Source organism: Schistocerca piceifrons, chromosome 2 (genome assembly GCF_021461385.2).
Source record: "Schistocerca piceifrons isolate TAMUIC-IGC-003096 chromosome 2, iqSchPice1.1, whole genome shotgun sequence".
Taxonomy (NCBI): Eukaryota; Metazoa; Arthropoda; class Insecta; order Orthoptera; family Acrididae; genus Schistocerca; species Schistocerca piceifrons.
In genome coordinates, this window is record NC_060139.1 from 1,046,784,783 (window position 1) to 1,046,856,871 (window position 72,089).

A 72,089-nucleotide genomic window follows, 5' to 3' on the forward strand; every position below is an offset into this window, starting at 1 on the left:
CAGTTTCAAATCCGAGAGAGATTGCTACTGCCAGTGACTACAGGTCCACCTCAGCCATTCGACGGGATGATTTTAAACGGTCGCTGCTGGTTCCAGCCTGTACAGGAAAGCAAAAATTGTGGTCACGCTGCATTCCAAAGGGGTGCGATAATGTTCAGTAGGGGTGCACCCCCTATCATTAGAGAGGTGCTGGAACGTCAAAGATTGTCAAGAGCGTCGTCCTGTTGATCGTCGCACTGAGAACTGTCGTTTTCGTTCGACAAATGTGGGGGGAATTAACGCTCCAAGAAAATGCGTGGTTTCATTGATACCCTTTATGCCACCGAGGCCTTTTCGTGTCGATTCCGAGCGACGGTCGGTATGGAACGTTTTTCTCGGCCACCCATAACAACACCGCATGATTTCAACGCTGGGTGTCGCCGGATCTTCACCGCCGAGACACCAAAGCAGAGGTGACATGTGGTTAAGACTGGGTGGAGTTCGGCAAAATTGTGGTGAAATTTGCTGTCACTGTGACATCTTCAACCAGCGTTACAAGTCATCTGAAATTCAGAGCTCTGGCCTTTTTTTAGGGTGTCTCGACACCTTGGTATTTGATGCGTCATCCAGCCCGAAGCTGACGTCCAGGGCGTCAAACTTTTGCACAATTACAGAGGAAGGTTGTAGTCCCCTTTGAACCAAATTTCAAAACACTGCGTCGGAATGGAAGACAATAACAGGCTTTCCAAACAGTAATCCTATAATTTTGTTGCACAGTGTAACATACAGTATTACAAAATATTTAGCAATTACTATCGTGCGCAAAGAGAAAAAATAAACGCTAATACAACAGTGACAAGTTGCAGGAAGGCAGATTTACACTGAAGCGCTAAAGAAACTGGTATAGGCATTGAAAGGTCCCCTTAGAAAAATTAATAAGTTACAGTGCTGATAAACTTCTACGTTATTTGCTTTTCAAACAGCTGTGCGAAACTGAACGTACTCAGACATACTTATTCTGATCAACACTAAACTGACACACAATATTTTTAGCGCAACGCAACCTGACTTTCAAAAATCCCTACAAAAGAATGGCCCTGACTAACAATAACCTATACCTTTCATGAATCACTTACCTCACAAAAATCTTCGTTACTCGAACTACTGCAATACAGCGAGCGCCATTACTGCCAGCTAAATTAAAGATTCTAACTTCTGAAGGCACTAACTACTGATAGGCATAGTTAGCAAATGAAAGATTTTGATAGAGAACAAACAATGTATTTACCTTAAAAGTGTTCAAAAGTCATAATATATATAGCAGTTCATGACATCCAGTCTTACAAATTTACTCTCTCTGATGGACAAACTGTTATATCCTAGGCAGTAATGCCAACCGAGCCCGCTGCCAAAAGGTTGGCAGCATCAAAGTCCGGACGCCGTCCGTATAAGCAGCGCCAGCGATACAGGAAATGGCCGCAAGTCTGCGCGCGCCACCGCTGGCTTCTGGCTTCTTAAGCGCTGGAGTCGCGAGCGCTAGGACAGTTCTGTATTCGCCGCTCAGTTGTATACTCGCCACCGAATTGTGTACTTGCTAGTCAGTTGTGTGTTCATCGCGGCAGAGTTGTTGTTTGTCGTCAGCCGACGCTGACCTAGCCGCTCCGACTCGAACTAGACAGATTCTGTAGACACCGAGTTCACTATTGTGTTTCTGTATCTTCATCAATAAAGATAAGTACCGACTTTTATTTAATCAGAGTGTTTGGGGTTTCATCTTTCTGTTTACTGTTCCAGTGGACCGGTCGGCCCGCTATTAAAAGTGTGGCGGTGACTTCGTAAGCCATTTCTACAGCCAAGTGTTTGTCGCTACGAACACCGCCACAAAACAAACGTCCAGATCATCCGCTGTCAAAACTCCGCCATCTCACTCCCCACATTCACCACTGCTGGCGGCTCACCTCCATCTGCGCAACGCTACGCGCTGTTGACATCCAACTGCCCAACAATACAATAGCGAATATAACAACAATGCCAACCAGCCACAGACTGCACACAGCACAATCAGTGATTTTCATACAGAGCGCTACCTGGCGTTACCAATATAAAAACCTAAACAGTTTACTTACAGCATGCGTATTCAAATACAGAGATATGTAAACAGGCAGAATACAGCGCTGCGGCGGGCAACGCGTATATAAGATGACAAGTGTCTGGCGCAGTTGTTAGATCGGTTACTGCTGCTACAATGGCAGGTTATCAAGATTTAAGTGAGTCTGATCGTGGTGTTATAGTCCGCGCACGAGCGATGGGACATAGCATCTCCCAGGTGGCTATGAAGTGGGGATTTTCCTGTACCACCATTTCACCAGTATATTATGAATACCAGGAATCCGGTAAAACATCGAATCTCCGACATCGCTGCGGCAGGAAGAAGATACTGCAAGAACGGGACCAACGACGACTGCAGAGATTCGTTCAACGTGAAAGAAGTGCAACTCTTAATCAAATTGCTGCAGATTTCGATGCTGGGCCATCAACAACTTTCAGCGTGCGAACCATTCAACGAAACGTCATCGATATGGACTTTCGGAGCCGAAGGCCCACTCGTGTACTCTTGATGACCGCACGCCACAACGTTTTACGCCCCGCCTGGGCCCGTCAACACCGACGTTCTACTGTTGATGACTGGAAACGTATTGCTTCGTTTGATGAGCAATTGTATCGATCGGATGGACGTGTACGGGTATGGAGACGACCTCATGAATCCGTGGAGCCTGCCTCTCAGCAGAGGACTGTTCAAGCTGGTGTAGGCTCTGTAATGGCGTGGGGCGTGCACAGTTGGAGTGATATGGGACTTCTGATACGTCTAGATACGACTCTAACAGGTGGCACGTACGTAAGCATGCTGTCTGACACCTGCATCCATTCATGTCCATTGTACATTCCATTGGGTAATTCCAGCAGGACAATGCGACACCCCACACGTTCAGAACTGCTACAGAGTGGCCCCAGGAACAGTCTTCTGAGTTTAAACATTTTCGCTGGCCACCGAACTTCCCAGACACGAATATTATTGAACATATCTGGGATGTCTTGCAACGTGCTGTTCAAAAGAAATCTCTACCCTCCCGTAGTCTTACGGACTTGTGGACAACCCTTCAGACATTATTTGAGTAGATGCCACGTCGTGCCGCGGCACTTCTGCGTGCTCGCGGAGACCCTACACGATATTAGGCAGGTGTACCAGTTTGTTTGGCTCTAAGTGTAAATTACGAGCGCTAGTTAAGATAGAGGAAAAGAAAGTGAGGTGGCTGACTGAGGAATGGAAAGAGAAATAAATAAATGGGAGAATACAGGAGCATTTGGTTCACTGACCATATGCCTCAGTTTCTGTGGAAACATCAGGAAGATGACAAAAGAAAGTGCCACAAATTCTTCTTAACAGCAGTGGGCATTTAACTGTCCACAGAGAGCAGGACAGTTTTTCCCAGGGGCGGACAAAGCTGTCGAAAAAGAGTTTTGGTGCTATGTATGTGAAACCGTTTGTGTCGACTATGATGAAATGGTAGACATTTAACCTCTGATGCAACGTACTGCAGTGCTTGTTTGCTGAGGTGCCGATCAGATAAACATAGCGTGTAGCAGACAGGTAACTTGTCTGGCCACAACAGAGCGAACTGGACGTATGAGGCAATGACATGGTAAAATTAGACGGATGTTACAGAGGTAAGGCTCACACGCACTCGTGGTTAGTTCTAGCCGTCTATAACAGAAGTCGTCTAATGAAATTACACAATTTCAGAGACTTGACTGCTCTCATACAGATATGATTTTATGCATTTAGACTGAAGTGGCGAGTGAAAATTTGTACCAAGGCCGAGAAGCGAACCCGGGTCTCTTGCTTACTAGGCACGTGCATTAGCCACTTAGCCACTTTGGCACAGCAATTCACATTACTGCACGGATTACCTTGGCCTTGGTACAAATTTTCACTAGCCGCTTTTTTGCTCAGCACACAATAGTGACTTGAAAGGCGGCATCTCGAGCTGCACATACGTCGATCATATTTGTGATTGGTATGCTACATAAATCAGTTTTTTATAAGCCCACCAGTAACTAGGTACAGTAAGTGAGCGATAAGTTGGCCACCGGCCCTCAAGTTATCATCGGCAACGCTTCGTGTCGAATGTTCGTTGTTTTAGTTTGCTATCACCCTTGAAGACAGAGTTCTGACGATATAATTGCCTGACGAAGTGTTATTGTTTTTGTGAGAGGGTCATTAACCGATTAATAACAGTAACTTTACTTACATTTAAATGCGTTATGCAGTGTGAGAGACGATCACAAATCTTTACTACATGTTCGCAATGTCGTATTTCTTCTATTTATTGCGTTGAATTTCAATAGCTTTAATTTAATTTCATGTTCCTTCCTACAAACACGTACAGATTTGAAGATGATCATCCGTACAATGCGCATTCACGAATCTATCTTGCTTCCGTTTGAAATTTATACGGTAGCTGCTGACTGGTACGTGTCGCATCTACAGGTACATCATACACCACAAGCCACCTAATGTTGTGTGGCGGAGGGTACTTTTTGCACCACTAACTGAGCCCTCCAACCCTGTTCCACTCGCGAAGAAATGATTGTCCGTAAGCCTCTGTGTTGGCTCTAATTTCTCGAATTTTCTCCTCGTGGTCATTACGCGAGACGTAGATTTGGGGAAGCAATATGCTGTACGGCTCTTTCCGGAAAGCGCTCTCTCGAAATTTCAATAGCAAATCTCTCCATGAAGCACTAACACCCTTGCGTCGTCAGTACTGGAAGAAAAACACTAAAACGTTCTCCCTCTCACATCCTCTATCTTAGCAGTGGCCACGCCACTGGCCCACTGGGCCAAAGATAAACAGTCAATTTTCTTAGCTCACTGCCGAATTCAGCCATGTCAGTTAACCGTTGTTTGGCACACTGGAGTCTAGTACACCTCAAGCCCACTTTTCGTTAATTTTAAGAATGTAACCCTGAGAAAATCGGGTCTTTGACGCCACGTGTTAGTGAATTCGATTGTACGACTGCCAATAAAGTCAGTGGCATCACGCTGGAAGCTTAAGTCCGTCTAAGGCAGCCGTCCACCCCAGTGTGTTAAGTGAGGTACACGGTGTGAAATTTAAACGCATTTTGTTTCAAGCGTATTTTGGCATCAGAGTGAAAAACCAACTGATTGTACTATTCTTTATCATGTCTAATTTGGTTTTGTATGACAGATGATATTTTATTCAAATAATTACATGGAGTATAATCCCCGAACTCGACGTATATGCCACGTGTTGTTCGAAGTGCCTCTTCTATTTCCTAATCAAAATCTTAAGAATACTACGTTTAGACAATACAAACACTAATGATTTTGATGACAACAGAATTTTCAGTTCTTCAGTAAATTTCTCCCTTTTATTTTACAGAATAAATATATTTTTTTGATAGTTCAGTAATATACTGTACTACTGGCCATTAAAATTGCTACACCACGAAGGTGACGTGCTGCAGACGCGAAATTTAACCTACAGAAAGAAGATGGTGTGAATGCAAATGATTAGCTTTTCTGAGCATTCACACAAGGTTGGCGCCGGTGGCGATACCTACAACGTGCTGACATGGGGAAAGTTTCCAAACGATTTCTCATACACAAACAGCAGTTGACCGGCGTTACCTGGTGTAACGTTGTTGTGATGCCTCGTGTAAGGAGGAAAAATTCGTACAATCACATTTCGGTCGGATTGTAGCCTATCGCGATTGCGGTTTATCGTATCGCGACATTGCTGCTCGCGTTGGTCGAGATCCAATGACTGTTAGCAGAATATGGAATCGGTGGGTTCAGGAGGGTAATACTGAACGCCGTGCTGGATCCCAACGGCCTCGTATCACCAGCAGTGGAGATGACAGGCATCTTATCAGTATGGCTGTAACGGATCGTGCAGCCACGTCTCGATCCCTGAGTCAACAGATGGGGACGTTTGCAAGACAAGAACCATCTGCACGAACAGTTCAACGACGTTTGCAGCAGCTTCTCGAAGACCATGGCTGCGGTTACTCTTGACGCTGCATCACAGACAGGAGCGCCTGCGATGCTGTACTCAACTGCGAACCTGGGTGCTCGAATGTCACAACGCCATTTTTTCAGATGAATCCAGGTTCTGTTTACAGCATCATGATGGTCGCATCCGTGTTTGGCGACATCGCGGTGAACGCACATTGGAAGCGTGTATTCGTCATCGCCATACTGGAGTATCACCCGGCGTGATGGTATGGGGTGCCATTGGTTACGTGTCTCGGTCACCTCCTGTTCGCATTGACGGCACTTTGAACAGTGGACGCTACATTTCAGATGTGTTACGACCCGTGGCTCTACCCTTCATTCGATCCCTGCGAAACCCTACATTTCAGCAGGATAATGCCGACCGCATATTGCAGGTCCTGTACGGGCCTTTCTGGATACAGAAAATGTTCGCCTGCTGCCCTGGTCAGCACATTCTCCAGATCTCTCACCAATTGAACACGTCTGGTCAATGGTGGCCGAGCAACTGGCTCGTCACAATACGTCAGTCACTATTGTTGATGAACTGTGGTATCGTGTTGAAGCTGCATGGGCAGCTGTACCTGTACACGCCATCCAAGCTCTGTTTGACTCAATGCCCAGGCGTATCAATGCCGTTATGGCGGCCAAATTGGCTCTGAGCACTATGCAACTCAACTTCTGAGGTCATCAGTTGCCTAGAACTCAGAACTAACTAAACCTAACTAAGGACATCACACCCATCCATGCCCGAGGCAGGATTCGAACCTGCGACCGCAGCGGTCGCTTGGCTCCAGACTGTAGCGCCTAGAACCGCACGGCCACTCCGGCCGGCTTATTACGGCCAGTTGGTTGTTCTGGGTACTGATTTCTCAGGATCTATGAACCCAAATTGCGTGAAAATGTAATCACATGTCAGTTCCAGTATAATATATTTGTCCAATGAAAACCCGTTTATCATCTGCATTTCCTCTTGGTGTAGCAATTTTAATGGCCAGTAGTGTATTTTTCCCTATAGTTCTAAATCATGAGCAAATTCAGTAAAATCTGAAGCCAGTTACACGAAAACTTAAAAAGTTATGGTTTTTTAAGCAGTAATGTTTTTCACTTTTTCCAATATTTGAATTTTTTAATCTTATTTTTTGGTTATGACCCTTATAGGCTTTTGAGAAGTTATAAAAAATTTTCAAGTATAAATATTCAGTAGATTATTTGTTATAACAATTATTGTCGCTTGGGTGCGATCTACCCCAATGTGTCAACTATGTCACTCTTTAGAAGTGTGTCAAGTAAGAGTTAAAATTTAGCACATTTTAAAATATTACTGTTCTGTAAGTATTTTTGTTCGCTTCTGATCAGGAAAACTGCACTTTTGAGAGTCTCTTAACGTTAGTTGACATTTTTGGATTCTGCTGTTGGTTGCTAGATGCATATTTTTTACAAAATACAGATGAGAAACGCGGGTCACAGAAGTGCTTGAGTCGGGCCGCAATTTGACAACTAGTGCACAATGTTCTCATGTCTTGTTAGATACCCTCCCGTTGGAGGTTCGAGTCCTCCCTCGGGCATGGTTATGTGTGTTGTTCTTAGCATAAGTTAGTAGTGTGTTAGTCTAGGGACCGATGACGTAAGCAGTTTAGTCCCTTAGGAATTAACGCACACATTTTTCTTTTTAGATAATATAGCGGAGCTTCGGTAGAAGGAGTGATTGCATAAATTTACGTTTCACATCTTGCGGAAGTATGCTCCGAGACTTTTTGATATAATAGAGGCGAGCGGAAATATTCCTGTATGCGGCGGCAGTTGTTTTCTGCCCATTTTAAATGCTCATCCAATAGTTAAAGAGTTTCGTCGCCTTGAAGAGGGCCACCGCCAGTCGGTCGAGAGTTCGATTTTTGTTTTACAGATTCTGTCTATATTTACAGAATGAGGCGACATTAACGCCAAAAACGATGTTATCCGTATTTCCTTAGGCACTGTGTGAGACGGTATTACTGTGCTTGCGGCATGGACTGCCTTCACTCAGTCGTACATAAAAATGACGTCATCAAATCGGCCGATCATTTGTAATGCTATGAAAGCCTTAAAAAGACGAAGTTCTCATTTGAAAACAACTGGCAAATCGTTCGCAATAATTATTCGGAGAATAATAACTGTGTTTGTGGCCAGTGGTGAAACACCAGATTTAACAGTGCGAAGCTTCCAGTATTTTGATAAGCAACTCTGTTACGTCATGTTACGGCAATCAAGACTAAAGTTGTTGGTCAGCTTATGGGTGGCGACAGAAGTCGTTCAGGTTTGCTTCACATTTACGCCGTAGAGCCGTAGAAGATAACTAATGTGTACCGCTGGAGACCTTGAAAGAGCGAGTCGCTGCATTACTATTTCTTACTACGCACGTTTACAGGCGTCCCGTAACAAGTGACCCAGTAATACTCCTGTCACATCTCCCTTGCGCCCGGTAGGACTTCAACAAAGGGCCGTTACATATGTAAACACTAAACAGGACTCCCACGCCACCGACAACTGCGTCAGTAGCGCTAGTGACAATAAAAACCTTATTTACGACGTAACGAATAGGCCCGGTCTGCGTGTCCGCTGGAGGGAAGGAGGGGGGAGCCAGTTCTGGGACGTCAACGAAAAAAGAATAGCGCAGCACGGCTCGTCGGGTGGGGGGGTGGTGGCGGTATGGTGGTGGCAGGGGTGTGGGGAGTGGGAGGCTGGATCCACGCAGCGGAGCCCCAGCATAAACAAACGAAGGGCCCGAGCCGCCAGCGCCGCGTGCTGGCCTTGAGCCTCCTGCAGCGCGGGTCACGTAGGCAGGCCTCCAGCGGCGGCGGAGGGGGTGGGGGCGGCCGCCGGCCAATATTACTGGCCTCTACGCGCGACTAGTTCGGCAGTCGTCCGCCGCGCGTCGCTGCGCCACGCCAACGGCCACAACAGGTACGTAGCTGCTACGGACATGCTGCTGGTACAGCGGTCGTCGACTGGCGTTCGTTGCAAGACCTGTCGCTTACCAGTTTCATGTCTGACAGCACACACTATCAAAATACTGCTACGGTTACAGAGAACAGTTGAAAAGGATATTCATTTTGTTTCTCTGCAGGCAAAGCAGTTTGCGATTCCGTTAGTGTTGCTGGAATCGGCTGCGCACTAACAGCTGGCGTGCTTTTAAGTTACCGTTCCGCCCGATCAGAAACAGAACTAACTCCGATTTTAAGAAATGCGGCGGCTAACTTTGAAATAATAATAAAGAACAGTGCAATCAGCATTATGCAATTATATCTACATTTTCGGTACAAAACATTAACTTGAATCGTAGAGCAAATTGTCACTGTTATAATGGTACGATTACCTCTGCTTGTTGCAAATTTTGATCATTCTTAAACACGAGCTTCTTGTCACGCAAGAAAGAATATTCCTTTGTTCGAGAAGTGTAAATCGACACTCCAATCATGATACCGTGTATTTTACTTACACATACTGTGTCGTAATTCTGATATTTTATGTGTATCATACGGTAATATGAACAGCTTATTGTGTATACGGTGAAACCAGAGTGCTGAAATTTAAAAGTATGTAATCGTGGTGGTAACCATAACGCTGCCTGCGCTCGAGTGTTGCGTTGTGTTCTGTTCTCTGTGAGTGGTGATCAATGCAAGAGTTAGCGTTTATTTTAGTCGCCCTGTTGGACCATAGCCATATCATATAATTGTGAAATTTAGTCTGAGCTCCTGAGGAATAAATTTTCTGAGTAATGTCGAAACTAGTTGTTTTATTTAACGATTGAACTGGGAATGGCTCTACGTCGAAATAGTTGTTTCAACATGCTGTACTTACCCAAATGTTATTTACGTTTTGTAAACACGAACTGCCGCCTCTAATATTACTACCAATAAACTGTTAAATCCTTGAACACACGCAGTATGTGTTATCCCACGACGTTAGGTGCTCGAAAAATAAATTTGATATATACAGGATGCTTCTAAACTCCTGTTGCATGCTTTTATAGCGAAAATTGTAACATAACGTACTCCGCTAGGTGAAAGAATGACTCTTTAAAACTTCCCACATACGCAACCAACTAATAGGCCCACGCAATTATATAGAACGGCTACATAAAGGATTTTCAGTTAGCAAAAAATATTAATATTTTATTTTCCATTACAGATCGATTCCGCCATTTAGTTGTTGCCAAGTGCCTGTACAACTAACAAAGAACTTAGAAGGACTTAGTTAAAAAATACAATACCCATACATATTAAAAAATACAATACCCATACAAATTAAGCTGCGTCTGCTGTCATAAGTAACTAAAAAACAGTGAAGCACTTAGTGAATTTGAGCAATATTACTCTTGCACGTCGAAACTGAAATCAAAAACTGAACAAGTGTGTCCACAGTCTAGTATAAAACAGATACAAGATACCAGGGTATGAACACAATATGTAGTATACTTGGAATGCAAACAAAGAGATAATCGCCACGTATATCTATTGTATTCTAGGTAATATGTACAAATGTGCAAACAGTTTATGATTTAATTTTTTGCGCCGACTTTAATCTGAGGATTCTCTGATTGAAGTAACTAGGTCTGGTACTTCACTGTATTGATATTATGACGCCACAGACAAGTTGGTTGTGTTTGTGTTATATTTTTGTGAAATAAGAGCTCGTTGTCGCGTTATAGGCGCTCATGTGACAATGGCGCAAAAGCCGAAAGCGGATATGCAGAATAAAACAAAGAAAAATTATTTTAATTCAGTAATCCTTACGGAAATGAATGTCTTTTTTGGAAATTATGAGGCTATGATGTCCGAGTGTAAGAAATCAGAAATGCAAATAATGGTAGTTACTTATGACGAACGAAGCGTGCGGTATCCTTTTATCTCATTGTTAAGTGTACAGTCGAATCCTCTTCCACTAATATTGCTCCACGATTATCAACAGCGGTTTGCACTGAGCACTGTTGCCACATTAGTCAGTTGAATACAAAATTAATGTAGTAATTATCATTACTAAATCGCACTTTATCGCCAGATAATGCGATATATTACTTCACATGGTTACTCATAAGGCGTGGTATTACCGTATACTCATACACACACACACACACACACACACACACACACACAAAAGTTTGCTATTTGTGTAGGACAATGTTATCCATGGATAACGCTGTCCCAGAAAGAAAGGAAAAGACACAATAAGTATGAATAATAACGTCTTCAGTCTCAAATTTTCGTGTTTTATTTAGTCACACAATGAGTTTGGGTCTCTACGGGTCCATCAACTGGTGGGAATCATTTTGATACATTACTGACTTAGCTGCTGAGCGAGATGACGCGAAGCCTATGTTCCTGCTGTGAGAAGATTAGATGTTTAAGTTCGAAATTCGTGAATCAAATAAGACAATATGATGAGAAACAGTAAAAAAAACTTATCGAAAGATCAAGGAAGATCGTATTACACTTTAATCTCAGCAAACTTTGATTTATTCGTTCTGTTATTTTCATTAAATAAGGCAATACACCTTGAGTGATGTTATGTGTAATTACAGAATGCATAAATCATCGTTTTATGACATTCGTTAAAAATGTTCTTCGTGGATCTTCCGGTAAATTTTTCACTGTTTCTCATCATATTTTCCGTTGTTTCATTAGCGAATTTCGAAGCTTAGCATATGCGCCTAAGAGCTGAAGTAAATGGACTATTAAAACGATTTGCACCTGATGATGCGTGGTGTGATTCAATAAAACACGGAACTTCGTGACTCAATGCGTTACTATACATACTTCCAGTGTAATGAATACAGTCACGAGCACATCTGCAAAATAAGGATAAAAGTAAATTGAAAAATAGTTCCATCCTCAGTTTCGAAGAAAGTTTTCGAGAGATTTACCTTGATTGTGGGGCAAATGCCGGAACTGGTAATCCCCTCCCATCTGTTCTTAATTGTGTGGCCCTCTGCCCCGTTGTGAGAACACTTTGTAATTAGGTGTAAAGAACCGATGCTCTATCATGGGCCGGATCTCCATGCCATGAGTAGTTAATGTGATAAAATTGGGAACTTTAGGTTTCTAGAGATGAGTTCCTATTTAAAACAATATAAATTTATATCTGCTATGCCCAAACCTTCGAATTCCGAAAATACTCTGTGCAGTCGACAGTTACGGTTGCTGTAGCTCACATGTGATTTACGCTAGGGAGTTTCTATGGATCCCAATGCTTCGTTTGAACGATTAGCACATCCCTATATCTGATAGTTAAATTATGAACGGTACTGTGCGCATACGAGTGTTTGCATACAACACATACATACAACGCATACATACATTCTGTTTACCTACGTCGATAGGGCTGTTACTCGGTTTGTGTGATTCACGTTTGCGATACCTGGATGTGTGCCATTGGCCATTGGCCTGGAGGTTTAGTGGAAAAGCGCGTGCGTGGAAATTGATAGGACGCCGGATCCCATACCGCTCGGACGACGGTAATTTTCAGTCTGTCATTGATCTACCACCCGTTTCTCAATAATGTAGGGAGTTGCCAGAACCGACACGTACTGTTCAGGTTCCACGTCAGACTGTAGGTTCCCTTTCCCCGACTGGATAACGGATAGATTGTGGACGCGCACGTTCCCGAAGTGGCGTCCCGTTCAAAGACGTTGATACACACGAAATTATTATTATCAAGTGATAACTACCAAGAAAGCGTCAAATTTTACACACTTCGTGATAATTTATCACTTGAGAATGATACACAATTTGAATTCGCTTTTGTGAAATCTACAACACGAAACGGGACATGTCTATTCCGGAACGGGGAATAAGAGATGTGCTAGACTACATATCGAAAGGTCACGGGTTCGATCCCCTGTGACTTATCGCTCCTTTCTCCTCTGCCAATGATGTGTTATGCGAAAAATGAGTGCAGCGATTTCTCTTCCGCGTTTCTGCTGTGTCCTATGACGTAATTATGCGTTGAGGCAAAACGTCCGTGTACGAAAAACTGGACAATCTTGCAGAGAGCTACTGTATTTAAAAACAAATACTAGTAACCGATAAATTATATACATAAAATGTATATGAAGTTACAGCGCCGTAAAGAGACCTTTGTTCTATCTTGTTACTACCGGAGGTTCGTCTGTAAGAGTAAATAATAGGCTCTCCGCTCGCCACTCCATCTCCTCTCCTGCCGTAATCTGTTGTACCTCCATTTTTTGCACCTTGCATACGAAGATAGATGGACGAATGAAGAGATATTTGATTTTTCTAAATTACTAGGACAAACTGCTTATAAAGCCTTAGCCGCCAGTTTGCATCACGTCAGGCTGCCATGTCAGATCGTGCAAGAGCAACTTGCGACATCGAGACGGAAGTAATCTCAATACAGACGGTGTGTTTACGTATCAGCAGCACCTGAAACAAAGCGACATCAACAAGTCAGCCGTATACTTAATATTGTTAATCGTCCTGGCCGGTGGTAGACTTTTTGCGATTAGAAAAGACAGTTAAGTGGCAAAGTTAAGTACTCCTGGCTGTATTTCTGACACAGTATCCGCCTTATATGCAACAACTGTGAGCTTTTAAGCGATTCTCGCTGGTATATCCAGCACCATTGTCTCGGTAGAGAAACTTAAATGTTCACTTACTTTGTTAAGGGTACGCTACCGTGTGTTACAATTAGAATCTGTGTCAGTTACGCAGACTGTGAATTGTAATGCATTTCGTTGGCAATAAAAAATGCTAGGAATGTTCTTCGACAAAAGATCTAAATCGATGAGAGAGGTCTCATTTCTGATGTACGATGAAGTCTAGGCTTCATGTCTGACGTAATGATGAAGTCTAAAACCAAGTTTTGCCTCCCCAGACATTCAGCTAGGTTCTGTTCTGTTTTCTTTTTTACCATTATTGTTTTTCGTTATTATCTCAGTGTAAAGTCTCAAATCGAATCCTTACGCCGTATTTATTTTAGCCGCCCAGGTTGGACGCGTCCTTTCGGGGAGTTTTCTTCGCCTACCAGGGAAAATACGTTTCCATTTTTCCACCAGTCACACGCAATACGAAGACATATGTAAAACAAACCGGGGAGTACGAAGCCCATTGGAAGTTTCTGATAGATTAGAACTGTCTGCCGAACTGGATTTAGAACTGGGACTTCACGTTTGCGGGCAACCGTCTTACCAAACCGAACACTGCTTACACAAATCATTGACAGATGGCACGCACATCGTTTCTGTTGTTACCGGTGAAGTAGTGAGACGACTGTAGAACGTGCAGCACTACGGTCATCGAAAGCGTCGGCTCGAACGAAAGCAGAGGTGAGGAAGGGGGAAGTAAAGCGCATCCTTCACACACGAGATACCCACAAACACCACTGAGTTCTCCGTTGGAGGAAGCCCGGCATCTATTTACGAATTGAGGTTAGGCTGAGAAATAATGATGATATGCTAGGACTGCGGACAGGCTACCGGAGTTTAAATTTACACAGATGCCCCACGTCAGGTAAATTACCGCGGAAGATAGGATTTGTGACACAATAAACACGTGGTGTTGACATTTTAAGACAGCGGCTACCGAGCCCACTGTTGACAGTGTACTAAAATAAATGGACAGCTTGTGTCCGTTCACAAAAACAGCCGCCGGAAATCAGATTCCAGCAGCCCTGACGCTTGTGTCAATATTTCCTCGTGCCACTGTTGACAGGGGAAAAATCCAACACAGATATTTCCTCTCGCTGTGGAAAGAAAGACGGCCCGTCGGTAGCTGGCAAATATAACTGGAGGCTCGGAAGAAATTATCTTCATGCTCTGAGCATTACATTACACAGCTATCGATAACATTACACGGGTTGTGATTCTATTTGTTGCACTTTTTTCCCCTCCATGCTCGAAAGATTACTTGTTGAATGCATAATACCAGTTGCTTTTCCGGTTGATGCAATTTACTAGTTAACACTTGTTTTTAATAGAGTCGGAACTTGCAGTTCCCATAATTATGAAAGAGCAAAGGGCTACACCGGTGTATTGTACACAGTCGAGTTAACGATGGACACTGTGAAAATAGATCAGAATATGGAAGTTCATCTCTGTTTTATAAATGAAAAAGGCTACAAATCAGGCTGTAAACAATTAATTCGCCTGGTTGCTTATTTATTTATTCGTAATTTTCGTAATTTTATGCATGCATTTATTATGACACACAAATAACAAGAGCTGTTGTTGTACGTACGTAGGATTCCGCAGCCGGCATCACCTGACATGAAATTTTTCTTGATACAAAGCCGCGTCATGTAATAAAACATCTGTCACTAGATCAATAAAAGCGTCGCCGAAACGATAATTTTATTTATAGAGTGATAGTTATTTTACAATACCCAGAAAAAATATTGCTTAGTTTGGAATTTTAACATCTAAAAAATAATAATGTTAGGAAGGGTGAAAACAATGGTAGCTACAACAGAAAGAAACCGGAGTTAACTCTTGGTTGTGAAGAAAATTATTCAGGTGATATCTGCTTGCGTATTTGGGTGAATGTTAGGTTTCAGCCCTCACACCTGCAAAAAAAAATAAAACACGCTAGGTGGCTGTTTGATTAGCACTTTGGAGTCACATTCAGGAGAACGACGGTTCGCCGCATCCACCCCGATAAGGATTGCCATGGTTTCACTAAAATCTATGCCAGATGTCGGAATGGTTCATTTGAAATGGATACGCCTGATTATATTTCCTGTCTCTCTTCCGTTTAGTTTGCCTTATACCCTTTGGTATTGCCGCTGACGTATGTGAAACCTAAAATTCCTCCCTTGCAGAAAACTTGTCGAATGTCTAAACAAGTGTGTCACAAGGTTCGGTAATATTTTCTGTTTCCTGTTTACTCCGCATGCATTTTTGCATAGGGGAGTGGCTCCATTTATTGCGCATGAGGAGGGCAAGGATGGAAGGAAGGAAGCAAGCTTAAGATTTAATGTCCCGTCTGCATCGAGGTCATTAGAGACGGCGCACAAGCTCGAAATGTTTCAACCATCCTAACATTTGTCTCGGGCGATTTAGGGAAATCACGGAAAAGCTAAATCTCGAAGACCTTACACCGATTTGAACCGTTGTCCACCCTAATGTGAATCGAATGTACTAACCATTGCGCCACCTCGTTCGGTGTCAAGAGGGCCAAATTAAGCCCGGCGCTATTGTTTAATATTTAGTGGTGGTGTAACAGACATACTTTACGTATAAAGTGTACGAACAGCACGCTACGGAAAAGTGAGACCTGACATAGGTAAACAACATATAATTTCGGTTGAAATAACACAATTATCTGTAAGCAGTCACTCATATTTTCGTTTCCACTACACATTTTGTAGAATTAATCCTGTATAATATTTTTGCGAGTAAATCGTCTACATGTGATCCAGGATGCTTTTTCTTACACCCCGCATTACGCGCTTCACATACCGTGAACAACGGAACAGGTAATGGAAACATGAAAAAAAAAGAAAGACTGCTTGCAGTTATCTGTTTAATAAAGTAGATATTCAGAATGGTTCCGGGTAAGCTGACCAAAAAATATTCGCGTTCAAGCTACATTTCACATGATGGAAAAAAAGTTTATTTTTACAGTAGTTGGATCACTAACTTCAATCATATATGATAAGCATCTTCAGATTTGAATGGATGATAGGCGAAAATCTTTTGGGAAAAGTAATCGGCCTGGAGTTTCACAATACAGAAATGCTAACACGTCAGCTTCAAAGCCTTGATAACCGTTTCTATTGGTACGGGATAAAATATGTTGCTTACTAACAGACCCGGTCATCAAGGGTTTGGTGATGGTGTTTTAGAATTTCGTTATTTTGTGGTTCCAGGCTGATTACTTTTACCGGAAGATTTTGTTTGGTCAGCCACTCAGACCTAAAGGTGCTCATTTATATGGTCGAAACTAGTCATTAATTGCGTATGTCATGCAACAGAGACTATAAAAATTCTTTTTTCTTCAAACATGTACAGTTGCTGTGTATCTCGCGGAGAAATGTCGTCCAATATCAGAAAACAAATAAATATACTCCAAATCGTAGTATATACCGGTAAAATTTTTATTTGTGCTTATGACCCCGTATTGCTTTTAATGACTACCTCAAAGGCCTCGCGGCCGAAGAATGACCTGATATCCAAACGAACACGAGAAGAAATTCTCGTACTGCAGGCTATGCAAATACTGCCGCTTGCAATGTAGCGCAAAGCTGAGAAATAAATGCCCACATTTTAGCATACGTGCCGGCTGTCATGTGCCTTTCAGCCTTTAGACTGGTAACGTTGTAGCAGGTAACGCCCATGAGGGGCTTGATTCACGTGGGACATACAATTAACCAGCTGCATGCCATGTCGTGCTATCACGCGAGCTCTGCAATAGTATGTTTCGTGCAGGGCAGATACGGGCGAGAATACTGCACGCGAACGTTTTACCTCAATAACGTGCACTTCCTGGGTTGGTTGCTGTCAGTGCTAGACACTTTCGGAAGGCAGAGTAAATACAATCGTAGCCATCTACACCCTCGTGCTGCATTAGTAACAGTAACTGAGAGAGAGAGAGAGAGAGAGAGAGAGAGAGAGAGAGAGTGGGAGGGAGAGAGGGGGGAGGGAGGGAAGAGTCCTGTAGTTTGCAGCAAGCGACTGATTTTCTTTTTTGTTTTTCTTTTTTTTTCCAGCGATTATTAATCAGACAACGGCCACATAGACCGCGGAAACATGTAGGCCTACCGCGTATTAAATATGCTCTTGTTTGTTGCGTATTCGTTACCCAGACAAAATTTTATAATCATGATTTTGGAAAGGGTCCAGATACACTAATGGGATCTCAGACATTTTGAAGACTCTTCAGATTCTTTCCCGTCGTAAAACTGTTACATAGGCCATTTTCGTTTTGAGCAGTGATTTGTCGTCTGTAGCAAAGCACACAGAAATTCGTCGATTTACGGACGTATTTTCAAAACTAGGGCAACTAGTTCGATCTATCGGTAAATTCGATAACAAATAAAATATCACTTACTCACAGTATAATTTCTCTCGCACTTACCATGAAGGTATAATTAAGGGAAATTGTTTCTAAATTATCGTTAATTACTTTTAAGGCTTATAGCGGCGAATGAGTAAGTATGATTTTGAATGAGAAATTTTGTGCAACAACGTTCAGTTTCCGCTGTTGAAGAACGAATATTAAAAACCAGGTGTTAGTGTGTCCCGAATGTACTAATGGTTCAAATGGCTCTGAGCACTATGGGACTCAACTTCTGAGGTCATTAGTCCACTAGAACTTACAACTACTGAAACCTAACTAACCTAAGGACATCACACACATCCATGCCCGAGGCAGGATTCGAACCTGCGACCGTAGCGGTCTCGCGGTTCCAGACTGCAGCGCCTAGAACCGCACGGCCACTTCGGCCGGCGAATGTACTAATGTAGAGTGTAATTATCAATCTACTGTGACTACGGTAGCTAACAAATTAGTGTGTACACAGACGAAATGTCGGGTTTTGGAGCATACTATTATTTGTATGTTCCGGAAATGAGATACTGTTCAAAATGATCATTTCCAACGTCTTATTTTACAGCTCAGGCACAGTTTAAACTTCTTACTCTACTTTTATATTCGGAATCCGAAAATTATACAGTGCTTCATCTGCCTCGTACATTTCTAGCGCTCTAAGCGGTTACATTTCTTCATGCAGTAACCAGAAGACGAACGCGTTTGCCTTGATCAAATCTAAGCCGAGGCCCTATTGTTGATCAAAGAAAATTTCACCGAGGCCTAACTTCGACAGAGTTCCTTATTTCGCTATCAAATTTTGTTTCACAAAGAAACTTTGTTAAAGAAAAATAGTGTAATACCGGCCTTAGCCCTGTGTGATTCGTAACGTTGTGCCTGAGGCAGCCATAGCGAACGCATTACCGGTACTCATGTTCAATCCGTTTTTGATTATCCTCGTTAGTGTTTTGTGTGTTTAGGTGTACTATTTTGTTGTTTCGTTTTTTCATTCTGTTTTGTGTGACACTCTTTTGCTCTTCCATGTGTTGCACAGTTTTCACAATCAAGGGAAGTCCGATAACATATTTTCTGTTATATATCTCAACTATGTTTGTGATTTGCGACATAAGAGCGAAATTTTTTCTGTACACCACTTTTATTTTGCTAATTGTTTTATGCAGGATAGCGTGAGAACCCCGCAGTTGCAATGAAATGTAACAATAAGAAATGAGCGCTACCACCCGCCATTTTGTGGACGAAACACTTTATTTACATGTAACTTGGTTTCGGAGCTAGGCGGTTTTTAAACGTTTGCATACTTTAATGCCCAATTTTTAATATTTCTTCCGTTTAAATAGTTCCTTTGATCCCATTAGGAGCCATTGTGCACTACGACCGTAGACTATAAGGGAAGATAGGAACACAGCGATTAGTCGCAATCGCAGCAGCTTTTATTATTCTTTCATATCCAGATTTCAGCTGTAAATAACCATCTTTTGTGCTAAAATACAAGGAAATTAAACAATCAGAATTTGATTTACACAACACAATACGAAAAACACCATGTTATCCAATAGCAACGATCCATTCTAGTCAACACACCGTTTGAATGCGTTACAATCCAACAAACTCGCGACATTTCATCTCAACATATGACCTTACTGGTGTACAGGCAGGAGGAAGCTGCTGTGGTTCTTTACACGTACAGCAGCCTCAGCTTTACACGTACTTTAAAAACCCTTTTCTATAAATAAAATCATCAAGTATATTTGCATATAATTTTAAATACATCAAGAAATGCCGACTTACAATGTGTTTGTTCGCACATCAGTGGTGAAATGATCCACTAAAACTTATGCAAAGCATCGTTAATAGGTCCGTACAACTTTCATAAACAGAACTGTTACAAGAATTTAGAAATAGAAATTAAAAAAAAAGTTAAAAAAAATTGGAGAGCGTCTTGATAAAATACAGTTACATATCAGTTTGAAATGTACTGCCACGAGTTTATTGGATTGCAACTCACTCATTTGATATGTTGACTAGAATGGACTATTGGATAACGTGGCCTTTTACTTACTATTTTATGTAAGTCAGTTCTGATTCTGTAATTTCCTTGTATTTTAGCACAGAAGATGGCTATGTATAGCTGAAATCTCGATACGCAAGAATAAGAAAACTAATGGGATTGAGAGTGATTGCTGTATTCCTGTCCTTGCGATTGCATAGTGTTTTTTTAACCTAAAATAACACTGATTAAATATTTCTTTGAGTCCACCATCTTGTTCTGCGTTGGAGATTACGTTTAGACTGGTATTACACTGTCAGTTTTTCTTTGTCGAAGATATTTGATCAAATATTAATCATATTTCTTTGACTGAGGTCTTTGACATCGTGCAGAAGGGGGTATCACACAGTCTAATCACACTTTCATCAAATATTTCGTCATAGTTCCTTCACTGCGCATTCGCCAAAGTCATATGGACTTTGCGGCCATGTTTATATTTTTAAACGTCAAACAGCTCCAACCGGTTACATTTCTCAATGCAGTAAACAAAAGACGAACGATTTCTTTGATAAAATATAAGGCGAGATGCTAGATCTGATCAGAGAAAATTTGATTAAGGTCTAACTTTGACAAAGTTCGTTATTACACTATCAAATTTTATTTGACAAAGAAACTTCGTCTAAGAAAATTTGATAGTGACGAAGGAACTATGACGAAATATTTTATGATAGTGTAATATCTTTGACATTCTTTGTCAAAGAAATTTTGATAGTGTAATACTAGCTTTGCAAACATTTAAATTTCATGTGAAATGTATTTCACCATTTGAAGATTAGGTGAGGCTCAAAACTAACTATCGCATTTTACTAAATGGTGGTTGCTTGCTGCGGTTTTGTCATAATTATACTTCCTTTACTAAGCGATGTAGGGAAAGGGGTTTTGTACAAGCAAACCACTGTCTCCATTTGCTGTTTCGACTGCGTTGATGTCGGCGGTCCTCGCCTGTAATCCGGAGAGCCGTTTACTGTCGACAGATAGGCGGTCCCGCATACACCGTCGCTCCGGCCCCATTCACTTTGTCCGTGCTAGGGGGCGGGAGACGGGCTCCGCCCAGCGTCTCATCGCGCCAGCGCTCATTTAGCTGAGAGGCTTTGATGCGCGACACGCCGCGCCTTGCATTAATATTCCGCGCGAGATGGGATACGCTGCAGTGGGCGGGGGCAAAAAACAGCAGAGACAGAGACATACAGGTCGAGAGGAAGGGCCGGGCGTCGCGTAGGCCGCGCCAGAGGGCAGCACCAGCAACGTAACTCGCTCGAGGGCCAATAGATGGCAGCAGTCGTGCTAGCTGCCGTCGGAAGACAAAGGAAGGCACGAGCCGGTGTTATACCGTCGACACTCGAAATTCCAAGTGCAACGTTCCTCATAAATAGTTCAATAATTGAGCGTAATTGTAATTGTGGTCAAGGTGGAACGAAGAAATAGTCGCGAGGGCATCAGGCACAAGGAAAAGTTAAAAAAACCTAAGATTGTTTTCTACTTCAGTGATTTCCAGCGTGGTAGGTGCGAAATAATCTAATGCCGTCTTTTGTTCTAAGATGGACGGTCCTACGAGAATCATAAGCTTGTACTTTCGGAAGTCATTGTCTACTCGGCTACGATATTCATTGTTTAGTAAAGAAAGGAGCGTCACAAAGAATTGAGTGTCTGAACAGTTACAGAAATAATTATTGATGGAACATTCGAATTATGAAGTGATAGGTAGCCGCTGACGCCGAGTAATGGAGTACTTGTGGACGGTATGTCATGACAGTCGCTTCGATTTGTCGTCTGTACCAAAGCACACAGAAATTCGTCGATTTACGGACGTATTTTCAAAACTAGGACAATTAGTTCGATCTATCGATAAATTCGATGTATTATTCGAATTAACAAGAATCAACTGTACATTATCTACAGTTTTGTATTATCGCGAAATATGGGAGAGAGTGTCACTGAAATTTTACAGGATTTTAGCTGGACATCATTAAAAGAAAGGCGTTTTTCGTTGCGACAGAATCTTCTCACGAAATTCCAATCACCAACTTTCTCTTCCGAATGCGAAAATATTTTGTTGACACCGACCTACACAGGAAGAAACGATCACCACAATAAAATAAGGGAAATCAGAGCTCGTACGGAAAGATATAGGTGTTCGTTCTTTACGCGCGATATACGATATTGGAATAATAGAGATTGTGAAGGTGGTTCGATGAACCCTCTGCCAAGCACTTAAATGTGATTTGCAAAGTATCCATGTAGATGTACGGTAGTGGTACTCAATCCCGTCACTACCGCCCAGTAGTGGGCGTTCCAGCTTTCATGGTGGGCGGCAGGTGGTAAGAATTTTAAAAACATATTCTTTTGGTTTTGGCATGTTATTGCTATACGCTTGAACTTGCTATCTCTGCTTTATAAATGTTATAAGATTACATTCGAACTTTATAAACCACTATTGCTGTGCAACAGGTGCGCGGCATAGGTACAAAAGTGGGCGGAAGTTAAAAACAATTGACTACCCGTGATCTACAGCATTACTTCGATTCTGTCTCACTGGCGTGGCAGTAGGCACCTTTTATTATATTATTTGCCTTAATCCAAATGCAAAGTGAAAATTAATCTAGAAATTAGTGTAACGAGGTGCAATATTAATTATTTCTACAATGCATTTCGGATGGTTACACCTCCATCAGATGGATTTATGTGAATTAATAGGACGCGTATGTATTCTACCGGTATGCATGTATGCCTTGTCCACTGACAGACAGTGGCACAGGCTATCTAAAAGCAAGGGCGTCGATGCGATAGTTTCTAAGGGGGGGGGGGGGAGGGGGGGTTCTAGACCTGGTGTATGGAGTACTTTTAATATTTTGGAAGACGAATGACGACTTATAAGTAGCCATAAAAAGGTTCAGTTTCTGACCCTGTTAACAACCTGCGTAATACTGACTTTTAAATCATTTTCTGTTAGATGTACAGTTCTCAGTACGTGTTCAACATAGAAATTGGAAAGAAACGGAGATCATATGCGACTCTTTAAGGACACCGAAAATTTTTGTATATTGTTGCTATATTTTTTGCTGTTGCCCCTTTGTTTTTGTACAATTTTTTATTAGCTATATAAGGAGTTGTGATAACCCCATGAATCCCAGTAGCTCCCACATTTTTGAGTCGATTTAACGTCGTCACATGTTTTGTGTAGTCTATGAGCCACATAAAAAAGTCTTGTAGGCATTCTCTGGCATTTTCCATGATCCATCTTCATGTTTGCTATTTGATCCCAGGTGCCGCTACCTGTTCTACACTCTGCTTGCTCACTCAATAGCTCTCTGTCTACGTACGGTTTCAGTCGGTTTTAGATTATTTTTGAGAGAATCTTGTTAACCTTCCAGTTAGGTGACTTGAAAAACCTTTCTAGGATCTCCCAGCCAAAAATTCCTTACGATATATTCATTACAGTTGGGGCCACTGTCGCACGGCGTTTTTAAAATCCCGTTTCAACCGGACGTCTTTAAGGGATAACTCTATCGACGGCGAAGTAGATCGACAAGGAAAGCGAAGGAAATCGGCATTGGCTTTGATTAAGGAACCGTCCTTGCTCTGACTACAAGTAACTGAGGATAAAAAGACCTGAATGCTTGTATCTGCATAGGAATTCGAATCGCATCCTTCCAATTACGATTCAGTGCCTTAAGCAACACTCGCCTGGCATAGTAATTGCGCAAGAAGCCTTTGGTGAAAAACAAAGCAGTTCGTAGTTACAAGACAACGTAACGTGTTGTATTTCGAATAAGTGGTCACGTATCTCATGCGTCACAGGGAGACGTGCTTCACAACGACGCATCACTATGGGTCGAAATTGGACGTGTTCATGTTTACAAACACTGAACAGCGAACCTTTCCATTTTCACCCGTATTTGTTTTCAGTCCACTGTCCTTCTCCCAGAAGAGAAAAAAAAGGAACGTTAATTAAAGTGACTGCGACCAGTCGTCGCTCCTCTGCTTCGCTTCCGGATTTCCCGAAATTCGCTCTTTGTAGTCGCGCCAGAGGCAGCGATGCGCTGTCAGCCGCGGATCACAGGCGGGCCCTGATTGAACAACCTGTGACACTGTCGACCCGCCCAATATCGACCTATCGTCTCGCAGAGAGGCGGGCGCCGACCCTGCCCTCTCGCGGCTATTTCCGGCGCCTCTCAAAAGGCTCGCCAGCAGAGCGTCCTTCACAGCCATTACTAGCTGTGCGCCTCAATGCTTTCGTTTCGCGATACTTTTTTTTGCTTTTTTGTGAGTACACAATAACATCGAAAAAAGTACGAATCTGATAGCGGTAGTCCGTTATCTGTGAGAGCTCAAATCTAAGTTTGAGTACCGGCGTATTAGTTTCTGCTTCTACTAGCAAGCTATAAATGTTGCGAAGGTCACCGAATAACGTGCCAAATGCATCTGTGGCGGTCGTAGATATATCAAGAAGGATGCCGTCCCAGTTGCTGTAACGTAGTAAACATTATTCCTATCTGTTGGATGGGCTACAAATCTGCAAAGTAACGGGCTTTAACGGGTACACAACACTGTCGCCTGTCCAATCCAAGATTCAAGTACACGAAGAAGAAATCCTTGTGTCTGAAATAACCTGGATTTATGCGTTGTTACTTTGGGCGCAAAACCTACCTTTGGGCACGAGCACCTTTGAATTTTACTTGCATGTCGGAAAGAGCAGACTTTGTTCACGGTCCACAGCTGTACGAAATAAATTGAAATTTATTCGCTAAGTGGGAATTCTTTCGCATAAGCTGTTTTAAGTATAGATGTACAGCTTGTTCGTGACATGAAAATGTGTGCCAGAGTGGACTCGAACCCAGATTGCCCGCTTATCACGAGCGGTCGGTTTGTGGCCAAGCGGTTCTAGGCGCTTCAGTCTGGAACCGCGCTGCTGCTACGGTCGCTGGTTTGAATCCTGCCTCGGGCATGGATGTGTGTGATATCCTTAGGTTAGTTAGGTTTAAGTAGTTCTAAGTCTAGGGGACTGATGACCTCAGATGTTAAGTCGCATAGTGCTTAGAGCCATTTGAACCATTCGAGCGGTCGGTTTGACAACTTCAGCTAACTCTGCACGCTCCCCGAACCACCCCAAACCTCCATATGTCACAGTGTCACACAATTATGACATAGTACACTATATTCATCGGGCCGTACGGTGCAGATGCCGACATTTGGACGAAAATATGTAGCGTAAAGGGGTAACGAAGCACCAGAGATAGAAGTCACAAAGCACACACAACTAAAAGCTTAACCATAAAGAGGAGAGAAAGTGTTGATGCTGGGCGTCATGTTCATTCGACTGCCACTTTATAATTCAAGCCCACAGGGGGAGCTGCCTTCGCTCCGTTGCCAGTTTCATGCATTTGTGAGTGGAAATCCTGTTCGCCAAGAAGGAAGGTAGAGAGTTTATTGTCACGTTGATGACGAGGTCAGTAGGGGCAGAGCTGAAGCTCGGATTCGGGAAGGAAGTGGAATGAAATTCTCCACGTCCATTTGAGTCGAACTGTACCATTTGCCTTGAACATTTGGGAAAACCACGCAAAACTTAAATCTCGATGAAAAATGTCATATTACCGCTTAGTTATACTACCAGTTTCAGTAGTCTGACAGTCATCAGTTTCATAAAAATTTTTTGGAGCATCATATTAGATGTAACAAAAAATCGTTATCGACAGGTGATAGAACCATGAATAATACACTGTCATCATAAAATAGATTGACGATGTAATTCATGTTATGATATGATGACAGTTTATTATTCTTGTTTTATTACGTGAAGATGACGATTATATTTAGGAACCTGATGATGGTCAGACGACTGAAACTGGTTGCACAAATAAAGTATTTTACCAGAAGCTGGAGGTGGTGATATGACTTTTGCAAATAATATGAGCTATGGAACACCAACTCCTGCAATTATGCTTAAATTTGGATATCTCGATAGGGATTCGAACCACCGTCTTCCAGAATGCGAATGTGACTTAACACTGCGCTAAGTCACCTGGTCCTTTCCTGAAAGTGACGAAGTCAGAGCACTACGGTACAAAACGGGACATACAGATTCTGCAAGTCAGTCATCAAACGGTAACGGCGCTCACCTACAGAAGCTTGAGTTGTACTCAACACCATGACAATTTTATGTCTTGCGGGTAGCAGTACTGGTTTCCTACCGTTCACCAGGAGGAACTGATTTCATTTGCTGCGAAGATGTTTCTGGTTCTCGCATCTCTGAACTCTCCGTTGGCTACCGTCCATGTTATCTTCTGTTCGTCGTTCAGTTTGTGTGACACAAATTGACAACAGATCTCGAACTTAACCAAATCCTTGTGTACACTGGCGTTAATAGTATCCTTGCTAGTCCACAATTCCTCTAATATCAGTTTCAGCTATAGTCGCCTATTTTGTAACAGTATCTCTCACACTTGCATTAGATTTTCTGTCATCATATTTACTGGCAGTTAACTTGGATTCATGGCACGCTTTCAACAGTTTCCTTACATTCCTGACAGCATTTTAACCAATCGAAAGCACATTTTGTGCTCATACCTTATGTTCCGCAAGGGCTGTCTCTTTCTGTGACTTCTAGCAAATTGTGACATGTAAGACCTGCTTCTATATTGTAATGCGTGATGCCCATGATATCTACATTTGCATATATGTATGGTGTGATTCAGCTGCTACGACCAGTTCGTTTAATGCATTCCAGAGCGCCTTCAAATATCACGAACGAGATTTTCATGTTCACATTCCAGTACAAAATTGAACTACAGTATATTTCTTACAAAAAGGTACTATTAGTTTTTCCTGCAAGTAGTGAGCGAGAGCATATGAAAATCTTGTTGCGGTATTTGAAGGCATTGCCGGTTACACAGATCCCAGCAGCAGGGGCAGCTGATCACCTTGTGTACTTTGTAAGCCCCTGTGAAGTGCATGTCAGATGCTACTTCACATTGTACCAGTTATTAGGTGTGCTTCCTATTTCACTCACGTGTGGAGTATGAGGAGAATGATAGCTTAGACTCCTCTGTGTGCTCTGTAATTTGTGAAATCACATCTCTGAGGTATGTAAGGGGTTACGGTATATTCCTAGATTCTTCAATTAAAACTGGTTCTTAAAACATTCTAAGCTGGATTTCTCGTAATAGTTTGGGTCTATCCTCGAGTTTCTGCAAGTCAGTTTCTTCAGCATCCCAATACACCTTCTGAGTTAAACAAACCGGTGGCTATTCGTGCTGCTCTTGTTCACGTTCAACATCTCCTGTTATTTCTGACTGGCAGGGATCCCACACACTTCAGCAATATTCTGTTTCAGCAATATTCTGTTTTCTAAGCAATATCCTTTACACACATTGCATTTTCCTAGTATTGCACCAAAGAACTGAAGTCTCCCACCTGCTTCACGTACGATTAATCTTATGTGAATGTTCAGTTTCGTAAAAAGGAAGGAAGGAAGACTGGGGTTAACGTCCCGTCGACATTGAGGTCATTAGAGACGGAGCACAAGCTCGGATTGTGTCAAGGATGGGGAGGGAAATGGGCCGTCTCCTTTCAAAGGAGCGATTTAGTGAAACAACGGAAAACCGAAATCTGTATGGCCGGGCGCGGGTTTGAACCATCGTCCCCCCGAATGCGAGTCCAGTTCCATTTCGTATCGCTACACATTGTTACGCGAAGGTATTTGTGTGAGTTGACCGATTCCAGATGCGACTCATTGCTACTGCAGTCTCTGGACAAAGTGTTTTTGCTAATTTTTGTGGCACTTTGAACTCTTACAAAGATCCGGCTGAATATCTGTGCAGCTATTTTCAGACAGTACTATTCTGACATGAGCCACACTTGCATAGAAGCAGCGTGACGAACTAAGGACCGTTTTTATTGCTGCCGGGTGTCTACCATGGTTCAGTCGTCTACGTGAAACGATCTTTTGACAGCATACCGTGCTGTTGCCTTCAGGTGATGTCTGTAGAATGAGCATCTTCCCTACATCAATGAAACATGAAGAAACGGAAGTGTTAGGACAGACCTAGTGTATCTGGGACTGTGTTCTAAAGAAGGCTATTGAAATACGAGTGGTTGTTAGCCTGATCAACAGAGACAATGACTTCACTTTCACTAGGTGATCGCGCCTACTCGTCATCACCGATATATGATGTATGGAGGCCATCAATGTCGACGTACCTTTCCATACAGTGACTGGCGCAGCGGAAAGAACGCAGAACATTAACCTGAGGGTCGCGGGCTGGAGTCGCTGTGCAGAAAGTTTTTATTTTTTATTTTTACGTTACTTACTCTGCAATATTAATGTTTTCATAAAAGGCATGAAATGGAGAGCCAAAGGAGAATTTGAGATTGAAAATGAACTTCTTCATGCGGGAAAACAACTTGCTTTTCGTTAATTAATTGACTCCTAGGGGGAGGGGGATGGACGGACAAGCAAATCCGCAATTATACGACGAGATTTTTGAAGATGAGAGAATGCGATCGTGCAATGTTGAAAGTGATTCCCCCAAATACGCTCCGCTAGGCAACCCTGCGATATCTGTTTTTGTCGTCAGATAAAGAAATTGATCAGAAAGCTTCAAAAATGCTCATATCTCACCGAGAGAGAAAAATAACTCGCATCCCGAGAAGACTGCATCTTGATACAGTCCACTGCGTGCCATCAGCTATCCTTACCAATATTTGGCGAAACGATGTCTCATGATTAGTTGGCAACCACACTGTGCGATTTGAGAGAATCTTTTATAAATGTTAACGAATCTGTTTGTCTATAGAAACTGTGAAAGAACCATGTGATTGTAAAAACGCAGCGTTTGTAACGTGTGTAAGATGAATGTCACCCTATCACGTGTATCTCATCAACTGTAAAATACACTGAAGCGCCAAAGAAACTGGTGTAGGAATGCGTATTCAAATACAGAGATACAGTATGTAAACAGACAGAAACCTCGCTGCTGTCGGCAACGCCTGTATGAGACAAGTGTCAGACGCAGTTGTTACATTGGTTACTGCTACTACAATAACAGGTTATCAAGTTCTAAGTGAGTGTGAACGTAGTGTTATAGTCGGCGCACGAGCGATGGGACTCAGCATCACCAAGGTAGCGATGAAGTGGGGATTTTTCCCGTACGACCAATTCACGAGTGATTGTGCATATCAGGAATCCGGTAAAATCTCCGACATCGGTGCGGCCATAAAAAGACCCTACAAGAACGGGACCAACGACGACTCAAGAGAATCGTTCAACGTGACAGAAGTAGAATCCTTTTGCAAATTGCTGCAGATTTCAATGCTGGACCATCAACAAGTCTCAGCGTGCAAACCATTCAACAAAACATCATCTATATGGGCTTTCGGAGCCGCAGGTCCACTCATGTACTCTTGACGACTGCCTAACCAAAGCGTCACGCCTCGCCTGGGTGTGTCAACACTGACATTCGACTGCTGATGACTGGAAATATGTTGGTGATTGGACAAGTCCCGTTTCAAACTGTATTGAGTGGATGGACATGTGCGAGGATGGAGACAACCTCATGAATCGATGCACCCTGCATGTTAGCAGGGGACTGTTCAAGCTGGCGGAGGCTCTGTAATGGTGTGTGGCGTGTACAGTTGGAGGGATTGGGACCCCTGATGCTTCTAGATACGACTCTGACAACTGACTCATATGTAAACATCCAATCTGATCATCTGCATCCATTCATGTCCGTTGTGCATTCCGAAGGACTTGGGCAATTCCAGCAGGACCATTCGACACCCCACACATACAGAATTACTGCAGAGTGCTACATAGTAGCTCCAGGAGCACTCTTCTGAGTTTGAACACTGTCTCTGACCACCAAACTCTGTCTCTGGCCACCAAACTCCGCAGACAGGAACATTATTGAGCATATCAGGGATGCCTTGCAACGTGCTGTTCAGAAGAGATATCCAACCCCTTGTACTCTTACGGATTTATGGACAATCTTGGAGGATTCATGGTGTCAGTTCCCTCCAGCACTACTTCAGACGTTAGTCGAGTCCATGCCACGTCGTGTTGCGGCACTTCTGCGTGCTCGCACGGGCCCTACAATATTAGGCAGGTGTACCAGTTTCTTTGGGTCTTCCCTGTATATTGTGAATGGAAGATATACTGCGTATAACATAAGACTGAAGTAAAATATTATTTTTATAAGATGTGCTCTGTCTTGTCCGATACCCTAATTTTTGAATAATAGTTGTTTAATCACATCTTGTGAAAGCTCTTGCCAGGTGAGATGTTGCACACTAAAATTTTTTGTCCATTGTAGTTACCCTCATGTGATTCGGTGGCTACAAATCTGTAAATCTGCGATGCACTCCTCGGGTAAGGGTTTTCCAGTTTTCCATCTATCGCTTCTTCCACCTCTGGCAATGATTTGTGTATGTGAATATTAACCAAATGCACCGTGGTTCGTAGTAGCGTTAAACCGCTGGTTTGTCAACAACTGAGCAGATACGTCATTTGAAAACTTGGAAGAAGGCAGTGGTGTGCTACCTCGAATAGGACATGCATAGTAAAGAATAGGACCATGTATAGTAAAGAATTTTGATGTTCAGTCTTTGGGTTGACATCAGCTCTACCATTATGGTCACACTCTTTGTTCGCCCACCTTTATCTGTGTTTCCTAACCCTAATAAGTTTTGAGCTTCGCAAACTGCGATCAGTTAACGAGATTTATGAGTAGTGAAGCTCAGCACGTTGATGATGATTCTGTTGCTGGTAATAAAGTAGTTTTCTTCTTTTCCAGGATGGCTGTTGGCAAAAGAATGGTGTGCGTTCCGGCCAGGTGACGACTCGCCTCCCCATAGCAGCCAGAGCTAATTTCCCATAATTGCATCTTGGTACCAACATCAGGCAACTTCCCCATAATCGCACAATGGTATCGTCAACAAGCTGCTTCTCCGTACTCGCAACATGGTATCAACAACAGGCTGCTTCCCTATGATGACGCCATGGTATCAACAAGTAGCTGCTTCTCCGTATTCGCAATATGGTATCAACAACAGGCTGCTTCTCCGTAGACACGATTTTTCAGTGTGAAAAGACTTCTTCTCCACTTATCAGCAACCGCCCTAGGTTATGGCGTTGCACAGTTTCTTGTGCTGGACTGGACAGAATCTGTCAACTGTGCTGCAAAATGACCTCATTCTCCGAATTTGGCAAGAGACGTGGACTCATTAACTAACACGGAAATGAACAATACAGAGCGTGAGTGAGGGTAGGAAGACTCTTGACAATAAGGACAACCCAAAATTCTACGTGCCATATTTACCACTTTCTTGTCTTCTAACACATTAACTGGGAACAATATGGGAGTAAATCCACTGATCAGCCAGACGTTACTGAACCACAAGAAGAAGGCACAGCATTGAACGCTGATATGAAGTGATACAAACAACTTCACAACATTAAATGTGGTATAAGAGCTCTGCATCTGAAGCAATGAGAGACAAAGAGGCTGATGTACATTTAAAAATTAAAAAAAAAAAAAGATCAACAGAAGAACGCAGTGTGAGACATCAGTGCCATAATTACCTTATTCTTGCCTCTTCATAGCCCTGTATATAGTACCTGAGAACAGTAAAGATACAAATTCTGCTGTTCGTTCGCCAACCATAGGTCAGAGTCTAGAAGGGACATATTTTCGCCCTACTGCAGATGTTGTAGTGTCCAGTATCAATACCTGCACTTGACATATAATTCACCTATACAGTCACATAATGAGAAATGCATGAGGATACCAATAAGACAATTTGGCTGTGTGTGGAATATAAATGCGATCTCTACACTTGAAAGTGGCTTCGCTACATAGTGCACATTGGCTCAGAAGAAGAAGAAGAAAAATAGAGATCTCTTTGAATGGGCCCAATAACAACAATAAGAGACCGACATAGCAGACAGTTTACCTTTACTGAGGAATCCATGTAGCTACAGGAAAGGGTCAGGGACTGTTTGTGTATTCATGCACGTTCCTCAGCTTGTGCTGCGTTCAACCTCCTGTCCATTGAACAAATCCAAGTCTCCATTCGTGACGAGGAAAGCAAGATATGGACGAAGTAATGGGTGTAGACAGGGCTGAAGTGGGTCTGCTCGTTGGTTCAGTCTTCAGAGTGTTAATTACATCTGTAATATCATTTTAATCCTACTCAAATGACTTCTTTAAATGCTACACTGTGCCTGATAAAGAAAACCGAGTGAATTCGTTTTTAATTTAAAATACGTCAAAGTAGGTACTACCGCAGCATATGACGTAAAGAGAAATTTCTTCAGAAGCTAAACAGGGCCAGCAAGGAGAGGACCTTTAAAGAAGAGTTTCCCTTGTATCACGCTACACCCAAACACACTGGTATTGCCACTGCTCTGATATGTGTATATCATCTCTCAACAGTAATGACAAGAATATTGCATTTTAATTGAAGTCTTACGCTCTGTATCACCCAAAGGGAACGTCATTGCTGATAATACATGAGGTCACCCACACCCTCTGTTTCTGAGACTGTTCAATATGCCACTCTTGCCACACCCATCTTATTATATGTAAGTTACTGCTTGAATTCAGGTGACAAAACTATGAAGAGGCTACAACATGACACGAAAATTAGTTCAGTATCTAATAATACGCAACATCAAGAGGCTATCAAGAGAGAGGCTATTGTAATAAGAGGCTACTTCACTACCCACCAACAGTCCAGGTGACATCATGATTGAGTGCATCAACCAGTAATTGTGACCAACGTTGTTTCTGTTTGTGATGCAGAAATGTTTCTTCAAGATTCATGAGTGCCAGGGCAACAGAAATTTTAATGTACAGAACATTAACTGTGTGTTTGTGACGCGATATGTTCAATGTGCCAAACTCGTCAGTTTCTCGTATTAGTAGCTTTAAGTTCGCTTATTGTTCTGCACAACGAAGAGGCTATTTTGAGGCAAGATTGTTTCAGCAAGTGGTATAAACTGTACTCTATATGTGTGTTCAGTGGAACATTTCTCAAGTGTGGATTCTGTAATGGTTTACTGAGGCTCAATAATAAAAGCAACATCTTAAGCAATGTAGGCAAAGCATCGATGTAGGAGAAAAATGTAGTGTTTTCAAAATAGATGTAACTGGAAATATCTAATTGTACTATCAGAAGTGAAATTTTACCACACTCTTGTAAAAATGAGTTGTCTATAGTGGGCGCAAAAGAAAGTGAATTTTTCATTACGAGCATGTTTAACAATGGAAAAGAAACGTAATAGTAGAACTGCTCGTCACTTTAAGTACCTGTAACTCAGAAAGAGAAGATCAGAGAAGGCTATCTGATAGGACAATCACGTACAATTGGCAAAATCTCAACTCTTCATATTTTTTCTGTGGCATGGCTTCTGTCATCAGTACAAAGGAAAACTCTCAAACAAACAAAAAAAGCTTATATTTTACAGAAGCGTAAGAATTTAATTTACTCGCTCACTTTGCAAGACCACACATTAAGCACAGCACTCATTTATCTCACCTCATTAACTACCGCATATGATATAGACTGAGAACGATTTAGGAACAAGTCCATGTTTCTTTAAATAGTGATAATAGTGTTCTGTGAGTCTAGTGCCGATAGCTTTAAAGACTGTAATAACACACCAACAGTACAAAGATAGAATCTGTTTAAATTAAGACGTATTTTTCATCATCCCATCGTATACTTGTACAGCTACCATAGATTAATTTTAAAGTAATATTTGTGATCGATCACGCTCTAATAATACGTAACTAAATAATTTTAGCTTGTATAAACGAAGGTTCTCTACGGTCATAAAATGACAGAGTAGCACTGGAATGAACTGCGAGCAAATATTTCAGTACCCAGACGTTTTTATAATCTTTCTAGTTTTCCCTTGCTCCCTGTCCTGTAGGCCCATTTTCTGTGATGTGTCATGCCATTAAGTTATACAACTGAAATTTATTGCTTTCTGCTCCCTTCACCTCTGTGCCAGCTGTTACAGCTGCAGATGTAACAACTGTTTCAGTGGTGAGGTGGACACAATTTTTTCCCAGTCAGATTCTTTTTGGGTCGTCAATTCAGTTTGGACAGTGACGACTTTACCATAGATTCTTCTCATCACAATACTGGCAGTGCATCACTGGAGCAGCTTTCGAAAGAAGCAGGAAGTATGGAGCAGACATCTAGCATAACATCGCTCTTCTTGGGAATAACAGCAAATGATTTCTGAGAGTGCAGTGAGGAAATGTTACGCTGCTCTGCATCCTACATTACTCCAATTTGAGGCACTTTCCTGCTTCTGCTTATAATATAAAATGACTGCAAAGACAATGGAAGGAATTTCTTCAACGAATGTCATACTGTACACCATTGCAATTTACATTATGTATGAGTCATTCAATTTATAAAACAATATTGTGACATACTCAGCTAACTGTGATTAGTCGCCATGTATATCAGAGGCATTTCTCATTTCATTTTGTCAGAGCTCTCTGTGTGTAAGTAATGTATTTTTATTTACAAATGAAGTCTATCCAAACAGTTACTCCAACAGACCTTAGCTTTATAATTATTGAGCAAAGAAGTTGAAAATCATGGAATCACTCAAGCAGAAATTTTCTCTTTGCATTTTCCTTTTCATCTACAATGCTAAATCGATCTTGGCTAAAGAATGGAATCAATTCATCATATGCTTACGGGTTAAACAGAAATTGTGTTCTATGTGAGCAATTTTCTATCTACTCTTCCCTTGTTTTCTGAGTTTATTTCAGAAGATTTCCCAGAGAGAGGCTAGTGTTTCACGTGTTTCCATTTACAATTTACAGTAAACCTTATAAAGTATTACTTTCAACTGTCACAAAATAAACTGCAATTTTCTCAGTATTTTGATAACATCATCAAACAACACAGTAAATTTGTATGTTTTTTCCTTATTGTGTGGAGAAATTTTGCAGTTGTAACTGTACTTCCATTAAAGTTTGAATTTTGGACTTATGTTGTTAAAAAACTTTATCAGTGGTAGTATGCTAATTGTTGATGACCAATGTAAAAATGAGTGGCTTGAGTAGTGGTTCTGTCTAGACTTTCATATCAAAGATCGTACTCATCTTGTCAGTTCCTCAGGTCGATATGCACTGCAGTATCATGATGAATTCTCAAATGAGCAATATAACGAATTGTATGTAGTTGTAATAAATGTGTCACATTAGTAGTTGTTTGGAATATAAAGTGATACATCAAAAATTCTTTCTTTTAACGACATTTTAAATACTTTGCTTCCTTGCAAGCATCACTAAATTATTAGGCTTTTTATTACAAGCTTGAAGCACATTGTAGAAAATGTGGGCACTCTTCTCAGAATGGTTCTTGTGGTTCATCCTCAGCAAACATCCAGAAGAGGTGAGGTATGTAGAAATATTTTCAGTGCATTTCCTAAACTGTTTGTGTAATTATATTTTGAAGATTTCTACTTTTTGATTTAATTGTTCCATGACCTGATAGAATCAGAAAAAATGATAAGACTGAGACTGTCACAGTCTATTTGTTTTTTTCAAGGTTGGAAAATCTTTCTTCACACCTCACCTATTTCTGCACTGGCTACTGTCGAAATTCTCTTCCACATTATATGATGAATTAGCTTATTTATTTTCAATATACTACTGTCTAATGTTGCTATGTTTACATTCATTGTTTGTATACAAACATAATCATCTTTCTTTGTTTTGATGGTGGCCGGCAGTGATTACATGATGCGTAAACGAGAACGAAGACTGATTAACACCGAAAGTGCAAAATTAGATCATTTCCTTTGGTACAAAATGGTTTGTGTAATAGTAGAATTGTAGTGCTGTTGATTTTCGCGCAAGTAAGAATAATATTTGTACAGTCACAAGCTCCATTTATTTACATTTCAGTACTGAAGCAGATCATATGAGATGATGGTTATGATTGTGATATAATAAATTTTGTTGTTTTTTTGTGATTTTTAAAAGTTTAGTTAAGTTTAATTTGAAGCATATCTGAGAACGCTGTTATGAAGTATGTAGTGTATAGAATATTGTAATGGATAAGCTGAATTTAGCTGCATAGGTGCTTTAAGTAAGAGAATGCCATCATATATTCATCATTTACGATATCACTTACTAACTTTTGTTTATCTACTTTGAGTTGCAAATTCCTCAGGTCGAGCGGACTATAGAATAAGCAATCTTGTACCTGTTGTAATAAAATAGAAACAACATCATTTCGTCATACATGTGTCAGAAAGTGATAAATTGATTTTTTTGTGTAACATTTCGCTACTGCTTTTCATCATTGCTTGCATTGTGTTTTCGAATACTGACATACTAGATTAAGAAATAACTTTATGTGTATTGTAGACTTAAGAACCTGTAAAAAAATGCCAATGGCTCGATATTTGGCTTTATGTCGTAAACGAATGTAATTTTTTTAAAAATGGGCAAGTGAGTTAGTACACCTGATTAATGTGCCCCGATCTCATTATTAGTAGGAAGTTTTGGTTTCGTTTTCAGAATGAATGACGTCATGAGGAAAGAATCGAAGATTGCTTGTGAGAATGGTAGTACCGTGTCTTTCAAAGTAAATTTAAGAGTCGAATATATTTTTGTAACTAATAATGGAACATTAAGTTTCTGAATGGTGTCTTCCAGAATAATTTGGCCCAATGATACTCGAATTACTGTTCACTGACATAGTAAACAAAATCTGTATTTGGATAGCAGATTTTGTCGAAAAAAGTGACAGTATAGTGATGTAGCTACTCTGTGCATTCACGTTGTGTGTACAGCTCCATACATCAGATAAGTCCTTATGTTTTATATTCATGTGCAGTCGTATCAGTATGCATTAAACAGATAACGGCAGTACCTTTATCGGCGAAATTTACATTTAGAATTTGAAGGGTAGAACAATGAATAAAGCTCTATGTTTGTGTTAATGAATTATTGTTTTTATTCTAACATTATGTCTAATATTCATCTGTGAAGTCCATCAATGACAGTATCAAGGAGAAGCAGCCTGTTCCAATACCTGCGAAGTACAATGTTGATAAAACATAAGAAAAACAATAATGATGTATTTTAACAGTAATGGATCTATGTAAATTTTCTGCTGTACATTTTCAGAAATAAAGATACTTATCTGGGATATCTGTAATTTTAATGGATGATGGTTTCCTGCTGTAGTGTTTAGTGCAGAGAATATTAACATGTATTGTAGGACAGAGTTCTCTGAAGATGCTTTAGTTCATAGGTGGTGTGGAAAATTGCATTTGTTGTGCTGATGTTGGACATTTGACAATGTACTGGTGTATGTATGGAGTCAGTGCCAAGAGTCACATTTTAATAAACAACTCACGCAAAAAATTTATGCTATACTACACATAGAAGATAATAGCTTGTGAAAGAATTATAGAGAAGCACCTTAGCTTGATGCTGAATGGTTTTTACATTAGTAGTTGCCCTGTAGCGTCATAGAATATGGTACACAAATCATACAAGTTGCACTTTTATGTAAATGACACAGCAAAGTGTTCTAGAAAATTATGAGTATCATTATTGTTATCACAGTGAAAAAGAGAAGCTCAAAATCATCAGCAGAAATGTAATTTCTATCCCCTGTGGGTTTAAAACATGGAAGATCACCAAATGTTATAGCCAACCAACTAAAAATACACATAACCAATTGTCTTTGGCAAATTATTGATGTCAAGTAAGCAGAAGCGACTTCCAGAAAATGCTTGTTAAAGACTACAAGGGACAGACCAGCCACTTATTTCTATTAAGTGGGTAATTTTTTGTACATTACTTTTTGAGACAAATTGTACGAATAACACACATTTTCTTGTTATTTATTAGAGTAAGTAATCCTGACAACTGCCAGTCATTCTTTTGGCTGTGTGTATTCCTTTAAACTTATCATAAGAGCTAGTTATAAGCTGCTTCTGATATATTCATGGTAACTACCAGCAAAACTACATTCCAGCTTATTTTACTGAAGAAAACTAAAGTAAATAATGGAAGAGAAGAAATAACAATAAAAAGTGATAGAGAGGAAACAGATAGAAGAGTGAAAGAAAGGAATCTGTCGCTAAGTCAAGAATATGTGGGAGTGGTGATAAGTACTATGACATTGGGTAGGATATTGTACATCCAGTTTCCTTTTCACACTAGCTTTAGGAGCCGCACAGATCCATAGATAGTTGGTGGTGTACTGGAGTATCTTGAATTTCTCTTCCCATATGATAGGTGAGGCAATGAAGTCAGATGTCCCATTCAGACTCTACTTTAGACCTGAAGGCAACCTTGTTGGCAAGCTGACTATCTATGACTCCTTTCCAGTCCCTCCTTCACAGATATCACGTCCTTATGCCCTGAGCAAATGACAGTTTAGGATGTCTGTGAGAACGACGTTCCTTCAGTGAACAAGCCAAATTTCAGCTCATAATACACTGCTTTGTAGATACATACGCCCTGAAAGTGCATAAGCTATCAATGGCTCATAATCTGGACTAAGATGTTCAGTTATACCTCCAGTGGTGTACCTACACGATCACAGCCGGGGTGCCCTTTTTTTTGTAGATTCTATGTATGAAGAGGATAGACTATGTCCTGATTTACAAGACCACTAGTTGGCTGAACGTGACCTGTTTGGGAAGATATGATGTGTCCACCTTCCAGTGACAGATGAAACCCATCTCTTTTGCTACAAATCCATAACATAATCTCTGTGGGAGATGTGATTACCTTTTTGAGTCCAAAGTATTTCATTTACTACAGTATGTAGCCATTTTTACATTATTCAGCACATGTCAGCTCTTTCTGTGATACACAAATCAAGATGCAGGACACCAAACACTGCTTTCAAAGCATCAGTTGACATTCTGCCAAGTCAGTTAACGTTGTGCCAAAAGCACCTCAGCAACACATTAGAACTGACTGCTGCACCCACACCACCGATATTTCTCAGTCACCAGCCTATGTGCACTGTATGCTTATTCTACAGCTCACTATGGCCACTAGTATCACCTCATGACAGAGATGGAAACAGTTTGGAGGCAGACATAATTTTTGTTGTGCAATTACCATGTAACTGTACCCTGAGATACAGATCAGACTTATGCAGATTAAAGGTTGTTACTTAATCAGACTTTTAACATGACTTCTGAATGGTCTCAAGAAGTTCAATACTCCGCGCTACTGCTGAACTGTGTCTAAAAGAACTACCTCATTTTTTCTAGTTGTACTCTGGTGTTACTTTGGGCTAATATCAGGAGATCGTCATAATATGCCACTACAACCAAAGCTTCAGGATTTTCTTGTAGGCTATTCAAAAAGGGTTTGTGAGTAATGTCCTAAATTATGGGCTCAAAGACTGAGAACTGAGGACAGCCTTCAGTGATTATTTTTGTCATATTTCTCTTGGGATGCAACACAGCAACCTTGCTGTGCATACAGTAGTCTATAAGCTTTTTGGAAAGTTGCCTCTGGATAGTTAAAATGCGTCAGAGGCATCAAAGGCACAGCATATGTGAAAAATAGTAATGACGAAATACGGGGACTATGAATTCAGTACCAGCTCTACAGCATGATCAATAGCATTCTTAGTAGGTTTGTCCTTTCTGAAACTGTACAGAGTGACATTCATTCCAGTTTTGCTCCCATGAATGGAAAGCCTCTTGTTTGGTATTTTGCCCAAATGTTTTTGAAGAACATTTAGTAGGCAGATGGGTCTATAATAATATTTTGCCTGGGTAGGTTCTTCATTCTCCTCATCCTTGAGGGTTATGAGCCCTGCTGATATTGATGTGTTTGGGAATTTTCCTTGGGCAAAGCAGTCATTAGCTAAGTTAATGTCATCGCAATATGATTTCATAATAATTTTCAATGTGCTGAGGATCTCTAGAACCTCTTTATGATCAATTGGATTAACAACACGAAAGTGTCTGACCTTTGAGTCAGCTGTTTCCTCATCATCTCATGATTGTCAGCGTCCTCAACGTGCCTGTCATTTGCTGGTACTGTCAACAGTACTTTGGTGAAGTACTGTCAACTAGTAGTAGTTGATCATTATTTCTTCACACTGATAGAACGAAGGTTAACTTGATCATATGGGTAACCTTTTTATATGGTGTGCTCCATAGATTAATCTACAGTCAGTCTAGAAACAAAGAAAAGAAAAATTGAAGCATTTACAGAATTCGCTAAGAAACATAAGATGTGTCGTTAAAGTTTTGGTGTTCAGCTGGATGTTAACAGCTAGAAAAAGTACTGAACACCTACAAACCTGGACTGAAAGGGGATTGTTAGAAGAAGGGAAAAGTAGAAAGATAAATAAAGGGCATCGCCGAAAAGGGAACGAACTGCAGGTGTTTTGTGGAACACCTGTGTTTGGTCAAGTGCAGTAGGAATTTGTGATGATGATTTTTGCTATTATTGTTTGATGGTGGTACGTCAATTTTCCCACATGTAATGGTCGTAGTATCGACTTCCAACGTTCATATTTCAGTGTATATTAGTATTTTGCTAAAAATACGAATGAGTGCTGTTTCCCACAATTCTTGATGTAGACTAAGATGGTTTGAACTGGCCATCGTATTCATGTATCACAGAAAGCGGAAAGCGAAAGTACCACTTCCAAATGTCTTGTAGCATTCGAGGCTACATCTTAAAGTATTGGGATATGTGGGGGAAATGATTACTTGGAGTCAGTCAGAACTGAAAGCCTGTTTTTCAGTACCATGTTCAACTCCAGGGCTTCTGAAACAAGATTTCGACAGTAGCCATTCTGTCTTCTGCACCTTTTATTCATCGTTTTACGGTGGCTTTGCCTTTCGGTTATTATTCCTTTATCTAATTTAAAAACTGACTTCGATTAATGTCTGTTATAAATCCTGTCGCTTAGTAATGTATCTGGACACTCTAAGTTCAGTTTCGTTTTTATCTCTTGTAGCACGAACAAAACTTTTGAGTATGTATTTTTCTTGCAGGGGTATGCTTCAGTCCAAAGACTGATCTGATGCAGATCTCTAGGCTTGTCTAACCCAATTCACATCTCTTAATTTCAGAATAACAACATGAACCTGCTTACAGTTTTCAAACCTTGATCTTTCTCTAATGTTTACACTCCCCACGGCCTCTTATTAACAAATTAATGTCCTTTATGCCTCTGGATATGTCCTACCATTCTGTTTCTTCTTCCACTCGTATTGTGCTATGCTCTTCAATGTTATGACCAGAAGAAACTACTTTCGTCCAGTATGAATGTGTGTTCTTTTATTGCTTTGGGAGGAGGCTCATCAAACTAAAATGCATGAAATATTATTTCACTTTGTTACATCAATGAAAAACATTTACTTAATTTTTGGCACACTTCTTTGATATATGAGTACTAGTAATTTACGACTGTTATGGACTACCAAAACATTACATGATTCACTACTAAACGAACTGTTGAGATGCAGTGTTCAACATTTTCTAAAATGCAAGTTCATCAGAAACTACACTGTGATGTTGACTCCTTTGGATGTGATAAACTGCATCCTTGACACTATATTGAACTCAGTGTGAGGGTGCTGCTATACTGAGAGAGGGGGTGCGTCTTCTAGAGTGACTACCATTAGTTGTTGCAAATGACAAAGAGCCCTCACTAACGTCTGGCACTGATTCACATTGCCGACTCTGGTGTGACACTGTCATCTCTTGGCAATACCACAGAACATTTGGTCCTCCTTGTTTGGACTCAGTACTCATCATTAAATATCCATTGAACTCTTCTAATCAGCTCTCTTCTATAACTCCATAATTCTAATGTTTCTGCTTGACAGTTTAGTTTATTGCTCACATTACACTTCCATCTAATGTCCTACGCCAGATAAATACTATCAGAAAAGTCTTTAATTTATATTAGATAATTAAGCTTTTCTTATTGTCATCACTCTGCATTTTAGTTCCTCCTTTCGTGTATTATCATCGCTTTGCTGCCCACATAACAAAAACCGTTTACTAGTTTTAGTGCCTCAGTTTCTAACCTGCTAATGGCCTTGCTGCAATGGTAACACCAGTTCCCATCAGATCACTGAAGTTCGGGCTGGGTTAGCATTTGGATGGGTAAACATCTAGTCTGCCGAGTGCTGTTGGCAAGCAGGGTGCACTCAGCCCTTGTGAGGCAAACTGAGGAGCTACTTGATTGACAAGTAGCGGCTCCGGTCTCTTAAACTGACATATGGCCGGGAGAGCAGTTTGCTGACCACACGCACCTCCATGGTTCAAATGGCTCTGAGCACTATGGGACTCAACTTCTGAGGTCATTAGTCCCCTAGAACTTAGAACTAGTTAAACCTAACTAACCTAAGTACATTACAAACATCCATGCCCGAGGCAGGATTCGAACCTGCGACCGTAGCGGTCTTGCGGTTCCAGACTGCAGCGCCTTTAACCGCACGGCCACTTCGGCCGGCATGCACCTCCATATCCGCATCCAGTGACACCTGTGAGTGAGGATGACATGGCGGCCGGTCGGTGCCGTTGGGCCTTCCAAGGCCTGTTCAGACAGAGTTTAGTTAGTTTCTAGCCTAATTCCATCAACATCACCTGATGTAGTTCAACCACATTCCACTAACCCTGGTATACTTTTATAGGCTAATGAAAATGGCAGAGTCCAATTGATTGTACATGACCGGAACTACTGTATAATATTGTGGACTGCAACCACCCACCGGTGTCTTTCATTGCTGCAGTGAATCAAACTATTTTTAATCTATGTATCTCAAATAGTGAAGTGTTAGTCTATTTTCAAACAGTATACAATTACATTTTAAACATGAAACCAAGATATCCTGATTCATAACACTGCTAACTATCCATCTACTAAGAGGTCATGTGTAATTCAAGCTTTATCTTCTGCAGCCAGAGACTAAATGACCTGAGACCAGCAAGGAGACTTTATTCAGGCCATGCATGATCCATGCGGCTCTCTTTGTTATAGATTTTCACAGCAGCGACCTCTCTGTGGTAATAACTGCGCGAATGATATATGTGTGTCATAATTTATTTATTTCATGTGGCATTTGATTAGGCTGGTCATACAGCCTTCTAAATATTGCAAGGTTTCTTAAGGTTGTCTTTAATGTTTATGCTACAGCTGTGATCAAATAAATACATCGCCTTACACACCCTCATATATCTTTCTCTTACAAATACACTGATGGAAAAAAATCGCAACACCAAAAAATAATTAATGTAGATTAATGCAATTTCGTTAATACATTTGCATAGGTCACGTACGTATATAAGTGATTAACACTGCAGAATCACACGTTAACGTAAGAGCGAGATAAGCTAGAATGGAAATGCAAGCATGCAGACTTGCATGCATTGTGTTGTACAGGTACCAAATGTCAATTTGTGGGACAGAAATTACGCCTGTTGCACTTGGTTGGTCAACATGAGAACAATCTGAAGTTGTCGTCTGATGATGCCCCACACGTGCTCAGTCGGAGACAGGTCTGTTGATCGAGTAGGCCAAGGCAACATGCCAAAACGCTGTAAAGCGTATTGGGTTACAACAGCAGTACGTGCGCGTGCATTATCCTGTTGGAAAATATCCCCTGGGATGCTGTTCATGAATGGTAGCAAAACTGGTTGAATCACCAGACTGACGTACAATTATGCATTCAGGGTGCATAGGATAACCAAGAGAGTGCTCCTTCTGTCATTCAAAATAGCACCCCAGACAAAAACTCCAGGAGTTGGTCTAGCGTGTTAGGTGCAGACACGTTAGGTGCAGGTTCTCAACTGGCCTCCCTCTAACCAGCACACGGTCATCACTGGCACCGAGACAGAACCAGCTTTCATCAGAAAACACAACAGACCTCCACCCTGCCCTCCAATATGCTCTCGCTTGACACCACTGAAGATTGGGGTCAGTGGAATGCACGTTACAGGGCGTCTGGCTCGAGACTGTCCAGGAAGTGACCGATTTGTAACTGTTCGTCAGTGTGGGCCAGCTGCTGCTGTTGCAGATGCAGTACGGTGCGACAGAGCCTTACACCCAATACGATGGTCTTCCGTCTCGGTATTGCCTCGTGGCCGTCCAGAGCTCGGTCTTCTTGCGACCATACATCCTCGTGACCATCCATGCACAGTGTCTACATTCATACCAAGTATTTATGGAGTATTGCAGAAGGAACACCCCGTTTCTCGTAGCCGTATTACGTGACCTCGTTCAAACTCAGTGAGCGGTTGATAAAGGCGCCTTCGTCGCCTTAAAGATACATTTGACCAACAGCATCTCACCACATTCAGTACCAAAGGTAACTAACACTCACGACCGTTACAGCGTGTATTTAAAGCAAACTTCTTTTGCGTACTCATAGTCTGGTGCTATTAACGCCACTCTTACGCGACTGGAGTGAAATTTGAATAGACACCATCTTTCACATGTAGAAAAACGCATACCAACATTCGTTTATGTCACACAAATCCTTCTTGGTGTTGCGATTTTTTTCCGTCGGTATGGTCGACAGCGGTTGGTAACTGTCGGGCAAATTTTAATAAAAGGGTCAGCATATGATGATGATGATTATGATATGGTTGTGAGGGTACTAAAATTTAATGAGTGTGGATAAAGGTCGCAAAGTTATTAAAAGGGGAAGTGTAAATAAAAACATAAAGTACTTCCGAGAAATTCACACACACACACACACACACACACACACACACACACACACACACATACAGACACACACAAACATACACACAAGGAAATAAACAAATGGTTTAAATCTCCAAGTGCTGTCGCATCACATCCACAACATGAGGATTTAGTCAGCCATGTTATACGTATTCCATTTCATTTAAATGCAGTAAACCACAAGCAGGTGGTCAGGTAGTTGGGCGCTGAGAAATCTGACATTCCAGTCGCCTGGAGACGAATTGTCGGAGCGTGTTTAAAAATGTAAAATGTTACAAACCTTTCTGTCATAATTTTGCAAGTTAGAAAGGAACACTCGCCAGTACCAAGTTAGTGTTATTCTGTTAGCTGCATAATACACGAAAAAGTTTTGCAGTCAACACACCCTCAACTCCTGTAATGTTTCTATCACGTCTCCGTCGGGGTAGGGTGGGCTCAATTAGGTTACAAAAATGCAAAGTAAGTCTATTTACATACACTTAACTAGATCACAGATCTCGAAATTATATAGAGGCATAAAAGTTTGCAAATATGTGTTTTTTGTAACTGCAGTTATAATTTGACTGTCGTGCATTACTTAAAATGTCTACCAGAAACAAGCAATAAATTATTTAACTCACACACACAGTGAGTCTGCAACTTCCTAGGGTGGCCAGTTTGTTAATAAATAGTTCTGCAACACCGCCACCACAAAACACGAAGAAGACAATAAGAGTTTCAAAGGGAGTTAAAGAAGTGAATGAAAATAGTATTTCAGTATTATCTGCATTGAAACATTATGTCGCCTATTTTGCACTCATCAACAAAAAAAAAGGTTCGTAGTAAATTTTAGCAGGCTGTTTACAGTTTAATAGAGACTTCAATTAAAGATTTGGCGCAGTTCTAGTTTGGAGAGCCGGATGTTCAAAATTATCAAGAGGAGTTTGGATAGTAGAATGGTAGCTTTTATACACTGAAGAGCCAAAGAAACTGGTTAACCTGCCTAATATCGTGTAGGGCCCCCTCGAGCACGCAGAAATGCCGCTACACGGCATGACATGGACTCGACCAATATCTGAAGTAGTGCTGGAGAGAGCTGAGGCCATTAATCCTGCAGGGCTGTCCATAAATTCGTAAGAATACGAGGGGGCGGAGATCTCTTCCGAGCAGCAAGTCGCGAGGCATTCCAGATACGCCCAATAATGTTCAAGTCTGGCGAGTTTGGTACCCAGCGGAAGTGTTTAAACTCGGAAGAGTGTTCCTGGAGCCACTCTCTAGCAATTATGGACCATTGGGGTGTCCCATTGTCCTGCTGGAATTGCCCGCCCAAGTCCGTCGGAATGCATAATGGACATGAATGGATGCAGGTGATCAGGCAAGATGCTTACGTTACCTTTCAGACTCACACCTAGACGTATCAGGGGTCCTATATCGCTCCAATTGCACACGCCCCACACCATTACAGAGCCTCCACCAGCTTGAACAGTCCCTTGCTGACTTGCACGATCCATGAGGTTGTCTCCACGGCCGTACACGTCTATCCGCTCGATACAATTTGAAACGAGACTCGTCCGACCAGGCAACATGTTTCCAGTCATTAGCAATCGATTGTAGTTTTAGTGTGACTTCCAAATAAATATGTCAGGCAACAGCAATAAACATGAAGTTCCTCACAAGGAACTTCTAATCAGTTTGTGCGCCGATGGAGTGTTTATTCAGTTGTGCTACTAGTTTCATGATCTGTCAGAAATGTTACAGTACCTAGTATTTGACGGAAAATCATCGAGTAAAACAAGTGTGATATCTGGCGTTCCCTAAGAATACGGTGCAGGCCCTGCTGTTTCTGATGTACACGAACGATTTAAGAGACAATCTGGGCAGTCCTCTTAGACTGTTTGCAGATGATGCTGTGAGTTATCGTCTTATAAAGTCATCTGATGAACAAAACGAATTGCACAAAGTATCTGTTTCATGCAAAAGGCGGAAATTGACTGTAAATAATGGAGCGTGTGAAGTCATTCTCGTGAGCACTAAAACGAATCCGCAAAATTTCGGTTACTGGATAAAACACACAAATCTAAAGGCCGTAAATTCAACTAAATACTTAGGGATTACAACTATGAAAAACTTAAATTGAAACGATCACAGAGAAAATGGTGTGAGGAAAGTAAAGCAAAGACTACTTAATCTGGAGAATACTTAGAAAACGCAACAGATCTACTAGGGAGTTACTTACACTACACTCGTCAGTCCTCTTCTGGAGTACTACTGTCCGGTGTGGGATCCTTTGACGGAGGGCATCGAAAAAGTTCAAAGAAGGGCAGCTCGTTTTGCATTATCGCGAAAAATAGAAAGAGTGCCAAGGATAGGATACGTGAACTGGGGTGGCAGCCATTACAAAAAAGTCGGTTTTCGTTGCGGCAGGCTGTTGTCATGAAATTTCAATCACGAACTTTCTCCACAGAGTTTGAAAATATGTTGTTGACACCTAGCTACAAAGGGAGGAATTATCATCATAATAAAACAACAGAAATCAGAGGTCGCAAGGAAAGATTTAAGTGTTCGTTTCTCCTGTGCACTGTTCGAGAGCGGAACGGTAGAGAAATAGCTTGAAGGTGGTGTGATTAACCCTCCGCCAAGCACTTAATTGGAACTGCAGAGTAATTGTGTATATGTAGATGCTACACAACCAGGCGAGGAGGTTTATGTACCGCATTTACAACTTTTTAAAATGTGAACCAGAAAGCTAAACTGCTTTGACATTCTGAAGACTCAAGGACGGACTACAGAAGTAGGCGTAGGCAAGAGAACTGTATAGAGAATAATAAACTAAATTGTGAGACCTGTGGAAACCTCAGGAAAATACGTTTTCACTTGAAACGTATAATACAAATGGATGGTTTTGACAACAATATTTTAAAGTGCTCTGTGTTTGAAATATGTATAAATAGGAAACACCCGACATCACAAAAACTAGTTACAATAATGTATAAACAAACTGACGTCAGAGGTAATGCTTCGACAATGCAAAGAATTTAAAAAGACATTGTTAATGAGATAGATTTTAATTGAAGGAAGTGTCGTAAGTGCAGCACAAACCACATCCCTTATAAGAGAAGAGAAGGAGATGGTTCAACAGTGTATTACATGGTTGTAACCAGTGTGAATCAGAATCATTCCACGAATACCTGCTGGAAAATAAATGATGGTACTAGCAGTTTTAAAGTTCCCATAGGAAAAGATTCTGGGATAATTCTGATAACACCAAAAAATATTATAACATACTGATAATTTTTACCATAGTATTTTGCATCAGTCTTTGCTACCAGTAATTTTCTTTTATGCACAGTGACTTACATTGAACTGTAGTCAAACACACTCACATACAGGCACTACACACATTTAAAAAAATTACGTGGAGTAGAAGCAGATGTCAAGCAAATGTAATGATTTCAGTTTGAGTTTGGTTAATTTTGCTGTGTATTACATTTTTACTTGTAGTCCAAATCGCAATAAATGACAATTATTTCGATGGTCTTGTCGTTAGACATCCGTCAATTAGAAAATAAATTGTGCCTGATGCCTTCACAAAGCTTCGTCAGCTGTTCTCGCCTTCCGACGTGGCGCAGACAATTACTGTGGAGCAGTGGATGCAACGTCCAGATGTGAAGGAAGGTTTCTCTCAAGTAGACGATTGATCGTAATTGGTTTTAAAATGTATTATCTTTCTCATAGGTCTGAACATATAATACGATGTACCACAGGCAACTGAACCTGATTGTTGTCCGTAGCAACACAGTGCAGCAACACCGATTTTCGTTTGCACGCTCTCTGCAGCCACGTATGCGCAGACCTCATCCCCTCCACGCTTCGCTATCCCTCTGCCTCCATGCGCGAAAGCACGCCATTCTACGTGAAGTGGGCGATAGTGTACTCCACTTAGTGGTGCCGTACTACCATGCTAAAAAGTCAGGTCATAAAGTTTTTGACATGTTTCTGGGAAGATTGTTCGACACAGAGGAGAAAAACAGCCAACACACTGATGTGTATATTATGTATTAATGTACGAGAATAAAAGTATGTGCACTTATACCTGTTACATCATTTATAAATTACGAGGGTAAGTCAATTATTATTCGCAAGAAGTTATAAAATTTTATTGTAATCAAGTAGGAAACTTACAAGAACATCATTTTTCGACATAGTCTCCTTGCGTTTCAACGAACTTGGTCCATCGTTGTACAGTCTTCCTGATGCCCTCATAAAAGAAGGTTCTCGGTTGAGCTGGGAGCAAGGAATGCACAGCTTCTTTCACTGCTTCGTCCGAGGCAAATCGACGGCCCCTTAATGCCTGTTTGAGTGGGCCAAACAAGTGATAGTCAGTTGGGGCAATATCGGGACTATATGGAGAATGATCCAGTACTTCATATTTGAGTTCCTGGGGCGTTTCAGTAGTGTGGGCAGCAGTATGCGGACGGGCATTTTCGTGCAACAACACAACACCTTTTGACAGCAATCCTCGGCGTTTGCTTCAAATTGCAGGCCTCAGGCTGGCAGTAAGCATCTCACTGTAATGTACACTGTTCATTGTTATGCCCCTTTCCCCATAATGTTCCAGTACTGGAGATCGTGCGTCCCAAAAAACCGTAAGCATCAGTTTTCCTGCGGACGGTTGGGTCTTGAACTTTTTCTTACATGGCGAATTTGGATGTTTCCTCTCCATACTCTGCCGTTTACTTTCCGTGTCCTGATGATGGATCCACGTTTCGTCACCATTAATGATCCTGTCTAAGAAGTTGTCCCCTTTATTACCATAGCGATCCAAATGTGTATGTTTATGCAACTGTTTGAGTTGTTTTGGGACCCATCTTGCACAACTACATGAAACCCAAGTCTGCTGTGGATGATTTCGTAGGCAGAACCGTGACTAATTTGCAGACGATGCGCCACTTCGTCAATAGTTATCGTCTGTCTAAGAGAATCATTTCACGTGAACGCTCAATGGTTTCTTCATTTGTGGCGGTAAACGACGCCCGGCTCCTTCATCGTGAGCAACACTTAGGCGAACGTTTCGGAATTTTTCAATCCATTCGTAGACACTCCATTGTGGAAAAACACTGTTCCCGTACTGTACCGAAAGTCTTTGATGAATTCCGGCTCCTGATACGCCTCCCGACCACAAAAAACGGATCACTGAACGTTGCTCTTCTTTGGTGCAAATAGACAGCGGAGCAGCAATGATTTACAGCACGGCAGCGATAACGAAACTAACCTATCAGCTTGAAAATTGCGAAGATATAACAACAAATAAACAAAGCATGCGTCATCGACGTAAAATGTCAGTACTACTAAAATAAACAGAAATATAACAAAATTGCCGATAATAATTGACCTACCCTCGTAACTCTTTTTAGATTTCCAAAAGGTGTCTCATGAACTATCAAATGTAGACGTGGAACGAACGTACGATCACAAGGAGAACTTAGGCAATTTTGACTGCAGAACATAATACGTTCTACTGAACGATGAAAAATTTACAAAAAATAAAGTAACATCGGTTGTGGTCGTACGAAGTGCTCCATGCGCAAATAGAATGGAATGGGGAATAGTTGTTATTGATTCCAAGCATCCTTTACCATGTACCGTGCATCTCAAAAATGTGTGTGAAATCTTATGGGACTCAACTGCTAAGGTCATCAGTCCCTAAGCTTACACACTACTTAACCTAAATTATCCTATGGACAAACACACACCCCCTTGCCCGAGGGCGGACTCGAACCTCCGCCGGAACCAGCCGCACAGTCCATGACTGCAGCGCACCGTACGTCTGCTTGTCTAGAATACATGCTGATATTCGCTGAGGTGGCGTCGTGGGATACGTCCTTATGCCGTTTAGGGTCTCCTTTTGCCACGTGTAGTGCAGCAGCTCGACACGGCCTGGACTCCACAAGTCGTTGAAAGTACCCTCAGAAATATTGAGCCAATGTTCTTCTACAGCCGTCCACATTGCGAAAGTGTCGCCAGTGCAGCAGATTCTGCATGAACTGACCTCTCCACTGTGTTCCTTAAATATTCGATGGGATTCAAGTCAGGCGATCTTGGTGGTCAGACCATTTGCTCCAACTGTCCAGAATCTTCATCAAACAAGTCATGAACAATTGTGGTCTGGTGACATGTTAGGGAACATGAAGTATATGAATGGCTGCAAATGATCTCCCAAGTAGCCGAACATAACCATTTCCAGTCAATGACTGGTCCAGATTGACCAGAGAACCCAGTCCATTCCATGTAAATACAGCCCACTCCATTATGGAGCCACATCAGCTTGTACAGTGATTGTTGACAACTTGTGTCCATGGCTTCGTCGGATATGCGCCACGCCCGAACCCTACTGTCAGCTCTTACCAACTGAAATCTGGGCTTATCTGATCGGACCACGGCTTTCAGTCGTCTAGAGCCCAGGAGAGGCATTGCAGGTGATCTCATGCTGTTACCAAAGGCACCTTTGACAGTCGTCTGCTGCCATAGCCCATAAACGCCAAATAACGCCTCACTGTCCTAACAGATAGGTTCTTCGTACATCCCGCATCGATTTCTGCAGTTGTTTCAAGTAATGTTGCTTGTCTGTTAGCACTGACATCTCTCCAGAATGAGATTTTCACTCTGCAGCGGAGTGTGCGCTGATATGAAACTTCCTGGCAGATTAAAACTGTGTGCCCGACCGAGACTCGAACTCGGGACCTTTGCCTTTCGCGGGCAAGTGCTCTAACATCTGAGCTATCGAAGCACGACTCACGCCCGGTACTCACAGCTTTACTTCTGCCAGCTTTACTTCTGACAACTCTACGCAAACGCCGCTGCTCTCGGTCGTTAAGTGAACGCCGTCGTCGACTGTGTTGTCCGCGGCGAGAGATAATGCATGAAATTCGGTATTCTTGGCACACTCTTGACACTGTGGGTTGTGGAATATTGAATTCCCTAACGATTTCCGAAATGGAATGTCTCATACGTGTAGTTCCAACTACCATTACGCATCCGAAGTCTGTTAATTCGCGTCGTGCGGCCGCAATCACGTCGGAAACTTTTCCACATGAATCATCTGAGAACAAATGACAGCTCCGTCAGTGCGCCGCCCTTTTATTGTTAGTGTATGCGATATTACCGCCATCTGTAAACCTGGTTCGGAGAGCTTCTGTGAAGTTTGGTAAGTAGGAGACGAGTTACGGACGGAAGTGAAGCCGTGAAGACGGGGCGCGGGTCGTGCTTGGGTAACTCAGATTGTAGAGCACTTGCCCGCGAAAGGCAAAGGTCCCGAATTCGAGTCTCGGTCCGGCACACAGTTTTAATCTGCCAGGAAGTTTTACATTTATTTTGTTCATATGAACGGAAAATGACTTGACAAATGAGAATCTTTCTTAAATTCCAGAATGAAAGGAGGAAGGTAGGAGACGAGGTACTGGCGGAATTAAAGCTGTGGGGACGGGGCCTAAGTCGTTCTTGGGTAGCTCAGTTGCTAGAGCACTTGCCCCCGAAAGGCAAAGGTCCCGAATTCGAGTCTCGATCCGGTACGCAGTTTTAATCTGCCAGGAAGTGTCCTTTCTTAAATTATGTAACGATTCTAAAAGAGGTGTCACAGTGGTCATCTGGATTAACACTGCGCTGTCATGTGAGAAATGATGAAATTTGTAAGTTATGTGGAGTTAGCACCAACAGTAGACGAGATGACAGAAAGCTGTCTACTACGGTATGGCCATGTTCTCAGAGCAGACGCAACAACAGCGGCAGAGACTGGCTTTAGTCTGAGAGTAAAAGGTAAACGGCTGGTTGAGGATCTCAGGTCTGCAGCCTGATTAGGCACAACATCGAACAAAATGGCGACAGAGAGCCAAAACCGCATACCCCGCCGGTAAGCAGGACAAACGCTAAGGAAAAAGAAGAAAATGGAGATTTTTTCTAATATTTACAATTTATAATTTAATACTAGCAATTCCCTAGCTTACTGGCTTCTGGTTTCGCTACTTTTGTTATACTGCTTTATTATAAGCTTTTTAAACAGTATAAGCACTTTTTGCTGTAGTTACTTTTTGTATCCCTTCCTCTAAAGCAGATATTAGCCCAAAGTTTTGTTTTCTCTGTGCTCTCGGCTCTCTCTTCCAGACGATTCACTTGCACTGCTTGTAAGGCGCCCATCCCCCCCTTTTTTTACAGATGCCTATAGGAAATTAATATTTGCAGTAGTCTGGCTAATTAGGGACATCAGGCATCGGACATTAATAAGTAGCCAGATACTCACGGGTGCCGCAAAAAAACAGCGACAAGCGTTAGAGACAGGTTCCTTACACCAAAACAAGAAAATAACGTCTAGTAAACATGGGCTCTGAAATGCATACCTTAAGAGCTATGGACACTTGTTCATCTTCGATACTATTGCAAAGATTTTGCTTTCCATATTTTGGGAGGATGTAGCAGGGGCCAAACCAAGAAAGAAAGAGTCCAATAACATGGGGTCTAAAATCCATAATTTAAAATCCATAATTTGTTCATCTTCACTAGTGTGAAACCATACCTCTTCTACTTAAGTGGTCTTTGGTCTTAACGTATGCATTTTAGAGACCATGTATACTGGCCTTTTTTTTATACCTCCTCTAAAAGCACAGAAAGCAAAGAACTTGAAGAGCATATTTTTGAGTCTGCTGTCTTTTGACAGGTCTTATGCGGCTCGACACGAATTCCTCTCCTGTACCAACCTTTTCATCTGAGAGTAGCCCTTTGCAATCTACATCTTCAATTATTTGTTGGATGTATCCCAATCTTTGTCTTCCTCTAGAGTTTTTACCTTCTACAGCACCCTCTAATACCATGAAAGTTGTTCCGTGATGTTTTAACTGATGTCCTATCACCCTGACCGTTCTTCTCGTCAGAGTATTCCATATAGTCCTTTCTTCGCCGATTGTGGAGAGTACCATCCCACTCCTTACCTTAACAGTCCAGCTAATTTTCAACATTATTTTGTACCATCACATCTCAAATGCTTCGATTATCTTCTGTTCCGGTTTTCAAAAAGTCCAAATGTACATTCTCAGAAAATTCTTCCTCAAATTATGACCTCCGTTTGTTGCTATCTGGGTTGTCTTGGCAGGTGTGCCCTTTCTTCCACTGCTGGTCTGCCTTTTATGTTCTCTTTGCTCCGTCTGTCATGGATTATTTTGCCGCCCAGATAGCAGAATTCCTTAATTTCATCGGTTATGATATTATGCTTCCCACTGTTCTCATTTCCGTTACTTCTAAGCGCGCGAGCGCTCCGGTCGCAGGTTCGAATCCTGCCTCGGGGATGGATGTGTGTGATGTCCTTAGGTTAGTTTTGTTTAAGTAGTTCTAAGTTGTAGGGGACTGATCGCCTCAGATGTTAAGTCCCATAGTGCTCAGAGCCATTTGAACCGTTACTTCTCATCACTTCCGTGTTTCTTCTATTTACTCTTAGTCCATATTCTGCACTCATTAGCCTGTTCATTCAACACATCTTGTAATTCTTTTTCACTTTCAGTAAGGATAGGAATGTCATCAGCGAATCTTATCTTTTCTATCCTTTCACCCTGAATTTTAGTCCCACTCTTGAATCTTTCTTTTGTTTCCATCATCGCTTCTTCCACGTATAAATTGAACACTAGGGGCGAAAGATTACATCCGTGTCTTAAACCCTTTTTAATCCGAGTACTTTATTCTTGGTCTTCCACTCTAATTGTTCTCTCTTGGCTCTTGTTCATGTTGTATATTATCCGTCTTTCTCTACAGCTCTCCGCTATTTTTCTCAGAATTTCGATCATCTGACGCAATTTTGCATTGTCGAACGCTTTTCCTAGGTCGACAAATCTTATGAATGTGGCTTGATTTTTCTTCAGTCTTGCTTCCATTATCAACCACAACATCAGAATTGCCTCTCTGTGCCTTTACCTAACACATCCCCAATTTTCTTTTCCATTCATCTGTATATTATTCTTCTCGGAAACTTGGATGCGTGAGCTGTTAAGCTGATTGTGCGGTAATTCTCGCACCTGTCGTCCCTAGCAATCTTGGGAACTGTGTGGATGATACCATATAGCCAGCCTCATACATCCTACGGGCCAACATGAATAATTGTTTTGTTGCCACTTTCCCCAATGATTTTACGAATTCCGCTGGATGTTTACGGCAAGAAAAAAGGAATAAAAGTGAGATAGTGTTAATACTTTCATCCTTCTTTACCTCCTCTGCATTACTGCAGATGACGTGTCACTGAGCACATTTGTACTGTGCATGCAGTACACGTGAGGTGCTTCGTTGTTTCCACTGCCCTGTGTGGAATACATAAGTTCTTGTACACTTCACTAACCTGCGCAGAAAACAGCACGGAGGTCGTGGATTCTTTTTCTTGAGGCTGAAATTAACTTCGCAAGGAACTGCTACTACGAATAAACTATAACTCATTTGGGATGCCACTCGCGTTTTTATTGATATAGACACGAGAAACTATTCTTGATCACAACATATTGAACATATCTTTCCACAGTCATTATATCTGGCTAAAACAACATGTAATACATCCTGCCACAGACAACATGTCTATCTACTGGAACCGTCAGAACTGCAGAATAAAATTACATGAATCAAATACTACTATTACAGACAAGATGTCTGTACCTAGCGACGGTCGGAACTGTAGTAAATAAAATTGCATGAAAGAAATACTGCTATAACAGACAACATGTCTGTTTACTGGAACGGTCAGAACTGGAGAGCTGGACCGCCCGAGACACTTCGCGTGCCAAGCCAGCAAGGCGTGACCCGAACGCCACCGAAGTGCATCGGCAGTAATATCGTCAGTCTTTTGTTTTAGTAATACTTTGATTTTAATAATTTTGAAATGAATGATTGATAGCTGGCTGTTGAGAGATGTTTATTCAAAAAAATGAAGTTATTTGGATGACAGGTTTTGTGGTGTGCGTACTGTAAGACCTTCGGTACACACACGATCAGATTATTTGACTTGTCGCACTAACGAGTGTCAGCAATATGTCTCGTGGTCCTATTGTGGCGTGTTTATCTTCTGCCGTTAAGTCAGACAATAGAAATGCCACTTGCACGCTTAGAGTAGCAGATTGACGGTGACCAACTTTAAACAGTACTTGATTAATTTTCACACACATTTATTAAAATAATAACAATCATGAACATTACTTAACTTGACTCTGGATGCTATTTACAATTGACAATCTGAAGTTCCTTTGGTCTTGGTAAGTTAATCTTATTCTCACATATCTCTGATACTTGACAAAGTGTCTATTCATTTATCTTCATGGCTACGTGCAGGAATATGATAATCTTATTAGGCGCAGACTGAAACTTGACTATAGACTAATGCAGACTAACGCAGACTGACTAATCAGAGGTTTGTACCCTCGTTATAATACCTCGCGCGTTCAGGTATCACTGCGCAAGTGTGATCCGCGAGGAGAAAAGGTTCTATGTTAGCAGCAATCTCATTGGCTGCGTTACATATTAATACACGGATCGGAGGAAGCAGAATTTGGTCCGTCTCTAAGACAGCGCCATCTCGTAGAGCGGAGACGGACGAGTGCTGCGTCTGCGCTGTTGTGCTTAGTGGGGCGCGCTCTATTGGGAAAGTTGTGTACGCGCTGACTACGCGGAACTATGTACACAACAGGTTTAATTAATAATAGCAACTAAAGTTTAACGTTTTGGTGCCCTACCGCCGAACACAGCAGCCAATCACAGAGCAGCAGCATCATGCAGGCTGTCTTTCTCATGGGAATGGTACTGAATCTGTCACCGGTACCTCATCCCACATTGCGTCATCTCTATGCTTCCTGCATCTCCACTGCCCTGGGAATAGCTTCCTGGAGCCTAATATGATGGCTGAATAAGCCAGAAATATTACATGTTGTCTGTCGCATTTTCCTTATTTGATTTGAAGTCTTTCAAAGCTCTGTTAAATTCAGATGCATCCGCTAGGCTTTGTTCCTTATTTTCATTCATAACTGAAGTCCATTATAAAATAAATGCAGTATAACTGGACTAGAGATCCTGTGACTGGTCGGGGGAGGGGGGGGGGGGGGGGGGAGAGGACAGTGACTAGCGCGCCACCGCCGGCTGTCCGCACGCGCGACGTGCCTAGGCGGCGGGTGATAAGGGCGCGTTCACAGACAAAGAGGAGCAGCTCTCCTGGAGGACGAGTTCCTCAACAATGGCCGCCGCGGCGGCGCTACGGCTGCAACGAGGGGATGCGGGACATTGTCAGCGCGCGCCCCCGGGCGCCGCCCGCTCTCAGCCCTCGCTCTTCACAGCGGCGACAAGAGACCGCGCGGGACGACGAGTAGCGGCGGGGGCTGTGCCTACGGGGGAGGCCGCCCGGATTAAAGCTGGATGAGGCGGCTCCGCAGCCGGAGGATGCAGATACGGGAAACAGAAAGCAGCGAGGCTGCCGCGCCGGCAAGAAACAGCCAGAGGCGCGAGCCTTCTAACGAGCTCAGACGAGGACTCCCTTCTCCAATATGCAGAAGGTCTCACGAAGGCCTTCGCAGACAGGCAGTACCACCCTCCCCAAAACTATTACACAAACAGATTTCCCATGCCATATCATTACACATACCCAATCCTCCCATCATTTGCAAGTATCAGCTACAAACAAGTGCTCCATTCATCACATAGTATCATCCTCGACTGTAACAACTGAACTGACTGTAACCAAATTCATCGCTAGTGTTTTAAGTGAGGGACATCCCACCCAGGATCCTTCCCACCTCTCCTAAAGTAGTGTTCTCTCGCCCACCGAACGGACACAACACCCTAAAAGTTATCTTACTAAATAAAAAAGATAACGAAGATTGTGTGAAAGTGCACCTGTTTGCTTTACTTTTGGATTATCTCTTTCTGAATGTGTAGTCTCTTCATGAATAATGTAAGCTGCTGCATACTAAAAAATTCCACTCTTGCGAGACTGATATATATATATATATATATATATATATATATATATATATATATATATATATATATATATATATATATATGCTGTTACAAAAAGGTACGGCAAAACTTTCAGGAAACATTCCTCACACACAAAGAAAGAAAATATGTTTTGTGGACATGTGTCCGGAAACGCTTACTTTCCATGTTAGAGCTCATTTTATTACTTCTCTTCAAACCACATTTATCATGGAATGGGAACATACAGTAACAGAACGCACCAGCGTGACTTCAAACACTTTGTTACAGGAAATGTTCAAAATGTCCTCCGTTAGCGAGGATACATGCATCCACCCTCCGTCGCATGGAATCCCTGATGCGCTGATGCAGCCCTGGAGAATGGCGTATTGTATCACAGCCGTCCACAATACGAGCACGAAGAGTCTCTACATCTGGTACCGGGGTTGCATAGACAAGAGCTTTCAAATGCCCCCATAAATGAAAGTCAAGAGGGTTGAGGTCAGGAGAGCGTGGAGGCCATGGAATTGGTCCGCCTCTGCCAATCCATCGGTCACCAAATCTGTTGTTGAGGAGCGTACGAACACTTCGACTGAAATGTGCAGGAGCTCCATCATGCATGAACCACATGTTGTGTCGTACTTGTAAAGGCACATGTTCTAGCAGCACAAGTAGAGTATCCCGTATGAAATCATGGCGGTGAATCGAGGAAGTACAGTACATACTGACGAAACTAAAATGAACTCTAACATGGAAATTAAGCGTTTCCGGACACATGTCCACATAACATCTTTTCTTTATTTGTGTGTGAGGAATGTTTCCTGAAAGTTCGGCCGTACCTTTTTGTAACACCCTGTATATGACAATAATACCAAAAGTAAGCTCTCCTACTTTTTTTATAGGTACAGAACTCTGTTCGTGTGGCAGTTAGTCACACTGTTATGAAGAGTGCTTCACGCGCTGTGTGTAAACATGCGCACGGCGTGCTGAGGCGCTCAGTCTTGGCTTGGCAGCCGTTGAGAATGGAGCTCCCGTTGGATGTTAGCGCCAAGTGCGAATTGCGCTCAGTTATTCGGGTTTTGAACGCAAAGGGCACTGCGCCGATTGAAATCCATCGCCAATTGACGGAAGTGTATGGTGAGTCGTGCATGGATGTCAAAAATGTTCGTAAGTGGTGTAGAGAGTTTGCAGCTGGCCGGACCGAAACTCACGGCGAACAAAGGAGCGGGAGATCGTCAATTTCTGAGGAGACACTCTTGAAGGTTGAGCACTGGGACCACAATTAAGGCTGAAGGTACTGTGAGACTCTAAGAAAACTCAAACGGGCAATTCAGAACCGGAGAGGAGGAATGTTGAGCAAGGGCGTACACATTCTCCGTGGGCCGGCCAGAGTGACCGAGCGGTTCTAGGCGCTACAGTCTGGAACCGCGCGATCGCTACGGTCGCAGGTTCGAATCCTGCCTCGGGAATGGATGTGTGTGATGTCCTTAGGTTAGTTAGGTTAAAATAGTTCTAAGTTCTAGGGGACTGATGACCTCAGAAGTGAAGTCCCATAGTGCTCAGAACCATTTGATCTTCACATTCTCCGTGACAACTCTCGTCCACACATCGCTCGGCAAACCGTTGCTCTCCTGCAATAGTTTCAGTGGGACATAATCACCCACCCACCCTATAGCCCTGACTTGGCGCCCAGTGACTATCGCCTGTTCCCTAAGTTGAAAGAACATTTGGCAGGAAAGCGATTCAACTCCGACGACGAGGTGAAAGACGAGGTTCATAACTTTCTTAACAGCATGGCGGCGAGCTGGTATGACATGGACATACGAAAACTGCCACAGCGTCTACAAAAATGCATCGACAGAAATGGTGATTATCTCGAAAAATAGCTAAATGCTCAAGCTGTAAACTGATGTAAACCATTGTAGAAATAAACAGGTCTATATACTTATAAGAGAATAGGAGACCTTACTTTTGGGATTACCCTCATATATATATATACGTCATGTCTGTTATTAAAAAAACTGACGCTGAAGTCTCAACACAGTTAACTGAACCTATCGGACTGAAAATTAAATTCACATCTCCTGTATTTGGCTTGCCTGTGTCACAATGGAAAACGTCGCGCACCTGCTCTCGTCGAAAAAGAAGAAAAGGCGCGCCTCAGTTTCTGAGCTCCTACTGACTACAGCGAATCGCGGCAGTACAATGTGATCTCATAAGTACATGCAATGTAAACTTAGTTCTGATAAAGTTTATATCTCATAAAAAATCCAAGTTCATCGCGTAATGGGAGGTGGTAATAATGTAGGGTAGTCTGAGTTACTTTCTAGACAAAAATTCTCCTCAAGAGACTGTATTAAAAAAGTTCATCTAAAAATAAATTTCTCGACACTATTCCCTTAACAAAATTTCGCCATTGGATGGGGTGTTTCGTTTGTGGGGCGCTCGACCACGCAGTTATCAACGCCCTTACAAAGCCCCAACTTTGCAATGTCCAGTCGCGCCACTTCCCCAAATGATGATGAAATGATGAGGACAACACAAACACCCAGTCCTCGGGGGGAGAAAATCCCAGAATTGCCCGGGAATCGAACCCGAGAACCCGTAACCCAGTGTCAGCAACACTAACCATTACACCACCAGCTACAGACTTCGCCAGTGGTGGCTTAGCTAGCAGTAAGAACATATTTCATTACAAATCACAATTACATAACATCAACACCTGAGAAATACAAAGATGTAGCTCTACATGAAAATTTATTTTAACACAAAAATCCCTTCGTCTCTACAAATGCATTAACACTGACCGTGACAAAATTTTATAAAAATAACAAGAAATTCCTGACTTGGATATCTGTGTTGAACCAAAAAAATGGTTCAAAAGGCTCTGAGCACTATAGGACTTAACATCTATGGTCATCAGGGTCATCAGTCTCCTAGAACTTAGAACTACTTAAACCTAACTAACCTAAGGACAGCACACAACACCCAGTCATCACGAGGCAGAGAAAATCCCTGACCCCACCGGGAGTCGAACCCGGGAACCCGGGCGTGGGAAACGAGAACGCTACCGCACAACCACGAGCTGCGGACTGTTGAACCAAGAATGCGAACTAAATGCTGCCACAGTGGTGTAAGATGTATTCATTCGTTGCCTTAAATACCAATCTTTTCAAAATAGTATCTGTCTTAGTGAATCCATCTCATTCAATGTATAATGTCAATACTCCTTTTCTAATAATGATATCTTCCATCAGATCAATAACATAATCCCCAAGAGCACTATTTTCTGCGCCCTTCCCCTACAAGCTCGCTGTCACAACGCCCCACTACATCTACCTATCTGCTCTCCTCGCGATCAACACGTAACACCCGGTCGTCATCGCAGAGCAAAGGTGATACAAATATTCCATGCACGTCCTAAGATATTCAAAATCAAGAAAATCACCTATAAACTTACGTACACACACATTTCAATCCTAACCCACTGGTTCATTAACAGTGTGGCGCGACTCCCGTGCAACAGGGGTGCGGTATATTTTTTTTAAAAAAATATGTTTATCTTTTCCTTGGATGCCGTTCATCTGGACCGAATTTTACCCGACGTTGCTGTTACGCCAGACGGTAGTGAAACCACGGTCATATTTTTAGCGTTGTTTGCAATGAAAGCCTAACAAGTTAAAGAGACATATTGAAACCGAACATACTGAATTAACGAGAAAATGAAAAGAATTTTTTGTCAGGAGACTCAGTCTGTTATTGTTTACTCAGAAGAGCTTTGCTATAATGAGGAGTGTGACTCCTATGGCCCTTCTAGCGTCTTACCAGCGTAAGATGGCTATTTTTTGACGATGTTATTGGATGTGTTAATATTTATAAAGGAAAAATGATATATTTGAAGAAATGCGCTGAGAGAAACAGTTGCTAGGCAACAGTATTTGTGTCCGCGATGGCAGCACTGTGGAGTGGTAGAATCTTTGACAGTCAGTAATGGAAAACTACAGTGTGCAGCAGGCGAGGTTCGTTGAGTGTACACTATAACGCATGGACGCGCTTTTGGAACTATGTGAGTTGCAGATTTATTACGAGAGGGAATGATGACTCAAAACAATGGTTGGATAGCCTACGGACATAAGAAGACTCTGAAATAAGAACAAGGTATTATTTGATGAGATAAGAAGTTTATTTTTATTTTGTAGACTTGAATTGTTGGCCAACCTCACTTGCGTCACAATCGACTTTTTGATAATTATTCTATTGATTGATGTTCTGAGTTAATTTACTGTACCATGGAAGTTGCTAGATTAAATGAATTTTCGTATTAGAGTCTACAGTTGATTTCTTTGATAAGTTCCTTCCTAACTGAAATTTCAGTACCTAAAGGTTGAGTCGTGTGTTTCATTGGCATTGTGTGTCAAGATTATGAACCCAATTTCCCTGAACCAACTGGAGTTAGTATTTAGCAGTATTTTTTTAGATGTTGCGGAATCTTGCTGTGTTGCTGTTTCTGTCAGAACTTCATTTTGCAAGTGAGATTCATAATACGTGATCGTTTCGTTTCCTTTCCGCAATGTAAGTTCTGTCAGTTTCTTTATTTTTACCAGGGTCATAGGTCAGTGTAGAAATTTTCGTGTGTTTCATGTTACATTCTTATACACGTCGATATTGAAGTTTTTTTTATACAGTTACGTTTTTTCATCTGATCTATGTGTAACTAACTAAATCATCTCCCAGGGCAAATAACTTTAAATTGGGTTGCATATTTTAAGGTGCATGAAATATTTTCTGGGCCAGATTTTTTGCACACCCTGCGTTTAATTTGTATTCCTGCAGCATACTGATCCTCTTGTTGCAGATAATACTCTGATGTATTTAATTTTTTAATATTAATTTTATTTCGATATCTCCAGTATTCGCTCTCAAATATGGGAGAGTAGAGAGACAATCATAGCCACATTCCTGACATGCTTCAGCACAGCATCACAGAATCTGATGTATGATCAGAGAATTTAGCAGTTTCTCCAAAATGGAGACACTCAGAAAATTGGAACAGCTTCTTTTTCATCATCATCTTCTTCTTCTTCTTCTTCTTCTTCAAGGAGGCGGCTTCGTAGTGAAACGTTCAACTTTGTGTCGGTTGGCGCCTAGGCAGAACGAAGGCATCATCTGCTTTTTACGTCTCAGCAGTTAGAACCTGGTCGCTGCCTTTCTTAGTAGCTAGCAGAAGAAATATTTTTGATATCTGAGACTTGCTGAGGACACGTCACTTCAACGAGGTAAAAGTCCAGGACGCTGCCGTCTCGACCAATTGCCTTGTTCGGACATCAGCGGTTGCAGTTAACGACAGTGTGCTCTATGTACACCAACAGTCGCCGGCCGGAGTGGCCGTGCGGTTCTAGGCGCTGCAGTCTGGAGCCGAGCGACCGCGACGGTCGCAGGTTCGAATCCTGCCTCGGGCATGGATGTGTGTGATGTCCTTAGGTTAGTTGGGTTTCATTAGTTCTAAGTTCTATCCGACTGATGACCTCAGAAGTTAAGTCGCATAGTGCTCAGAGCCATTTGAACCATTTTTACACCAACAGTTATGCCATTCGGCTCCAGGCAGATTTCACCTCCTCTCTCTATAGTTTTGCTGTTAAGTGCCTTGGACAGAGACACATGATGACGTCTGCAATAAAGCGCCACAGTTTTCACGTAGAGCGAGGAAATGTTCCGCGCAGGAATGGATGCTACAAGTCACGTTGGACATCATTATGTTGTGAGGAAATATCACAACAACTTACTTGTCGCCTCGACCGAACTTGCGTTAGCAATATGTCCTCCCTGATGTACCCAAAAGCTCTCTCCCAACACAGTCTGCAGAGCATAGCTTCTAGGGTAACGGCACATTGCCCATCACTCCTTAAGCACTATCTATTTAGTAATTTACTATCAATGGCTGTTTCCGTTTAACTGGCAGTGTATTACTTATGGTTGTCTGCAGTGATTTTTAGGCTTCAACCATATTTTTGTGAAGACTGTTCTTAGGAAAGAGTTTTTCGTCCAAATATAAGAATATTTTCATGATAATCTTTGTCTTTCTGTTTTGCACACACTGTCAACAATATAAGTTTTTTAATTAATCAGTTTAGGACCTCCTGCTGATAGGAACGAATTCGATTGGCTTACAGAGCCAAGACAAAGTCTAGATATCATAATTAATTTTCGCACAGACAGGGCGCAAAGTGGAGACACTTGTATCCCATCATTCAAACTGAGTGATTCTCTACCAGAAAATAAATCTATTCTTAACACGAACTTAGCCTTCCACTTTTAGCCGCGCGGGGTAGGTGCGCGGTCTTGGGCGCCTTGTCACGGTCCACGCGGCTCCCCCGTCGGAGGTTCGAGTCCTCCCTAGGGACGTAAGCGTAACTTAGCGTAAGTTAGATTAAGTAGTGCGTAAGCTTAGGGACCGATGACCTCAGCAGTTTGGTCCCGTAGGGATTCACACACATTTCTTCTTCCACTTTTATTATTTTCACTTAGATATTGTCAGTTATTAGTCTGTCTTTTTTACATTTACCACAACATTTTAAGTAGTGTGGACACCTTATTCCATTTTTTATTATCGAAGGTTTTCTCTGATCCATTACTAAGCAGAATTGCTTCTGTGACGGTGAAACTAATCACACTATTGAGGACAGAATCTTTTTTTATTTTTTGGTAGGTTGAGGTACAGCGTCACCGATGGATCTCGGTCTTACTGTAAGGGAAAAATTGTATCCTACAAAGATGTTGCTCCAGTGGCATCATTGGGTTGCACGTTGGGGGTGTGGCGGTGGGACTTGGTCCCATACCACACTCCGACGGTGGAAGTTCAGGGTGACAGGCAATAGGTAACATAACTACACGGGTACTGACAATATGATGATTCACACATATCAAGATTGACACCTTATTATTGCCTTTAATAAGGCTGTCATTAGTTATGATCTGATGATCATGAAATCCCATACTCCGTGACAGTATGTGGGGGACGATGCGGGAGACCCGCTAGAGTTCGATATTTCGAGGATGGAGGGGAACGAGTGGCGGTAGAATTGATAAACACTTGCATCATATACAATGAGAATACCCAAAACATCTGCGAGTGCCGAGCAGTGTGTGGTGTTTGAACACAGGCTACGGGATGGGCTGCAAACACACCTAGGTTCTCTCTACTGGGTCCTCTTTGTGTGAATATACTCACAAAAAGGCAACGTACATCCGCATGGATTTGAGCAAGGTGCCATAAGCCCGCCCGGCTAGCCGCGCGGTCTAACGCGTTGCTTCCCGAGCGGGAAGGCGTGCCGGTCCCCGGTACGAATCTGCCCGGCGGATTAGTGTGAGGTCCGATGTGCCGGCCAGTCTGTAGATGGTTTTTCAGGTGGTTTTCCATCTACCTCGGCGAATGTGGGCTGGTTCTCCTTATTCCGCCTCAGTTACACTATGTCGGCGTTTGCTGTGCAAACACTGAGTCCATGTACGCGTACACCATAATTAGTCTACCACGCAAACCGTTGGGGTTACACTCGTCTAGTATGAGACGTTCCTGGGGTGAGGGGCGAATCACACAATGACCCTGGGTTCGGGGTTCCGTGTGGGGCGGCGGTGAGGTGAGTGGATTGCCGTGGCGTGTTGTGGGGTTGTGAACCACTGAGGGCTACAGCGGGACGAAGCCTCTCCGTCGTTTCTAGGTCCCAGGTTTAATACATGCACAATACGCAAGGTGCGGGATCTGGCTCTGGTAGTGTAAAGTCACTGTGTAACGCCCCCTTTTGAACAATTATACAGGACTGTGCTTAAACTGACACACAATATTTTTTGCGCAACGCAATCTGACTTTCAAAAATCCCTACAAAAGAATGGCCCTGACTAACATTAACCTATACGTTTCACAAATCACTTACCTCACAAAAATCTTGGTTACTCGAACTACTGCAATACAGCGAACACCACTACTGCCAGCTAAATAAAAGATTCAAACTACGGAAGGCACTAACTACTGATAGGGATAGTTAGCAAATGAAAGATTTTAATAGAGAACAAACAATGTATTTACCTTAATAGTCATAATATATATAGCAGTTCATGACAAATTTCAAAACTCCGCCAACTTCTCCCCACATCCACCACTGCTGGCGGCTCACCTCCAACTGCGCAACGCTACGCGCTGTTCACATCCAGCTGCCGCTGCCCAACACTACAATGGCAGACAACAATGCAAACTAGACACAGACTGCACTCAGCACAGCCAGTGGTTTTTATACAGAGGTGGCGTTACCAACAAAAAAACCTAAACAGCATACTTACAACTGCATTACAGACGACGACATAACGAAAGAAAAAAAACATTCCTATTAGAACAAGAGTATAGCCTCAAAGATTTTCTTAGCTGCTACTGATGAGATATTAGGGTGACCCTTATTTTCTAAAATTTCTTGTTTCTTCACACACAGCTGCCAGCTTTTTCTCCTTTTATTTTAAGAACAAGTTTAAGACGTATTTTGTTGAAACTGAAGACGAGGAACCCATTACGTGTTGCTTATTACTGCTTATGCGGCTTCTCGCCTGCAACCATATTCCAGAATGAGATTTATCACACTGCAGCGGAGTGTGCGCTGATACGGAACTTCCTGGCAGATTATAACTCTGTGCCGGGCCGAGATGCGAACTCGGGACCTTTGCCTTTCGGGGGCAAGTGCTGTACCGACTGAGCTACCCTAACACGACTCACGACACGTTCTCACAGCTTTACTTCCGTCTCCTATCTTTCAAACTTCACAGAAACTCTCCTGCGAAACTTTTGGAACAAGCAGTCCTGGAAGAAAGGATACTGCGGGGACGTCGCCTAGCCACCGCCTGGGGGATGTTTCCAGAAAGAAATTTTCCCTCTGTAGCGGAACGATGAGTTCATTCAGTCAAGAGTTTAGACATGCTGAAGAAGTTTAGGATAGATTTATGTTTCTTTAATAAGGCTCCTTTTTCTACGGGTTCAAACATTTTCTACCTTAGTGCCGAAAGAGGCTACGGAAAATCTTAAGGTTACATATGGAAAGAGGAGAGAAGTTCATATAAGATAATGATGGACTATTTACAGCTGATGAAGAAAGAAAAGGAATTAATTCTGCTGTGTCGGCAATATCACAGGAGATAACATCCTAATTGTAGTTAAAAGGCACTGAAAAGTCTGCTGAAACTACTATTGATTTACGTTGCATTCACACATTTTGTATGCTCTCTCATGTAGCAGTACCCAGATTTTTCTCATGTAAATATACCGTATTTGTAAAATATGCGTATGTAGGTTGATTTGAATTGTTTATTCGAATAGAAAATACAACACGCTTGTTCCATTATATAAGTCATATTTAAATATTTAAGTCCATTGCAGTATGCGTTAATACTAATTACCTGTAATGAAATTTAGCATATTATCGAAAAACGTGCCAAAAGTAATAAACTTTGGGGTGGGGAGGTGGAGGGGGGGAAGAAGTTTTTCAAGTCATCTCCATATAAGGAACACCCTAATGATAGCAGTTAAGCACACATGTAAGCAGTTATAAAGAACACGTAGTGATATTACACAATTTCTCGGTCACTGCCGCATGGGGTCCTCGTCTTCAGTTTCAACAAAATAGGTCTTAAAATTCTTCTTGAAACAAAATGAAGTTTGAACTTGTAGAGGCCTTCTTCGGATATGCATGAGTAGGCTACAACGCAAGTTACACACAAATGGCTGCCTCATTATTCCACTGGTATAACTGCCTTACACACGTTGCAGGTGTACTAACCACCATAAATATTTCTCTGTCTAGCTACAAGGCATTAGGAAGTGAAACAGACGACGTATAATATGAAAGGCCGTTATTGTTAACCTGGAACTGAAATTTTAAAGCTAACCGTTTCTGGATTACCTTTCTGGAACAGCGTGTAGAAGTTACTCCCACTTGCTTTGCACTTTGTTGTTGTAGATGTAGTCCCTTGTGACGGATCTCATAGCGAGTTGGACTCGTTTGGAGATGCAAACTGTCTACCTATGTACCAATGAATGGAAGTCTGTGAAGCTAATCTATTTTAAATAATGTTCCGGGATGCCACTGTGGCGCATTTATTAACATAGATTGTAAAGTGACTCACAATGACTGAGTTTGATTCAGTTAATCTCAAAGACGGTGGAAAATCGAGAGCATTGACAACACAGAGACCATATCCGGATTGAATCCTACCGGCGTTCGTAGTGCTTGGAAGCAACAGAAAGCTCTGGTACACTTCGTATGACTTCAGATCGATTCCAACACTGTCGGCAGAGTATTAGCTATCATTTGCTTCTTAATATAAATACACTCCTGGAAATGGAAAAAAGAACACATTGACACCGGTGTATCAGACCCACCATTTTTGCTCCGGAGACTGCGAGAGGGCTGTACAAGCAATGATCACACGCAGGGCACAGCGGACACACCAGGAACCGCGGTGTTGGCCGTCGAATGGCGCTAGCTGCGCAGCATTTGTGCACCGCCGCCGTCAGTGTCAGCCAGTTTGCCGTGGCATACGGAGCTCCATCGCAGTCTTTAACACTGGTAGCATGCCGCGACAGCGTGGACGTGAACCGTATGTGCAGTTGACGGACTTTGAGCGAGGGCGTATAGTGGGCATGCGGTAGGCCGGGTGAACGTACCGCCGAATTGCTCAACACGTGGGGCGTGAGGTCTCCACAGTACATCGATGTTGTCGCCAGTGGTCGGCGGAAGGTGCACGTGCCCGTCGACCTGGGACCGGACCGCAGCGACGCACGGATGCACGCCAAGACCGTAGGATCCTACGCAGTGCCGTAGGGGACCGCACCGCCACTTCCCAGCAAATTAGGGACACTGTTGCTCCTGGGGTATCGGTGAGAACCATTCGCAACCGTCTCCATGAAGCTGGGCTACGGTCCCGCACACCGTTAGGCCGTCTTCCGCTCACGCCCCAACACCGTGCAGCCCGCCTCCAGTGGTGTCGCGACAGGCGTGAATGGAGGGACGAATGGAGACGTGTCGTCTTCAGCGATGAGAGTCGCTTCTGCCTTGGTGCCAATGATGGTCGTATGCGTGTTTGGCGCCGTGCAGGTGAGCGGCACAATCAGGACTGCATACGACCGAGGCACACAGGGCCAACACCCGGCATCATGGTGTGGGGAGCGATCTCCTAAACTGGCCGTACACCACTGGTGATCGTCGAGGGGACACTGAATAGTGCACGGTACATCCAAACCGTCATCGAACCCATCGTTCTACCATTCCTAGACCGGCAAGGGAACTTGCTGTTCCAACAGGACAATCCACGTCCGCATGTATCCCGTGCCACCCAACGTGCTCTAGAAGGTGTAAGTCAACTACCCTGGCCAGCAAGATCTCCGGATCTGTCCCCCATTGAGCATGTTTGGGACTGGATGAAGCGTCGTCTCACGCGGTCTGCACGTCCAGCACGAACGCTGGTCCAACTGAGGCGCCAGGTGGAAATGGCATGGCAAGCCGTTCCACAGGACTACATCCAGCATCTCTACGATCGTCTCCATGGGAGAATAGCAGCCTGCATTGCTGCGAAAGGTGGATATACACTGTACTAGTGCCGACATTGTGCATGCTCTGTTGCCTGTGTCTATGTGCCTGTGGTTCTGTCAGTGTGATCATGTGATGTATCTGACCCCAGGAATGTGTCAATAAAGTTTCCCCTTCCTGGGACAATGAATTCACGGTGTTCTTATTTCAATTTCCAGGAGTGTATTTTGCTGTATAGTGGAATTATGGTAGCAAAGTTTTAATGACTTTAGAACTGCCGCTAGTAGTTATTATGTCAAAATTGGCTTGTAACTATTAATCCATACTAATATTATAAATGAAAACGTAAGTCTTTCTGTTATATTTTCAGAAAAGCACTATGGGACTTAACATCTGAGGTCATCAGTCTCCTAGACTTAGAACTACATAAGCCTAACTAACCTACGGACATCACACTCATTCATGCCCGAGGCAGGATGCGAACCTGCGACCGCAGCAGCAGCACGGTTCCGGACTGAAGAGTTTCCCCATCCCAATGGCATATTTTCAGCACCATTTGGCGTTGGCAGGCTAATAGCAGGTTGAAGTATTACTTGAAGAAAGTCACCTCTTTTAATTAAATGATCTTCTTGTGCGAATGTGCGAATTCAGATCAACGATATGAGAGAAATCAGTTTGTGACTGAAACGAATCAGAGGAACTATATTTTTAATTTTTTTTAACAAAATGTTAGCGAGAGGCGAATCTCCTTTCAGTAAACTGTACTCTTTTCTCTTGTCTGCATCGAAATGAACAGAAGTATTTTATGCAAGTTTCTCTGTAGTAGAATTAGTTTTGATTTATAACTAAGTATGTTAAAAATGGGTTTTTGTGTTTCATTTAAAAAGAAGCGTACTCCACGAAAATATTGGGTGGTACATGATTTACGATTTTTTTTGCAATATTTGTTTCTGAAAAGCTAGCTGGAGCTGCGATCTCAGCAGATCACGGTAAAGGGGCGCAATGTTCCGAATTCAGTTGACGTTCGGCCACTGATTTAATTCTGCTATGAGTAAACCGCGTCCTTGAGATTATTTGCGGACCATTTAACAGTGACTTGCGATAATTTTGAACAAGCATAAATTACGTATGATCTGGCCATTGTCTCCCAACTGTGGATGTGCCGCTCTCGCTTCTATCAGATACAGGTCCCACAGAACTGATGGTGATGTTAAATTTCTACGCCTCGTAAATGGTAAAAAGCTTTAGGAGCCAAGTTTATTTTGAAATCATTATTTTTTTAGACGTATAACAAATGCAACAGGACGAACAGTGTCAACATCAGCCTTTGCCTTTTGCGGGTAAGTGCTCTACCATCTGAGTTACCCAGGCACGACTCACGACAGGTCCTCATAGATTTAATTCCGCCAGTAACTCGTCCTCCTAACAAACGTCACAGAAGCTTTCCTGCGGACACTACAGAACTAGCACTCCTCGAAGAAAGGATACTGTGGAGGCATGGCTTAGCCTCTCCCTGGTGGCAAAGGTCCCCAGTTCGAGTCTTGGTCCGGCATACAATTTTAATCTTCCAGGAAGTTTCATATCAGAGCAAATTCCGGTGCAGAATGGAAATTTCATTCTGTAGACATCCCCCAGGCTGTGGCTAAGCCATGTCTCCGCAATATCCTCTCTTCCAGGAGTGCTAGTTCTGCAAAGTCTGCAGGAGAGGTTCTGTAAAGTTTGGAAGGTAGGAGACGAGGTGCTGGCAGATTAAAAGCTGTGAGGAGGGGTCGTGAGTCGTGCTTGGGGAGCTCAGATATTAGAGTACTTGCCCGCGAAAGGCAAAGGTCCCTAGTTCGAGTCCTGGGCCGGCGCACAGTTTTAATATGCCAGGAAGTTTCACGCTGAAGCCTGCTATATTTACTTGAAAACTGTAACGTAGATTATTACATAACAAAATTGTAATTTGTGAACGATGAACTGTTTTCGACACTATGTCTAGAATTAGTAGCTCTGGAACAAATTAATGTTGTCATCTTTATTCGATGGCGTATGCGTTGTTTCTGACAGAAGAACTATTTTCCAAGGCGATAACGATAGAACGCACAACTCGGGAAAATTCTAGACTTGTTTTACGAGGATAAGGAAGCAGTAAAGTATCATCCATAGTTTCCACTACCGTTAGATCAAAATTTTGTGTTGACGTCGTGGTTTCTATCCGAGAAACAATCATGGGGACATGGAGATATTTCCGCTCTCCAGTATCTTTTAAGGATTGGAACATTCCTTGAGAGGAATGATATTAAACTCCAATGACCTCCATTCAGTACTTACATTCATCGATCACCAGTATGCGTAGCATTTTCCGCAATTCTCTGTACTTTGTTTTGTTATTTATCATTCCTTTTCTCCATTCACCTTCGAGTGGAGAAAGGGTACAATTACTGTCAACACACCCGTGAAGGCCTTGATATAAAGGTCGTGCCAAGAGATGTGCGATAGAGGCAGTAGTGGTCTAGATATTGGTTCCATAAATTTGCTTGCTAGCATTTCGTGAAAATACCATCTTTCTCGAAAGCTTTCCAAGGAAGATCCCTGAATACCTTGTTTACTTCGTACTGACAGAATCGACCGATTACAAAACCAGTGGTCCCCCTACAAGTCCTTGCATCTCATGCTCCAATTACACAGGTCTGCGACTAAGAAACTGCATAGGA

General features: G+C 42.2%; 1 long non-coding RNA gene across 1 annotated transcript; it reads left to right on the forward strand.

The window, feature by feature from the left end:
• Positions 1-8,909: 8,909 nt before the first annotated feature.
• Positions 8,910-37,327, forward strand: LOC124776652. The gene is made up of 2 exons (XR_007015645.1): positions 8,910-8,995; positions 30,931-37,327. It is a non-coding gene; the product is annotated as an uncharacterized LOC124776652 (long non-coding RNA).
• Positions 37,328-72,089: the final 34,762 nt, after the last annotated feature.